General features: G+C 44.6%; 2 pseudogenes; one reads left to right on the top strand and one right to left on the bottom strand.

Moving 5' to 3' along the window:
- Positions 1–13,150: 13,150 nt before the first annotated feature.
- On the bottom strand, positions 13,151–31,294 carry LOC101413717 (Golgi-associated RAB2 interactor protein 4-like; annotated as a pseudogene).
- Positions 31,295–36,173: 4,879 nt separating this feature from the next.
- On the top strand, positions 36,174–57,102 carry LOC131280252 (small ribosomal subunit protein uS2-like; annotated as a pseudogene).
- Positions 57,103–72,089: the final 14,987 nt, after the last annotated feature.

Raw genomic sequence — 72,089 nt, forward strand, 5'->3', positions numbered from 1 at the left:
ATACTACTCAGCTTTAAGAATGAATACACTACAAACATACGTGATAACAAGGATGAATCCTGAGAACCTTATGTTGAGTGAAGCAAGCCAGGCATTGAAGGACAAATACTACATGAACTCAATGATATAAGTAAACCAAGCTGCCTCAGAGAGCTAGAGGCTGGATGATAGGCTTAAAGGAAAATGGGGGGGTAGAGGAAGGATGCAAGCTGACACCTACATGGGTGAAATCCATGATAAGCTGGAGGTAAGTATTTGTACAAGGAAGGAATAAAATGGGGGCATAGGGTTACCTTTGGGTGTGGCTTTGTGGGCTTGAGGGGGGCAAGGGATGGAAGGATGGGTAATATTGCCCAAGAAATTGGGGGGGGGGTAGGGAACATACAAACATAGGATTGTCAGGTATTTGATTGAGAGCATAATGCTGAGAAAACTTTTTCAAAAATATACTTAGGAAGGTTACTTGTGTAAGATGCTTAAAGGTGATAATCTGATGCAGGACAGTCTCCTAGGGAGTGGGTGAGTGCTTATTTTGCCAAAGTGGGTTATGTCATTGGATAGAGACCCATATAATGAGAGTGAAGGTGTACCCACATCCAGGGGAAGACTGATGCCATCAAATAGAGGGAACTGTATCTCTTAAGAGAAATGGTGGCTCCCAAAGCATTAGGGTAGTTGAGCATGTCAAGCCCTCAATACTGTTGCAAGTATCTCTGAACATGGCCCTTCAAGCAATGAAGATTGACTGTCACTGTGGGCCCTAAGGGTAGGGGGAAAGAGGTATTGAATAGATGGAATCAATGTAACTGTGTGGGCAATAGAAGTGTTCCTCAAGATTATGCAAGGATGGATAGAAGACATGTTAACTTACACCAAAAATATATAGGGGCTGATAAGCTAAAATGTAAATCATAATGTAAAACATAAGATAACTAAAAATTTAGAAAATTGTATAGTCTAAAATATAAACCACAATGTAAACACAAATGTTGCCTTGTTTGAAAGCTATTGGCTCAGTATCTGTACATCAGTTTCAGTAAATATAGTATGAATGTGTAAAAAGATTATTGCTGTGGAAGGGAAAAGGGTTTTATGTTGGATATGTGGGAGTACTGTATATTGTATATGAATTACTGTGATCTAAAACTTTTGTGAAGATAAGCTTAACAATTAGGAAAAAGAAAAAAGAAAAAGAAAGGACATAGACAATGAGGAAAAGATGGAAGAAGTTGCCTTGCCAATTTGCACACAGGGCAACACTTATTGCAGTGATGGAAGGCAAAACATCAAAAACAAAGCTTTTGCATTTTTAAATTTTTTGCTATCCCAGTTTATTTTTACCTTAATTTTTCTAAATTAATATATATTCTATATCTAACCTTTAAACTCATCACTATATTCCATTATACCATTAATGGAACCTGGCAATATATTGGGCTTCATTTTTGAAGAAGTTTTGGATCACAGAGAGGTTCAACAATGGCAGGGGAGGAATATTGGTGTGAAATATTATTGACAGGGGACACATGGTTGGCAGGGAGTTCTCCAGGGCATATATCCAGGGTACATAAAAATATTTGGATATTCTCATAGTGGTTGCAATTAAAAACAACAACTGAGGGAGTGCTGAGTTCCTAGCCAGGGGAGCTCTATCAGAGTCCCTACAGGAACAGCAACAATCCCCCAAGTACAATGGCAAAGACCAAAAAAGAAGAAAGGTCCAACAATGAGCCCTTGATACTAATGACAATGCTTGTAAGCCTGTGCACCTGTAATAAGAACAAGGCCCAGACCTGCAGGGTGCCTAAGAGTTACCTCCTGAGAGCCTCCTGTTGCTCAAATGTGGCCAATCTTGAAGCCAAACTCAGCATATAAATGTGTTGCCTTTCCCCCAGTGTGGGACATGACTCCCAGGGATGAGCCTCCCTGGTGCTGAGGGATTACTACCAAGTACCAGCTGATGATGTAACTAGAAAAAGACTTTGAATAAAAGGGTCAACTAGGACCAGCAGACTCTCTCAGTCTACATATAATACCAGGAGTTTTTGACCTGAATCAAGCGGGAAATGGAAAGGACAAATGAGTTTATATGGCTATGAGTCTCCAAAAAGAGCCAGGAGGTTATCAGAGGGGTTGTCCTTATGCACACCTCAGCAGAGTCCCAGAGACAGATAAAGGAGATACAACCCCAGGTATTGGCTCTTCTGAGGGCTACAGAGACCCACAGGTTCTATGGTCATGGCAGATGGAGTTCAGTGCCATGTCAGTTGGCCCTTCTTTTGGAGTTTGGAGTGTTTCTGTGTGATGGAGCTGGACTCAGATGTGATCTTTTTTCACAAGCCTCTCCTGTTACTTTTACCAGAACTGTAGCTGGTGTTGGGGTTTAATATATACCCAGGGGATCTGGACTGACCATATGATAGCCAGGCCCTGAGCCTCAACAGACTTCAGCTCCTGCACACTGGTTTGTTGGACTTACCCCACTCAGCTAACATGGAGGTGAAGAAGGTCAACCACCACACCAGGGAGCCAAGAGTGTCTACAACTGAAAGCAGGAGAATTGCATCCAGCATCCATGTGGAATCTAAGCCCCCTCTTGATATAGATCTGGAGTGGACACAACCATTCTAAGGTCCACAGGATGGAGGAATAGAGTATGGATTACAGTGGACTTACTGATATTCTATTCATGAACTATTGTGATTAGTAATGGAAGAAAATGTGGCATTAGTGTGGAGAAAGTGGCCATGGTGGCTGCTGGGGGTAGGAAGTGGGAGGAAGAAATGTGATGTGGGGGCATTTTCAGGGGTTGGAGTTGTCCTGGGTGGTGCTGCAGGGACAGTTACTGGACATTGTATGTCCTCCCATGGCCCACTGGGTGGACTATGGGAGAGTGTGGGCTATGGTGTGGACCACTGACCATGAGGTGCGGCGGTGCTCAGAGATGTATTCAGCAAATGCAATGAATGTCTCATGATGATGGAGGAGGTTGTTCTTATGGGGGGAGGAGTGGGATGAGGGGGATAGGGAATATATAGGGACCTCATGTTTTTTGAATGTAACATTAAAAAAATAAAGACAAAAAAAGGTATAAGAGGTTCCCATATACCCCATACAGCACCCCACCCTCTTCTCCCACATCAACAACCTCCTTCATCATTGTGGCACATTCATTGCATTTGGTGGACACATTTTGGAGCACTGCTGCACCATGCAGATTATAGTTTTCATTGTAGTTTGCACTCTCTCCCCAAGTCCAGTCAGTGGGTTATGGCAGGATATATAATGTCCAGCATCTGTCCCTGCAATATCATTTATGACAACTCCACATCCCAAAAATACCTCCACATCACATCTCTTCTTCCCTCTCCCTGCCCTCAGCAACTACCATGGCCACTTTCTCCACATCAGTGATAAAATTTCTTCCATTGCTAGTCTCAATAGTTCTATAGTAGAACACCAGTAAGTCCACTCTAATCCATATTTTAATTCACCATCCTGCTGACCTTGTGATGATGATGCCCACTACACCTCTAAATTGAGAGGGGGCTTAGATTCCACATGGCTGATGGATGCAATTCTCCTGCTTGCAGTTGCAGGCACTCTCGATTCCCTGGAGTGGTGGTTGACCATCTTCACCTCCCTGTTAACTGACCTGGGTAAGTCCAATGAACTGGAGAGTAGGAGTTGCAACTTTGCTGAGGCTCAGAGTCCAGCTGGCTCATGGCCAGTCCAGAGATTCAAGTCTCCTGAGTATATACTATCCCCAGTGACAACCAGAGGTTCAGTAAAAGTGACAGAAGAGGCATGTGTAGAAAATTCAAATCTGAATCCAACTCCAACACACTCAGGAACACAATTTCAAAGCAGGGCCCTCTGACAAGGCATTGAACTCCAGAGCCATCTGCCATAACCATAGAACCTGGGTGTCTCTGTAGTCCTCAGGAGCACGAGTACCTGGGGTTGTAGTTACTTTGGCTGTCTCTGGGATCCTGCTGAGAGTGAGTAAGAGTGACCCCTCTAATGACCTTCCAACTCTTTTTGAAGTCTCTTAGCCACATAAACTCATTTGTCTTTACATTTCCCCTTTTATTCAAGGTCTTTCTCTAGTTGCATCACCAGCTGGTGATTTGTACCTTCTGCCCAGCATGGGACATGACTCCTGGGGATGAGCCTCCCTGGTGCCAAGGGATTACTAGCAATCATATTCTTTTTGGCTATTTGTATTTCCTCTTTGCAGAAATATCTATTTAAGATTTTTGCCCATTTTTTAATTGAATTGCTCGCTCTGTTATTGTTGAGTTGTAGGATCTCTTTTATAGCATGAAATTCAAACCCTTATCAAATATGTGATTTCCAAATATTTTTTCCATTAAGTAGGCTGCTTTTTCACCTTCTTGACAAAGTACGTTGAGGCCCAAAAGTGTTTAAGTTTGAGGAAGCCCCATTTATCATTTTTCTTTCATTGCTTGTGTTTTCAGTGTAAGGTTTAAAAAACCACCACCTACCACCAGGTCTTCAAAATGCTTCCCTACATTTTCTTCTAGGAGTTTTATGGTTCTACCTTTTATATTTAGGTCTTTGAACCATTTTGAGTTCATTTTTGTATAATGTGTGGGATAGGGGTCCTCTGTCTTTAGTACATAGATATCCAGTTCACCCAGTACCATTTGTTGACTAGGCTGTTCTGCCCTAGTTGGGTAGGCTTGACAGGTTTATCAATCATCACTTGACCATAGATGTGAGGATCTGTTTATGAACCATCAGTTTGGTTCCATTGGTCTATATGCTTATCTTTATGCCAGCACCATGCTGTTTGCACCACTGTAGCTAGGTAATACAATATAAAGCCCTGAAGTGAGCATCCACCAACTTTGTTCTTTCTTTTTAAGATGTTTCTTATGGCCAATTGCTTTTTGACAAGGCTGCCAAGTCCACTCAATTGGGAAAGAATAGTCCTTTCAAAAATTGGTGTAGGGAAAACTGGATATCATATGTAAAAGAATGAAGGAGCACCCTTATTTCACCCCATATCCAAAAATTAACTCAAAATGGATCAAAGACCTAAATATAAGAACTATGACTATAAAACTGCTAGAAGGAAACCTAAAGAAGCACCTTCAGGATCTTGTATTAGGCAATGTTTTCTTAGACTTTACACCAAAACACAAGCAACAAAAGAAAAAGTAAATAAATGCAGTCTCATCATAATTAAAAACTTTTTTGCATCAAAGGATTTATCAAGAAAGTAAAAAGAGAACCTACCCAATACAAGAAAAATTTGGAAACCACATATCTGACAAGGGTTTAATAATCAGAACATATAGAGAAATCCTACAACTCAACAATGAAAAGATAAACAACCTAATAAAAAATAGGCAAAAGGCATGAATAATATTTCTCCAAAGAGGATATACAAATGGGAGGATGTGAAAAAATAGGAAGAGTCATTAATTTCTGGGGGAATATAAAATGGTGCAGGCACTGTGGAAGACAGTTTGGTGGTTTCTCAGAAAGATAAGTTTAGAATTACCATATCACCCAGCAATCCCACTATTAAGTATATGCCTAAAGAACTGTAAGCAGGGACTCAAACGGTATTTGCACTGTCATGTTCATAGTGGCATTATCTACAATCGTGAAAAGATGGAAGCAAGCCAAGTGCCCAACAAGTGAGGAATGGATAAATAAAATGTGATATATGCATACAATGAAATATTACTCAGGATTAAAAAGGAATGAAGTTATGATTTATGTGACAGTATGGTTGAAACTTGAAGAAATCATGTTGAGTGAAATAAGCCAGTCACAAAAGGACAAATATTGTATGATCTCACTGATATGAAATAATTGGAATAAGAAAACTCATAGAATCAGAATCTAGAATATATGCTAGCAGGGACTATGTTGGGGGTAGGAAATGGGGTGTTAGTGCTTAAATTGTACAGAATTTTTATTGGGGTAGATTGTAAAGTTATGGTAATGGATAGTGAAGATGACAGCACAACATTGTGAGTGTAATTAACAGCACTGAATTATATATCTGAATGTGGTTAAAAGGGGAAATTTTAGGTGGTATATATATTACTAGAATAAAAATTAAAAGAAAAACATTGGACTGTACAACACAAAGAACCGTATTATAAATGATGGACTATAGTTATAAAAAATACAATTATAAAGATGATCTTCCATGAATTATAACAAATGTACTTCTCTTATGTAAGTTATTAATAATAGGGTGGCATAGAAGAACTCTGTATTTTATATATTTTATGCAGGATATTCTGTAAACCTACAACTTCTCTAACAAAAATATTCATTAAAAAAACACAAGAGTGATTCTTACAGATAGAGAATCTTAAATTTAAGCCCCACAGTAAGTACAAAGAGAACACGAGAGAACATGCAAGCTCTTACAGATGGAATTCAGCATGCAGTGTGCAGGGGACAGGAGAACGGGGTGTTAGTGCATAATAGGTGTAGGGTTTCTGTGTGGCGGATGGGCAAGTTTTTATAATGGGAAACCACGACATTGTGAATGTGAATAATTCCATTGAATTTATGCTTGGGATGGTTGAGATGGCAAAGTTTATATTGTCAGAATGTTCCCACAATTTTAAAAACTAAAAAGAGCATTTAAAGAGTCAGTGACAATCAAATGCACTAAGTGATGCTGGACGGGGACTAATGAGGAGAAAAGGCTCCAAGAGATATTATTGGGACATATGATAAAATGGGAATATAGACTGTAAGCTTTATATAAATATTAAATTTCTTGAACTTGGTAACCATGCCTAAGGTTCTTTCTTCGGAAAGAACAAGGATATTCACTTAAACAACCTATACTCAAGGGTTCAGAACATGGACCAACAGACAGGCAGATTAATAGAAAGACAGATGAGGCGGCAGACTTGGCCCAGTGGTTAGGGCATCCGTCTACCACATGGGAGGTCTGCGGTTCAAACTCTGGGCCTCCTTGACCCCTGTGGAGCTGGCTCATGCGCAGTGCTGATGCATGCAAGGAGTGCCCTGCCACGCAGGGGTGTCCCCTATGTAGGAGTGTCTCCTGCATAGGGGAGCCCCATGCACATGGAGTGTCCCCCATAAGGAGAGCCGCCCAGTGGGAAAGAAAGTGCAGCCTGAGCAGGAATGGTGCCACACACGCAGAGAGCTGACACAGCAAGATGATGCAACAAAAAGAGACACAGATTCCCTTGCCACTGATAAGGATAGAAGTGGTCACAGAAGAACACACAGCACTGGGGAGGGGGGTGGGAGAGAAATTAAAAAAAAAACAAAAACATTTACCTTTAAAATGCCATATTATCAGTGGATGATCCAGCTGACGACACTGAAACCCACTGATCCGTTTTACACCCTACAATTGGGACCACCAGACACCACAGGCCTCTTGCGATGCACTAGGAAGTACACAGCCACCAAGGGCAGTGAACCTGAGTGCCATCAAGCCTCTAAATCTAACTACCCCTTTTCAGAGAGTTGAGGGGATAGAGAACTGGTTAAACACACTATGAGAGTAAAATACGCCAAATTCAAAATGGAAGAAATTATACAGGACAGATTACAACTATCATAGACTATAAAAGAAATGTAAACATACCAACCAAACATAACACCCTGTTTAGGTCATGATTTGATCAATTCATTGTACAATGACAGTTAAAGAGATAATTTTGGAAATAGAAACATACTGGCTAATTAGATGAGAGTAAGAAATTATTGTTAATTTTGTAAGGTATATTTTGATTATTATTTTAAAAGTACATATCTGTTAAGGACATAACCTGTAATGTGGTTAAAGTTACATGATGTCTGTGATTTAAAAATATTCCCACAGAAGAAGGTGGAAAGGGGGAGGAGAGGAAGAGGGAGGAGAAGGAAGAGAAGAAGGAGCAGGTGTTGAGAAGGATAGTTGAGAAAAGACTGGCAGATGTTGATAATTATTGAAGCTGGCTTAGGGGTGCATGAGCAGTTATTATACTATTCCCATTTACTTCACGTATGTTTGAAAATTTCCATAATAAAACTTTAGGCGTGACGACAGAATGCCGTGATATCAAAGACAAATGAAGAAACGCGAATCTGCCCACAGCCGGGAGGCTGGTGGGACCCGCGCACGCACCAGCCTCAGGGCGGGCGACGATCGCCTCCCACGCACTCCCCGTGGCTGATCCCCAGCCCCGCAGCGTCTGAGGAGTCCTTTCCCTTCCAGAGCCGCATCCTCAGGGGCAGGGTGTTCCTGACCTTGCCCATACTGGAACACCAAGTGTCCTCTTCCATCAGTTTGATAAATTTCTGGATTGTATTTTCCCCACAGGCATCAAGTTAGGTATCACTTTAGATTTTCCTTGAATAGATGCCCGGAGGCAACATCTGTCTGTAGTTAATGAACTTCTCCTGAGAGACAGGATGATGCAGGCGGCCGGGAACACACGGGCTGGGGTCCCACCTGCCCGAGGAGCCTGGGCAGGCAGGAGTGGGGGGCTTCTTTAGAGAAGACGGGTCTGAAAGAACATCCCCTTGGAAAGGTGGGAGGCTTCCGTCAGGACATGCAAGGGCCTGAGGCACGAGGGAGCCTGCCTCCCCCAGAAATGCGGAGGAGCCACATGTCCCTGGTGTAGGACGCAGAAGGGAAGATGCGGCTGGAAACGTTAGCTGGGGTCAGACTGTGGGTGGTCTTACACGTCTAGCCATACGTTTCATTCTTTCAACAAATTGAGATCCTGCTCAGGGCCCTATTCTTTGCCAAGATGGAAAATGTCCCTTCCCCCCTAAGTAAGAAGTCTGACCAGGAGTCGGGCTGAGAGAGGAAAAGCGTTCCCAGCGTCACGCCATGGAAGACCTGTCTGAGCGGCCAGTGCTACTTGTTACAGCCTGAATCCCTAGTTCTGCTCTAAGCCCAGCTTTGTAGGCATGGAAAGCACCTATATAAGAAAGAGAGATCTGCTTGGACAATAAAAAAGACTGAAAGTAGGACTTGGTACACAAAACCAGGTACATCATCAAGGAACACTTCTCACTTCTGTGCAGTGTCTCCTCTTTACTAAGTGGTTGGCACACTTACCTTGCAGCAACAGTAAGTGCAGTGAAAATACATTATCCCATTACCCGCTCCTCTTATGTTGCCCACATTCAAGGCTAACTTTGTAAGTCTTTCCACAAAAGACTCATGAAGCTTATATTACCTTTTAAAGAAGTACCTGAAAAAACGTGCAATTCTTGAAGGAATAATAACGCACATTGTTGTCGCCAAGTGAACCTTTGCAGTTATGGCTCTCCTGTTCTCATTGAATTCAACTTTTAAAAATGTGTGCTTTTCAAACACACTTCCCCTTTTACATTTTTAAAAATTTTAAATAATACATTCACAAGGTGAAAAAAACAAATAGGGAGGTGTGTGTAATGGAAACCATCAATGCTCATGCACAGTCATCTCTTTTTTCAGTGGCCACTACTTCCAACTGTCTTTTCAAAAAATTATGCAGGTAGTGCCCTTCCTAACTCTAAATCATATGCTTGTATGAGTTTTGTTTTTACTTCTTGGTCAGTGTTTTAGTTTGCCAAAAGACTGAGAATGCAAAGTACCAGAAATGGGTTGCTTTTATAAAGGGTATTTACTTGGGGCAAAAGCTCACGGTTCCAAGGCCGTGGAAAGTCCACCTCCAGGCACCATGAGAGGCGCTTTCTCACCAGAGTCAGCTACTGTCATCCTGGGGTTGCAGCCACATGGCGAAGCACAATGGCCGCCAACCCCGCGGAAGCCCCTGCCTGCTCGCAGAGTCCACCGGCTGGAGCCCAGCGTTTAAGCACCGTGCGGGCCTGTCTCTTTCTGCGCCTCCCACAGCAGCCTCACTGCTGGCTCTCTTCCCCAGCTCAGCTGTGGGCAGTCAGGCACAGAGCAGGGCTGGTCTCCTGAGCTGCTCTGGGCCCAGCCCCAGGGGAGCACCGCACTCAAGCCATCCTCTCTCTCCCACCGCGGGGTCGAACCCGCAGGCTCCCTTCTCCCTAGGACTGGCTGAGTCTCTGTGTCTGCCTTTATATCAGACCCAGCAAGAGGGCTGAGGCTCAGTGTGACTCACACCTCCTGATGTAATCCAGGCAAACAGGCCTCATGCCTACAGGATTGGATGAGGTTAAAACCTAATATTTCTTGTTTGGGGATTCGTAAAATAATTTCAAGCTGTCAGAGTCAGTTTAAGACATTCTCTATTGACTCAACTCCATAAAATTTATGGCGATTTAACTCCCTACTTTCCTCCACCCCTCCTACTCTTTGATGTATAATTTATTCTGCTGGTTGCCTCTGGACATGTCTAACATACAGCTACGCAGTACTTTTGACTCCCAATAAATTACTTGAGGATATTAGCATAGTCCACTTCCTTCCGCCTCCCTGCCGCCACTTCCCGCTATCTGTTTTTTTCCTTTTTACGAGACCAAGTCAAGAATGTTAAATCCACGTCAGCTCTGTCACCACAATCCAGGCTTCCTCGCCTTGTGGGGAGGTTGATTTGAAGAGTGGAAAACTCATAGAGTTTGCATTATTATGACTGTAAATTTGGATTCCTTAGATGCCCAGGAGTATCTGGGACCACACTTCCTTCTCTCCAGGGCCACCTCTATGCCACTGAAGGAGAACATGTCCAGCAAAATCAGCTAACGGAGTCTCTCTCTTATTACAGTGAAATACTTGAAATGATGCCACATCTTAGTGGCATTAAAAATATACATATGCCTGCATATTCACAGAAAAAAAGTCATGTATATTGGGAGGTAGTGGGGATCAAACCCAGGACCTCGTACATGGGAAGCAGGTGCTCAACCACTGAGTACATCCCTCCCCAATGAGAGTTGGTTTTTTCATTTGCTTTTAGGAGGTGCTGGGGAGCAAACCCAGGACCTCGTACACGGGAACCAGGTGCTCAGCCACGGAGCTAAATCCACCCCTCATCTATATTTTTAAAAAGAAGTTAATGCCCAAATATGAAGACAGCTAAAAATGTGGCACCATTCTGAGCCTTTGAAAGAGGGATTATGTGGAGGGTAGAAGAGACCTAATCCAAAATATCCAAAGCTAGAAGCCAATAGTCAACATCCAAAATGGAAAAAATCAGGAAAGAGCAGTATCAGCATATTCTTTATTAACATGGAGAAGGAGCAGCTGGAAGAATTGGAAGCACACGCCTCCAGGGAGTGGGATTCCCACCTGGGGTTGCGCGGGCTGGGACACGGCTGTGTTTTCATTACGAGCTTGCTATTAGTGTTGACTTTTAAAACTCTGCACACGGATCACAATGACGTAAACTAAAATGAACTTTAAGAAGAGAGTAGGCATCCCTTCTCTTCCTACCTCCTGCCCCAGGGCCAGTGCTGAGCTGTAGTTAGGAATGCTGGAGTCAGTGTCCTGGGTTCCAATTCCACTTCTGCCACTTACCAGGGGTAGAAACTCAGGCAAGTACTTAATCCCTCAGTGCCTCCGTTTCTTTGTCTGTGAAATGGGGATGATAGTAACACCTACCCACTAGGATGCTGTGAGAATTACATGAGACGATGCCTGAGAAGGGCTTAGCCCAGAGCCCAGTGGAGAGTGAGCTCTCAATACATGTCAGCCAGTAGTAATTGCGATAATGATGTCTCCACCAGGCTGACCTATAAATGCTTTCCACTCAGTATTTCCTCCCCCAAAACCAGGTCCCCAGCCTCACTTTTTAGTTCCCTTGAAAGGAGGTACCATCCTCCTACATGACTTCATTTGCAATGTTGTGCTACCATTACCACTGTCCCTTGTTCAAACTTATTCATCACCCAAAACAGAAACTCTGTGCCCATGGAGCAATGATTCCCTGTTTCCCCAGCCCCCCAGTTCCTGGTAACCTGTAATCTACTTTCCGTCTCTATGAATTTGCATATGATAGGGATGTCATAGAAGTGGTCACTGTGAGGTCGCTGCTGGCCCGTGGGCACGGGCCATCACTCACACAGCACGCGGCATGCCCTTCTGAGATTGGGTGCCTCTTTATTAAATGGCACTAAGGAAAGCTGGACAGGCTCTCGGGGCTGCTCCCCGGAACCCCAGTCTTTACAGCTTCTGGCTCCTAGTTGACGGGCTTCAAAGTCACCGACCCCACCGACGTCACGGCTCCACTAAGACGTGCTGGTCACACTCGCCGCCTCCAGGATGGCCTCCACGCTGCTCCTCTCCACCCTCTTGGGCACCAGGTCCACGTCTCTGGACAGAGCTGGGCAGCGGACGTGGTGCTAGTTGTGGCTTTGCCTCTCCTCAGGGAAGAGCTGCTCCTGCCGAGCCGCTTGCAGGTGCAGCTGGCCCTGACCCTGGACGGGCTCCTCCCTGACCTGGAGCCGTCAGGGGCCCTTGGTGACCGCGTGTGGTGACGCCCTCGTGCGCGGAGCTGCGCCTGCTGCGCCCTGGGCTCCCGCGGCCTCTTTCCTTTCGCTCCTCTCTTGGGGATCTGCGGCTGCTTAAGGAGCGGCCCGAGGACCTTCCGCGCCCTTGCGGGACCCTGACTTGCTCCGACTGTCCCCTGCGCTGTGGCGGCGCGAGCCCGTCCGGCTGGGAGCGCGGTCCTTGTCCCGCCGCTCCCGCCTCTCCCTCCTCTCCTTCCGGGCCTCCTGCTGGGTCTTGCGGTCCTCGGGCGGCCCCGCCGCCGAGTCCTGAGCGGTCCCTGCCCCAGGCTGGTGGCCGCTGCTGCGCCCGAGCGCCACGCTCAGCTGCGCTCTGGAGAGAGCGGTGGAGCCCGCGGCGCTGGCAGTGCGCTCCGGGGCCTGGCTGGCAGCGCCTGCCACAGCCACCTTGATGTTCCTCCAGGGCACGTCGGCGACACCCGCGACCGCCAGGCTGCTGTTGCTGTCCCCTGGGCCCTTGGCGGCTGCTCCCGCCACGGCCGTGCTGTGCTCGGTGTCTGCCACGCGCACGGCGCCCGCCCCGGCGCCCTTGCCGCCGCCCCCGCCACGGCCCCAGCCGCAGCCCCTGTGGCAGGACGTGTGGGTTTGGCGGTGTCGGGCTTGGTCGTGGGTTTGGGGGGGCATATTTGATCCCCTCCCCCCGGCATAAGCGGAGAGGAGGCCCCCGACACCCCGAGGCTGTGAGGAGGGTCCTGAGGCTCACCTGGTCCTGGCCCCCCTGGCCCTGCAGTGGCAGCGCTGGGCTGGCCCCGCCTCTTCCTCCAACCCGGGCGCGCGTGTCATGTCCCCAGCGGAACAGCGTGGGTGCTGCTGCGACTGTCCCCCGGCGGGCGCGGGAGATGGATGAGCTCTTCCCAGTGGGAAAGAGGTCTCCCTGGCATGGAGGGGAGGACACAGCTGCAGGAAGCAAGATCGGCCCGGGGCAAACTTCAGACGCAGCTGCTGTTTCTGCCGGTCGTGAACGGAGGTCCTTACAACGTCAAGGGCAGGAGCCTGGTGAGCTCCAGGGTCTCGGCAGCCTTGTGGCCTCTTCCCTTGGTGGCCTGGCCCCTTCCGACGTGGTCGTGGCAGCTGGTGGCCGGGCGGGCCAGCAGCATGACGTCGGGGAGCGGGAGGAGGGGCTGGTGCTGGCGATGCCCACGGTCACCATCCGTGGGTGGTTGTGCACGTCAATCACGCCCCCCCCTTTGGAGATCTGCATAAAGTCACTGTTGGAAACTAAGGCAAAGTGGTCTCGCAAGTAGAGACGTGCTGTTTCAATGACTATGCTTGCAGCCTAAGGAATGTGGCAATTAAGAGTTTCAAACAAACAGGACGAAGCTGTTACAGGCTGAAAGAAAAGATGAGCACATACACCTTGTAGTTAGAACACTTACACTTTGAACCTTGAGATACGATTTTTTGAGTTCCTTAGATCCTGAGTAATGCTAATAGTTAACCGCATGTTGCTGCTTGTTCTCCCATAGACTGGGGTGCAGAGAGGGCCGCTTGTAAACAAAGTTGTCTGAGGAGTCTCTACTTGCCCTGATCCCAGCTCTCTCTCTTTCTTTCTCATTGTTTCATTCTCTCTTTCTCTTTGTTTCATTCCTGATACCCTTTGGGCCCAGATCTCCAACATCTGGAGCCCAACGTCGGCCCAAAGAAGTGTCTTCCAAAACAGTATCAGGAACCGCGGAAAGAACTCCTGTGCGGGTCATGAGTGACGTCCAAAGAAGTTTGACTTGAATCTTTTTGGTAAATAACATTTCCGCCAATCATCAGGGTAATAGGTAATCAAACGGGATGTGTGGAAGAATATTCACAAGTGTTAAAAGCTTTGCTGAAAGCTACCGGGGTTCCTGTAAAAACCACTGATTACTAGAATTGTTTGCTTTGATACAAAAGCCTTGTTGTTGGTTTCAGCCTCAGGGGCATAATGTTTTAAATTAGAAACAGTGGAGACGTGTAATGAAAGCTTTAGGAAGAGCACATCAAAAAAGGGAATCCATTCCATTATCAGTACTGGCCTTATGCCAGCAGATAGCAGCAGCTTTAGATCCTTTACAGTCTGAAGAAGGAGAGAAAGATGAAATTACTGTATTTTCTAAACCCATAAGTAAATCTGAAATAAAAGAAAGTAAATTGGAACAAAAACAGGCGCTTGAAGTTAATGAGGAACCATCAGGTTTTTTCCCTCATCCTGATACTAACCCTTTCATCAACAAAAACTGGATGAAGTGTCCTAATGCAATATCTTCTATGTATCCAGTACAACCCTCTGCACCTGCTGAATTACCTTAGGCTGTTACTCAGCCTAAGTTAGACATGTTTTCAGATGTTGCCAGTGCTTTGCTTATGTTAATAAGATTGTTTTTCCTAGTCCAATTCCACAAACACCCTTGAGGCGATGTTTATTGCAGGGATCTAGACAGGGGGACCCCAAAGCTATGCAATACATTATCTGCTTTCCTGGTAACATCACATGGGATACCACCAGATATAAATAATCCACAAGGGGGTGTCAAGTTTCATCATGAACCAATACCTTTTAAACTATTGAAAGATTTAAAACAGGCAGAAGTGTTAAATAAGGCCCTTGTTAGTGAAATCAGGCTTGTAAGAAAACTCTGTTAAAGTGCTAACTAAGATAAGGAAATTATTTTGGCAGCAACTCTGTAAACCCCCTGCTGTCTACATAATAATGTAGCTGTGGGCTAGTGGGGGTTAATAGAATTAAACCCCTGGAAAAGGAGAAAAACATGGTAACACTGGTGTTCTGTTTTGTTTCCATGCTAATTCTGCTTGGGCCTATTTAGCGAAAATAATAAAATTAGTCCAAAATTTTTATCAAGGTGTTAAAAGGAATTTTTGGTTTTAAATCAATAGCTTACTCTTAAACTTCAAGTTTCAGTGTAGTCTTAAAGAGTAATAATCCAAAAACTGTATTAACTGACTGTATAAAACTGTTAGATAAAAGCTTAACTGCATTTCTGTGGCTCAAGTTATCTTAACTGATTGCTGATAATGAAAGTGTTATCAAGTGCAAACTTGCATGTTACAGGCAACATGATTCCAGAAGAAATCTTAAAAACAGTAAAATCTAAGATGTGAAGTAAAGGAGAACTTAAAAACAGCTATACCAAAAAAGTAAGAAAGTAAGAATTATGAGTGAATTGTAAACTGTATGTTCTATTGGTGTGTTGTAAATGTTTTGTGTTTGTCTGTTTCTTCAATGTCAGTGTATATTTTGATACCTCTGGAAGGTGATACAAATTAATAAATAAAAATTTTTTAAAAGAGCTCTATTCAAATGGCCAAAAATTAATTAAGTGTTTACATTTAATGCATAAGTTTAGATGTTAAGATTTCTACAATGATAAAAAACTGTAGGTCTTGATTAACAAAATTACTATAAGTCTTTCCATAAAAATAGTTCTTACCTAGATTGAAATAAATAGTTGATTTTTCTTCACAGGATAAAATGAAGGATGTAAAACTTAAAAGAATACTTAAAAATGTTAAAAGTTTGTGGGAATGCTGACTGAAATTTAATAAGTTTTTTCAAAAAGATGTGTTTTTTCCTAAAATAGGATGGCTAGTTTTCATAAACTCATGGAACTTAAATGCATGTGGCTAGTTGTAGAAGGTATTGTGGTAACTTTAAGTAAGGGAATGTTTTCTGTGAAGATAAAATTTGTATTAATATAATTTTAGTCTATATAGTTATAAATAATTATAAGAAGTTTAATGAAGCATCATTTAAATTAAGGTATTTAAATGACTAATTCCAAAATGTCATTATTAAACAAAACCTGAATTGATAATAATAATAATAAAAGGTAATTTTATAACAGGAAAACTTGTTGGCGGCCAGCCTCCCCTGTCAACTTGCTTCTGAAAGAATGTTTCTGGTATTGCATGCTACTAAGTATTTAAAGTGAAGAAAAGTTCATTATTTTAACAAGCTTATTTAGTATTGATGGTAATTATATGTTGTAAGAAGTTTGCCTGTTAACTTATGTATGTGGGATGTATAGAATGTGTTTTTATTATTAAGGAAACAGAAAATAATTTTATCCTAAGACAAAATGATTGATTATTAAGAAAGAGTAAAATGTGGGACAAAACCTGAATGAATACTGAAAGTGTAGAAGGTTCATGTAAAAGAAATTTTTATGGTTAAAGTTGAGTAAGATTTGATGGGTCTATTGATAAAGTTTAAAAACCTTTAGTATCAAATAGTATACTGATGCAAAGTTAAAATTTTGTTCTTTCTCAAAATCTCTCAAATCATTAGTCTATTTTAGTAAAAGTTTATGAAAAGTTTTTATCCTGAATAATCAGTATACAAAGAAAGTCTGTTTTATCAAAATAGTTTCTTGTGCTTTAACCTCATCATTTCCTTGGTGTTCCAAGAAGAAAAGGTCTTATCTCTTTTAAAGGAACATAATGTTCAAATCTGCTTTCTCAAAATCAAATCCTGAAAAGTAGCCTTTTATTTCAAACTAATTACAAGAGATTTGTTCATTTACCTTGAAAGAAAAATTAAAGTAATAGTTGAGTTCATTTAATATGTTATAGGTTGAATAGAAGGTGTTTAAAAGTGTTATAAAATTTACATGTTTTTTTTAACCCTGTTAATTAAAGTTGTATGAGTAAAAGGTTCATATGAATGCTTAGGAGTGTATAAATTTACCAATATTTCAACATGATATTAAACAAAAGTACAGTATGGTTAATTATGGTTTTAATTATTATAAAAAGGTGTGTGTCACAGAAACAACCTCTTATCATCAATTAAAGTAACAACGTTATAGTATGCAGCAGTCCCAAATATTGCTAGTTTGTTGCAAAAACTTAATATCCAACTATGTCCCTCTCACTTTGTTTTAAAACATGCTAAGAATTTCTTCAGTAATTCCTTAGGCAAGTCAAGCCAGCCTGCATTCTCCTACCTGTAGAAAAGTCAATAGACTTTTGCAGTGCTTCCCCAAGGCTGCATGCATAACCCAGCCAGGTGCCTGGCTTTGTGGCAAAGAATCTGGCTGTGTAGAAGAAATCTGTGGCTAAAACCCTACTGATGACATTACGTAAACCAGTAATCCTTTTTTCAGAATTAAAAGAAACATCAGAAAAAATAGTATTTTATCTTAAAAGCCTAAAATAGGCAAACAATTAAAACAGGTTGTAAAGATCCCTACTGCTCTATCAAATTCTTAAATGTTGTTTGGTTGGGTAAAACAAACTAGACCCTCATTATAATTAATAAAGTACAATGTTTTCTCCTGTTAATAGAGTTTATAATAATGTTAAAATACTAAAAATCTTTTATCCCTCATTTAGCTCAAATATTAAAACCATTGCATGTGTTAATTGGGAAAGGTCCTTCATGGAAGTAGGAAAACCTCCAGCAAGCTGCCTTAAATGATAATAAAAGGGAGGGAAATTGTGGACATTAACTTAGTCTGTGAATTGGATGTGGCAAGCACCAATATTGGCTTTGGGCAGAGTTTCTGGCAAAGGGAAAATTCTAAAGAAGTAGCCCTTGGGTTTTAATCACAATTCTGGAAGGATGCCAAAAGCAAAATATAAAAAAGCAATTGTGTGCAGCATGGGATGCCCTGCTAAAAGTGAAAGCTCTAACCCAATAGTGTCTGGTACTCTGAAGACTGCCATCCCTACCCAGGGGCATATTGCAAATACTAATGATGGGGGCTCTGGGTGGGAGGCTGCTGTCTCTTTGTAGATCACCTAAGCAGTCTGTGTCCTGGCTTGTGGGTGTGGGACAGTAAGAGGCTGCCATCCTGCCCTTAGTGACCATGGCAATGACTCCAGTCCTGGGAAACAGTTTATCAATGCAAACTCCATCAACTTTAAATATTCAGGGAAAATGCAAGCCAAATGCGCTAAAGCTTATCTGGAATGTATGAAGTCCATGCTAAAAGCTTACCGAGGATGTGGAAGATATATGCTAATTCAAGCCTATTGAACACTGAAACAAGAGAACGATTTGGCCCTTCCTCTCTGTGTAAAAGGAACTCAAAATTCTTGTTCGGGGCTTGGGCTTGAAACAGGAAGCTCCCAAGTCTGGCTGGCCATTGATAAATCACTTTTTCCTTCTCAGAATCATTCCTGAGTCCTCGCCTTTCTATATGCAAATAATTGAACCTCTCTCATCTTCTACAACACTAAAAGCAAGACAAATGATGGACCATTGTAAATCACCCTCAGATCTATGAAAAAGCATCTGGGATACCTGCTTAACAGGTGACTGTCATGTCCCTGCCCACCACACCAACATCCCTTTTAGGACTGTTGACACAGATACCTTTGTGAAGATCCAGGGTCCTAACACTGAACCCTGAGAAAAGGCAGAGTGGCTCCACTGGAAAGGTGAACATCGTGAGTACCAGACCTCGTGGTGTCTAGCCCAGCAGTTCCAGCTGCCTGTTACTTGTCAACAGCTCATGGATTTCACCCATGAGTGTCCATTGTTCTCACTTCAATGACTGGGACATTGGTTCCCTCCTGCTCTTGGCAGGGATGAGGTATGGTGTCACTGCTGTGGACACTGCATTGGCACTCTGATAACAAGACAGTTACTATTTTCTGACTAGAAAATGAATCCTCACAACAAAAACTAAGTTTAAATTCAACACTGGGTTGTGACCCCAGGTCCAATAAAGCTGCTAACAGCGAGACCAGTGAAGGCATTGAAATTATGAGTTAAAGTTCCACGTGCCCCACAACCCAAAATGGGAGAGTGATGCAGGCTGTGAATGGGTGGGCTGTTCATATATTCATAGATAACCTGAGTGGTATGTTTTCTGTGTGATGCATTTGGGACAGTGAGATCTGTAGCCCTGCCCTTGGTAACTATGACAACTACTCCAGTCCAAGAGAAACAATTTAGCAATGAAAACTCTATGAAAATGCAGACCAAATGTGCTAAAAGCTTATCCAGATGTATGAAGTCCATGCTAAAATCTTACCTAGGATGTGGAAGATATATGCTAATTCAAGCCTATTGAGCACTGAAACAAAAGAAACATTTGGCCCTTTCTCTCTGTATAAAAGGAACTGAAAAATCTTGTTCGGGGGTTGGTTTGAAACAGAAAGCTCCCAAGTCCAACCAGCCCTCAGTAAATCATTTTTTCCTTCTCAAAATCATTCCTGAGTCTTGTCCTTTCTATGTGCAAATAATTGAACCTCTCTCATCTTCTACAGCATGAGTAACAATAATTTGTCACTGCCTATGCCTCAAACTATACAAAATGGGGAAAACTGAGGTCATTTTTGATTGAACACTGGCCTATACAGCCTTGACTAGATGGGACGCTGTCTGGTCAGCATGAAAATTGTTTGCATGTGGAGACATTTGAACTTTGTATGGCCTGATCCCTAGCATTGCCAGTGCTACAGCTTTAATAACAAGCAGACTTGAAAATTAACATCGATAACTAGTGCTTTGTAATTTCTAATAAATACAATGGGGAGATATGGCCGAAGGTTAAAATATTTCACTGAGACCTGTGGCAATTGCTGCCCCAAATCACACCAACTTTACAAATCCTGGAACTGTGAATTGTGGCTTGTGTTTGCCTATGGACTTTGGGCCTGTGTACCCTCTCCTTATGCTACTGTGGCAGGAACTGTTAACATTACAAAGGAAAATGAATACCAGCCCCTTGGGCTAATGACACTCCTAGTCATAACCCGCAAAAGAATTTGTGGAAGCTCTTTCTTGGAATCACCTCTCCATATGAATGGCTGGGAAATAAAAATAAGACAGGACAGTGTCTGACTGTCAATCAGACGTATCTTTTTAAAGCCTGTGTTAGAGATTCATTTGTTTTCATAACTGGTAAAATAACTATTAAAAATGACTCATTGTTTTATGAAAATGGTGCCTTGTATACTTGTCTATCAGAAAGTGTGTTGCAGGATAGAGAAGCAGTAACAATGGCAAGAAGAAGAGACATTTGGATACCTGTAAGAATGACATGGATTTGGCAATCCTACCCTGAAAGCCAGTTGCTGCTTCCCTTGGCACAAGAATTTCTGAAGCAAACAAAACATTTTATTGGACTTCTTATTGTCAGCATCCTGGGACTGATGGGAATTATTACTGTAGCCGCTACTGCAGCTGTAGCCTTACATGAAATTGTGCAAACACAGCAGTAAGTACATGATTGGCATGAAAACACTAGTGATTTGTGGCATAGCCAAAAACACATTGATGAACAGTTGAATAATTGGGTTAATGATTTAGAATTGGCTCTTTTACATATTGGAGATCAATTGTATAATTTAAACTTGTTAAGAGGATTGAAATATGATTGGAATGAAAGCAACTTTTGTATTACTCTTCTTGCCTATAATTCATCAGATATAGTATGGGAAACAATTAAGAATCATTTATTAGGCCATAAAAGTAATATCTCTTGAAATAATTGAATTACAAAGAAAAATATTAGAAATGTCTCATAATCAGATTCATGTAGCCAATGATAAGGATATTTTTTCAGACATGATTTCACATATTACAAAGTTTAACCCAGTTAATTGGTGGAAATCACAGCATTTCCTGTCAGCTTTAGGAATAGGGCTAATCATATTTGTTCTGTTGCTCATGATTTGTGCCTGTGCTGGACAGTGCTTTAGAAGAAAATTGCAAAGCATAGCAGCCATGGGACAAGCTAATAATTTGGTGCTAATGAAAGCACTTCAATAACTTCCCATAGTTGAAGAACTTGGCTGGTAGTCAATGATGGGTAAGACCCTCGAGAGGAGGGCAACCTAAGACAGGCACAGTCACCTCAACTAAAACAAAAAGGGGGAAATGTTGGAAATTAAGGAACAGTGGTCTTGCAAGGAGAGACGTGCTGTTTCCATAGCTATGCTTGCAACCTAAGGAATGAGGCAATTAAGAGTTTCAAGCAAACAGGATGAAGTTGTTACAGGCTGAAAAAAAAGATGGGCACATACACTTTGTAGTTTGATAGAACACTTAGACTTTGTACCTTGATGTCAACAGTGGCTCAAGAAGAAATGAAAAAATCATGCAGACTGGGGTTCAGGGGATCAGATTAAATGCCACTGACAAGTTTATTGTACAAAGTCATAGTATTTGTACAATTCCAAACAATGCGCTCTTTAGCAAAAAGGCCCTAGTAATGCTATAATTAAAAACTTGGCAAACACTACACACATTGATCTTAACATGTACCTACACAATGTGGAACAAGAAGTCACTATCTCCTTTCACTGACTTCTTTCTGAGCCCTGTATTTCCATGCCACCTGCAAACATTTCTGATTAAAGCAGTCATGTCAAGTATCCCAGCATGCTTTATGCTGGTTAATACTCCAACATGTCCCCCTTTTATTTTATAGCAAGGTAACTGTGCCTGTCTTAGGTTGTCTTCCTCTGAAGATCTGACTCATCATTGACTACCAGTTAAGTGCCTGCTATGGGGTTTGTTTTTGTCTTAATTTGGCTTGAGATGCAGAATGTCATTCCATATGATGTTTTGCCATCAACCAAGATTTCCATACTATTAATATCACTAAGAATAGTAAACAGTACATGATAAGGTCATGAAACATAGGAATCCATTGTTTCTACCAAGAGACAGGATTTAAAGATTTTAATTCTTTAGTCATTTCATTCCACATATCTGATGTTTCTATCTCTAAATTTGATTGAGACATTAATATAACTTTCTGTTATAATGCCTGAATTTGCTGAATTATCTTAGAATGTTGATAGCCTAACAAATGTTTTCTAATACTATTCCATCCTCTGAATCATTCCACTCTAAAGGAGTAACACAAAAAGAACTTTGATTATAATCACATTTTAAAGTCAATTGCATTTGCGTATTATATACTGTATCCCCAATATGTGTTACAGCATTTTCCAGATCATTAACACAGTTGGATAATTTGCAACACTCTTTCCCTGCTGTCACTATATCAGGGGGTATCTAAATGTATGGGAAACAAAAGTGGGCTATTGAACGATTAAAAGATCATCATTCCAATTGTCCAGGCCTCTGTCACAGTTCTCCTCATCCCTTCCAAGAGCAGGAGGGGTCTGATGTCACAATCCTTGGAGTGAGCATAAAGGACACTCACGGGTGATGTTCATGAGCTGGTGGAGCTGCTCAGCTTCTTTTCAGGTCTCAATGGTATGGCTCTGGATTTTCATGAAGGCTGCCTCAACATTCCTGAAAGGGGTGTTAGAGGAGTGGGCAGGGACATAACAGATAGTTACCTGTTACTACTAACAGGTATCCTGGATGTTTTTCCATAGATCTGAGGGAGATTTACAATAGTCCATCATTTCTGTCTTGCTTTTAGTATTTGCAATCCACCCCTGGATAGGATAGGCAGTCTTCAGAGTGACCAGACACTATTGGGTTAAATCTTTCACTTTCAGCAGGGCCTCATTTGCTGCACATAATTGCTTTTTTTTTTTTAAGATTTATTTTATTTATTTATTTATTTCTGTTCCCTTCCCTCTCTCCCCCCCCCCAGTTGTCTGTTCTCTGTCTATTTGCTGTGTCTTCTTTGTCTGCTTCTGTTGTTGTCAGCGGCATGGGAATCTGTTTCTTTTTGTTCCATCATCTTCTTGTGTCAGCTCTCCATGTGTGTGGTGCCATTCCTGGGCAGGTTGCACTTTCTTTCACACTGGGTGGCTTTCCTAACAGGGCACACTCCTTGTGCATGGGGTCCCCTACACAGGGGACACCCCTGCATGGCAGGGCACTCCTTGCACACATCAGCACTGAGCGTGGGCCAGCTCCACATGGGTCAAGGAGGCCCAGGGTTTGAACCACAGACCTCCCATGTGGTAGACAGATGCTCCAACCACTGGGCCAAGTCCACCACCAATTGCTTTTTTATATTGTACTTCTAGTCTCTCTCTAGAAGAATTGTGATTAAAAACCAAGGGGTACTGGTTTAGAATTTTCCCTTTGTCACATACTCTACCCAAACCCAATATTTGTGCTTGCCACATCCAATTCACAGGCTAAGTTAATGTCCACCTTTTCCCTCCCTTTTATTATTATTTAAGGCAGCTTGATGGAGGTTTTCCTACTTTCATGAAGGACTTTTACAAGTTAGTACAAACAATGGTTTTAATATTTGAGCTAAATGAGGGATGAAAGATTGTCATTATTTTAACAAAAGGACAAATGAGTTTATATGGCTATGAGTCTCCAAAAAAGAGCTGGGAGGTTATCAGAGGGGTCACCCTTATGCACACCTCAGCAGAGTCCCAGAGACAGATAAAGTAGATTCAACCCCAGGTATTGGTTCTTCTGAGGGCTACAGAGACCCACAGGTTCTATGGTCATGGTAGATGGAGTTCAGTGCCATGTCAGTTGGCTCTTCCTTGGAGTTTGTGTTTCTGTGTGATGGAGCTGGACTCAAATGTCATCTTTTTTCACAGTCCTTTCCTGTTACTTTACCAGAATTGTAGTTGGTGCTGGGGTTTAATATATGCCCAGGGGATCTGAATCTCTGGACTGACCACATGATAGCCAGGCCCTGAGCCTCAACAGACTTCAACTCCTACACTCTGGTTTATTGGACTTACCCCACTTAACTAACATGGAGTTGAAGAAGGTCAACCACCACATCATGGAGCCAAGAGTGCCTACAACTGAAAGCGGGAGGATTGCATCCAGCATCTGTGTGGAATCTAAGCCCCCTCTAGATATAGATGTGGAGTGGACACAACCAATCCAGGGTCCACAGGATGGAGGAATAGAGTATGGATTAGAGTGGACTTACTGATATTCTGTTCATGAACTATTGTGATTAGTATTCAAAGAAAATGTGGCATTGTGTGGAGAAAGTGGCCATGGTGGCTGCTGGGTGTGGAGAATGAGAGGAAGAAATGAGATGTGGAGGCTTTTTCGGGACTTGGAGCTGTCCTGGGTGGTGCTGCAGGGGCAATTACCAGTCATTGTATGTCCTCCCATGACCCACTGGATGGAACATGGTAGAGTGTGGGCTATGATGTGGACCATTGACCATGAGGTGCAGCAGTGCTCAGAGATGTATTCACCAAATGCAATGAATGTCTCATGATGATGGAGGAGGTTGTTGTTATGGGGGGAGGAGTGGGGTGAGAGGGGTGGGGGGTATATGGGGACCTCATATTTTTTGAATGTAATATTAAAAAAATGAATAAAGACAAAAAAATTAAAAAGATTTTCAGGGTTTTAACAATATTACAAACTCTATTAACATGAGAAAATATTGTACTTTATTAATTACAACAGGGGGTGTAGTTTGTTTTACCCAACCAAACAAGATTTAAGAATTTGATAGAGCAGTAGGGACTTTGCGGCCTGTTCTAATTGTCTATTTTAGGCTTTTAAGATAGGATACTATTATTTCTGATTTTTAAAAAATTTTTGAAAAGATTACTGGTTAACATAATGTCATCAGTATGGTTTTCCACAGATAGGGAATGCAGGCTGGCTTGACTTGCCTAAGGAAATACTAAAGAAAGTCTTATGTTTTAAAACAAAATGAGAGGGACACAGTTGGATATTAATTTCTGGCAACAAACTAGCAGTATTTGGGACTGCTGCATACTATAATGCTGTTACTTTAACTGATGATAAGACATTGTTTCTGTGACACACACCTATTTATAATAATAAATTATTATTATAATTAACCACATTGTACTTTTGTTTAATATTATACTGAAATATTGGTAAATTTATACACACTTAAGTATTCATATGAACCTTTAACTCATACAACTTTAATTAACAGAGGGTTAAAAAATCCTTTTAATTTTATAACACTTTTAAACACCTTCCACTCAACTTAAATGAATTCAACTATTTTATTACTATAATATTTCTCTCAAAGTAAAAGAACAAATCTCCTGTAACCAGTTTGAAATAAAAAACTACTTTTCAGGATTTGATTTTGAGAAAGCAGGTTTGAATATTATGTTCCTTCAAAAGAGATAAGACCTTTTTCTTTTTCAAACACCTAGGAGATGATAAGGGTAAAGCACAAGAAGCTATTTTGATAAAATAGACTTTCTATGTATACTGATTGTTCAGGATAAAAACTTTTTATAAACTTTTGCTGAAATAGACTAGTGATTTGAGAGACTTTGAGAAAGTACAAAATTTTAACTTTGCATTACTTGATACTAAATCTTTTTTTTAAAAGTTTTTACCCTTCATAGATAGACTCATCAAATCTTACTTAACTTTAACAGTAAAAATTTCTTTTCCACGGACCTTTTGCACATTCTGTATTTATTCAGGTTTAGTCCCACATTTTACCTTTTGTTAATAACCAATCATTTTATTTTAAGACAAAATTATTTTGTTTTTTTAATAATAAAAATACATTCTATACATCCCAATACATAAGTTATCAGGCAAACTTTTTACAACATATAATTACCACCAACACTAAACAAGCTTGTTCAAATAATGAACTTTTCTTCAGTTTAAATACTTAGTAGCAGGCAATACAGAAACAGTCTTTTAGAAACAAGTTGACAGGGGAGGCTGGCTGCCAACAAGTTTTCCTATTATAAAATTACCTTTTATTACTATTATCAATTCAGGTTTTGTTTAATAATGACTTTTTGGAATTAGCCATTTAAATACCTTAATTTAAACAATGCTTCCTTAAGCTTCTTATAATTATTTATAACTATATAATTTTGAGATAAATTTTACATTCACAGAACACATTCCCTTACCTAAAGTTACCACAATACCTTTTATAACTTGCCACATTCATTTAAGCCCCATCTTGCATATGTTCATTTTCATTTTGAGTTTACGAAAATTAGCCATCCTATTTTAGGGCAAAAAACACCTTTTTGAACAAACTTATTAAATTTTAGTCAGCATTCTCACAAACCTTTTACCTTTTTAAATATTCATTTAAATTTTACATCCTTCATTTTATCCTGTGAAGAAAAATATTCATTTCAATTTAGGCAAGAACTATTTTTATGAGAGGACTCACAGTAATTTCATTAATCAACACTTACAATTTTTACCATCATAGATGTCTTATTAACATTTAAACTTAAATAGTAATATAAATGCTTATTTAATTTTTGGCCATATGAATAGAACTCTTTTAGAAATTTTTATTTATTGATATATATTACCATCCAGAGGTATCAAAATATACACTGACATTGAACAAGCAGACAAACACAAAACATGTACAACACGCCAACAGAAACATAAAGTTTACAATTTGACTCATAATTCTTCCTTTCTTACATTTTTGGTATAGCTGTTTTTAAGTTCTCCATGATTTCACATCTTAGATTTTACTGTTTTTAAGATTTCTTCTGGAATCCATGTTGCCTGTAACATGCAAGCTTGTGCTTGGAAACATTCTTATTAGTTATCAGCAACCAGTTAAGGTACTTGAGCAGTATAAATGTAGTTAAGCCTTTTTTTTTTTTAGCACTTTACATGGACTGTTAACACAAATTTTTTAGATTACTACTTTTTAAGACTATGCTATGACTTGAAGTTCAGGAGTAAACTATTGATTTAAAACCAAAAATTCCTTTTAACACCTGCATAAAAAATTTCATACCAATTTTATTATTTTGGTAAAATAGGCCCATTCAGAATTAGCATGGAAACAAAACAGAACACCAATGTTGCAATGTTTTGCTCCTTTTCCAGTAGCTTAATTCTATTAACCGACTAGCCCACAGCTACAGTATCATGTAGACAGCAGTGGGTTTGCAGAGTTGCTGCCAGAATAATTTCCTTATTTTAGTTAACATTTTAACAGAGAATTTTCTTACAAGCCTGATTTCACTAAGCAGAGCTTTGTTTAGCACTTTTGCTTGTGCAGGATATTGTACTTTCTTCAAAGGTTCATAGGCTCCAGTGCCCATAAGCACATCCAAGGTAATAGCGATATTGTGAGCCTGATTACATTTAGCCAGAGCACTGCATTCTTTTTTTCTTTTAATTTTTTAAAATTTATTTCTCTCCCCCCACCCCTGCCCAGTTGTCGGTTTCTGTGTCCATTCCCTGTGTGTTCTTCTGTGACAGCTTCTATCCTTATCAGCGGCACTGGGAATCCATGTTTCTTTTTGTTGGGTCATCTTGTTGTGTCAGCTCTCTGTGTGTGCGGCACCATTCTTGGGCAGGCTGCACTTTCTTTTGTGCTTGGTGACTCTCCTTATGGGGCACACTCCTTTCGCGTGGGGCTTGCCTATAGGGGACACCCCTGGATGGCATGGCACCCCTTGCATGCATCAGCACTGCACATGGGCCAGCTCCACATGGATCAAGTAGGCCCAGGGTTTGAACCGTGGACCTCCCATGTGGTAGGCGGACACTCTATCCATTGGGCCAAGTCTGCTTCCCTGCATTCTTTTAACAAATTACAATAACAAATAGTAGCCTCCCATAAAGTAAGCTTCAGCTAAGACCATCCAATCTTTGGGACAAAGAGGATTTTGATTTACCGATTCTATTAAGGAGAAAGTGAATGGGGGCAGTGGCCCCATATGTGCTACAAGCAAATTTCAATTCTTTTAACAACTTAAAAGGAATGGGTTCAAGCAGATGTACATATTGGCCAGGATTATTGGGAGGAGAGTGATCTATGATAGGAAAAAGAGTAAATTCAGAAATAGCCTCACCCTCCACCCAGGCAGACTGGAGACCAGCTTGCAAAGGAGATAGGACAGGAAGGGATACAGCTACAGGAAACACTAGGGAAGGAGAACCACCTTAAGGGAAGGCACTGTTGATCCACAGAGGTGGTTTCTGCAACACTTTTTGATCCATAAAGACAACTGTGACAGCTGCTGCTGGATAGCTATAGGGGAAGACTTGCAGTTGTCTTCCTCACCTTTCCTATCATTCTCTAGGTCTACTGGACGAAGAGAAGACTGTTGTAACAAAGTCTCCTTCCTGCCTAGCACCTTTTGCATTTTCACAATCTGGATCTAATGAATGATGAAAATCATGAGGATTATAACTTCCTGGAGGCCAAATTACAGAATAACCAGGTGGAACTGAAGTAGGAGTTTCTCTAGAATTTTTTATTTCAGGTGCTGATGCCTGCACAGGAAATGTACCATACTTATTTTTTTTGAAGGTAAAGGTGTTGACACCTGAGATTCATTAGAAGATGAGTCAGACTCAGAACTGGAGCTAGAACTAGAATCTGAACTGTCTGATGAGGAATCAGAATTATGCAATGGCTGAAGAACAATAGACAAAGTGCTAGATAATGTCCCTATCTTAATAGAAATAGGATTGATTACCTTCTCTGTAATGTAATTTTAATTTTTGTAAGACCTTCAACCATTGAGGATAACTTAATTTTTTTCTTCAGGCTGAAACCCTGAACAAACCTTTTCTACTGATATAAATAATTTCTTAAGAGTTGACTCTTTGGATATCCTGAGTCTTTCAATAAAGCCTTCAAAGTTGCTTGATATTCTTCCCATTTACTATTTACTATGTGAATTTCCCATGTAACCCTCAATGTTCCTTAAATCTCGAGAGAAGTTCGTCTTCACTCGGTAATAGACTTACCAATCTCAGTTTCTTTGAGCCCCATGTTGGGCACCACTTGTCAACAGCGGCTCAAGAAGAAAAGAAAAAATCATGCAGACTGGAGCTCAGGGGATCAGATTAAATGCCAATGACAAGTTTATTGTACAAAGTCATAGTATTTGTACAATTCCAAACAATGCTGTGTTTAGAAGAAAGGCCCAACCAACACTATAATTAAAAACTTGGGGAAGCAAATTTGGCTCAATGGACAGAGCATTCACCTACCACATGGGAAGTGCAAGGTTCAAACCCCCAGCCTCCTTGACCCATGTGGAGCTGGCCCATGTGCAGTGCTGATGCATGCAAAGAGTGCCCTGTGATACAGGGGTGTCCCCTGCATAGGGGAGCCCCACGCACAAGGAGTGCGCCATCCAGTGTGAAAAAAGTGCAGCCTGCCCAGGTCCTACTGGTGCCACATGCATGGAGAGCTGACACAGCAAGATGATGCAGCAAAAAGAGACACAGATTCCAGGTGCTGCTGACAAGAAGACAAGCAGACACAGAAGAACACACAGCGAATGGACACAGAAAGCAGACAACAAGGGGGGAAGAGAAATAAATAAAAAATTAAAAATAAATTTTTTAAAAACTTGGCAAACACTACGCACATTGATCTTAACATGTACCTATACAATGTGGAACAAGAATTCACCATCTCCTTTCAGACTTCTTTCCGAACCATATGTTTCCATGCCAACTGCAAACGTTTCTGATTAAAGCAGTCATGTCAAGTATCCCAGCATGCTTTATGCTGGCTAATACTCCAACACCTTGAGATAAGATTTTTTCAGTTCCTTCGATCCTGAGTAATGCTAATAGTTAACTGCATGTTGCTGCTTGTTCTCACGTAGACTGGGGTATAGACAGAGCCGCTTGTAAACAATAAATTTGTCTGAGGAGTCTCTACTCATAGACCCTCTGATCCCAGCTTTCTTTCTTTCTCTGTTTCATTCTTTCTTTCTCTTTGTTTCATTCCTGATACCCTTCAGGCCCAAATCTCCAACAGTCACTCTCAAAGATAGGGGCATACTTAAAGATGTCGGTCGTATTCTCCCTTGCGCAGGTGGCACTGCAGCTTCCCCGTGGTGGTGCTGAACAGGCCCATGGCACAGCCGCTCTGTGCCATGAAATACGGTAACAGGAGCCACTGCCGATGGCAGCGAGGATGGCAGGGCTGGCAAGGCAGGTCGCTGGGCCTTCCCTTGTCAGCTGGCAGGTGCGGGGGTAGCAGTGCTGGGTCACTGCGGTGGCTCCCCAGTGGGTCAGCACTGCTCACTCCACAAGCCCTGTCAGCCTCAGAGCCCCCAGAGCAGAGGGTATGGGCCAGCAGGGGGTATGCCTGGGGAGTCTGTGACCCAGACCAGACCTCTTCCAAGATGTAAAGATGATTTTACAATCACTATGTTTAATTAAGGCAAAAAATACTAATGTGCATCTGAAAGGTTAACAAAATTTGAAGTAAAGTTTTAGAAAGCATTTCAGCTGAATTTTCCCACACAGAGTTGCATGAGGGTGATGAAACACTGGGAAAGCAGCATTCATGAATATAGGAGAGATGAAAGACCATAAGAAAAGAAACAAGGGACAACAAGCTGTCAGCTAGTGTAAGCGTCGACAATTCCTACTCAGGTGGTCTCACAAATAATTGATCTCTAGGTCCTGTTTCACAGGATTTTTCTGAAAATAAGAGTAGTGATGACAACTTGCATGTATTGAGCACTATGTACCAGGCCCCATGCTCAGCATTTCATATACTTATTTCAATTAATTCCTGCTACAGTCCTAGGCAGTAAGGACCATTTTCATTTTACAGGTGCAGATTAAGTGCCTTGCTTAAGGTCACACAGTTAAGAAACAGAGACATCATCTGAGCCCAGGTCTGATTTCCAAAGCTCATGCTCTTAAAATTATGTCACAATGTCTCCCTCCCACCTTAGGAAGCACAAAGGAATTTTCATTCCCCTCATCTGAAACATCTTCTCAAAGGACACTACACACCCACCCATACTTGCAGAGCACAGCTAATTAGTGCAGCTATTGGAATGTCGGTAGCCAACTCTGGTTTCCCTTCCCCAACAGCATATACAACATAGCCATTCCCTCCCTTAGAAATGCCCCAGCTCTCTAATTAGACTCCAAGAGTTCCTATTTTCTATTTGCATATCCCCTTGAACTAATTCCCTCCACACTAGCAAGTCTCACCTGCCTCCTTGTTTGCTCCTCCTCACCAGCCTCTGAAGGACACCAAGCCCTCATGGTGTCCACTCCAGCGAGCCCTGGGAGACCCTTCTCCCACCTGCCACCTTAGGACCAACCTTTCTTAGAGCTTAACTCTTGACTCGCCCCTGCTGCCATCACTGTCACTGCCAGTTTAGAACTCGAAGCGCTCAACCCCTCCCCTCACAGAAGCAACTGTCATTGCAGGGACTTCACTAGCTTGAGTTCAGAGGTGTGAACCTACATCCCAGAGATCACTTATTCAAAATGACTTCCATGATCTCTTTACTTTTACTAAATATTATTTTTTAAATTTATTTACTAATGACCATTTTGAAGAGTAAAGCTTCTTATTGGCACTGTTCTGTTACATTCTAGGATGCCTTGCATTGATGTCTAGGACACCATAATACCACTTCAGCATTTTTTCATGTAGAGCCTCACTGCATTTGCCAGTTAATATCCAGAACATGGTCATTCCCAACAAAGCGATACTTTGAATGTTTTTTTTCCCTCCCTTTCAGATTCTTTATGTTGTTTTTCATTGCTGTATATTAAAGATAAAGACATTTGAGACTATTTGAAAATTCACATGGAAAAAAATCAGATTTTATTGATATTCAAAAGATGTGGTTGAGCCTGTCTAATATTATAAATGAAATTTTTTAGATGGATTTTGGAAGGTGGGCTTCAGTGGGGGAGGGTAATTTTTACAGATGGCTCATTTAAGGTATTTTTCATTCTTCTAAAAGTTAATTTACCAAGCACAACACTTGAAAGTATTTTTATTAAAGCCACAATAAAAATACACTTCCATATTAGAAAAAAAATCATGTCTTGATTGGCAAGAGATATCTGCCACAATCATGGCTTAAATGAAGGCTGAGAGAGTTCTTCCTGATTGTACAGTATGATTTGCTCCAGGATTTCAGGCCTTGGAATTTTCTATTACCTCTTCTAATTTAAATTGTCTTGGTTGGCTTTGATATAGCTGGTGGAACAAAAGTGGAGAGTAGTAAAGAAGGGGTGCATAAAAATCTAAGTTGAGGAGTTTCATGTATACATTTGGTACTATTTTTACAAGCCAGGTTCCCAGGCAGGCACGTGACTTTGGTCCTGTATTAATCAGCCAAAGAGGTGCTCATGCAAAGTACCAGAAATCTGTTAACTTTTATAAAGGGTTTTTTGGGGTAAAAGCTCACAGTCAAAAGCCCCTATAACATTTTCCATCTCAATAATCAAAATTAAGATCCAGCTTAAAACAAAGCCAATGTACAAGGCATGTTTTTAAATTTTTTTATTTTACTTAAACTTTTATATTCAAGGAAGTAATTGACTCCAAAGGGGTGAAAGAGAATTTTCTGGGCTGAAGGAAACATTGTTCACTCTTTCTGCTTGTTAGGTTCTCGCTGTGTCTGCTTGCTGTATCTGCTTTCTGTGTGTGCTTGTGTTCTCACTGTGTCTGCTCATTGTGTCATCTCGTCTTCTTAGGAGGCACCAGGAACTGAACCTGGGTCCTCCCATGTGCGAGGCAGGCACCAACTGCTTGAGCCACGTCTGCTCCCCTTGTACCTAAATTGAATTTTACTTTATTTTCACCTGGGTAGTTAAGAGGACAGGCTCTTATTTTAGTCAGGTTTAGGAAGTTACAATTTACATGCTGTAAAATTCATGCTTTTTAGGTGTAAATTTCTATGAATTCTGACAAACTAGTACAATCATGTAATCACCCCTAAAATAAGACATAGAATGTTTCCTTCAGCCCAGAAAAATTTTTTACCCCTTTGCAGTCACTTACTTCCTTGAATATAAAAGCTTAAGTAAAATAAAAACTTAAGCTGGATCATGACTTTGATAAGTGTGAAGGAAAATGTAATTGAGCCAAACCTAAATCTTTTGTATATATTACTTCAAAATGATTAAGCTGAAATGTTGCAAACAAAAACCTAAAGTGAAGAATTGATTTTATTGTTTTGTTTCATCTCCCCATGTTCATTTACCCTCTTAACTCTACATTCCATCTTCTCAAATATTTTGGCATGACTAAGTCATATCCGTCCTTAAGACATTTTCTCTTGCCAGCTCATATCTTAGTCTTTCCAGTGAATACTAAAAGTAGAATGTTGCTTCTGCCCTCCTAAAATAGGCAACTTAAGGGCGAGGACCATGTCACATTCATCTACTTAGAGTATCACCTTCTCTTCCATATCAAAGAAACATAAACATTTGTGAAATGATGAATTTTTGTCATAATGGTTTCAAGCTGAGCAGAGAGTACTCTGAGAATGACTTGGGTTTTCTCATGTAAACAATGACTGTTATTAAAACTAGGTCAAAAACCTAGATTTTAGGGTTGTATCTAAATTTGAAAACTGGCTTTTGTCATTTAGTAAGTTCATTTTTCTGAACATCAGTTTTCTAATCTGTAAAAACACACAAAACACTGCCTCATTAGAACTGCTCTGAGGAGGAATTTGAGTTGAAAGCATTGGCCACTGTTTCTTGCTCATAGTAAACACTCAAGAAGCAGTAGCTTCCAGTGTTAAATTATTAGAGTTTACAGAACTTTGTATCTGTCTTTAAGGACTCTGGATTTTGCTTGCAGGGAGATATAATGCCCAATTTAAAATTCTTTATAACTCAAATCTCAATCCAAGCCAAGTACATTTGCCAAAAAAACAAAAAGTTCTGTTTGCCTCATTTCCTTTACCTGAGAGATTTAGAATGCTCTAAAAGAAAGAAATGAAAACAAAATGTAACCAATAATGTAAGGACACACAACAGGACATAATCTTCCCACCAGCAAATCTAATACCCTTTCTTTATTTTCTAATAGACCTTCTGTTCTCCTTCTAAGACAATCCTTTCACTTCCTCACTGAATCTCATCCACTCTTGCTTATTCCAAGTCTTTGCTCCTGTGTTTTTCTCCTCTCCTGCTTTAGTAATTTTTTTTCTCTATCACTGCCACAGACACTCTAACATTGTGGTTTGAAGCTGTTTGTAACCCAGAAAAAACACGTTCTTAAAGTTAATTCATTCCTGGGGTGAGCATCCATGATAGGTAGGTCCTTTATGAGGCTAGTTCTGTTTAGGTTTGGCCCACCTCGTTCAGGATGGGTCTTGATCCTATTACTGGACTCCTTTATAAAGAATGAATTCAGACCTGAGAGAGAAAGCCAGGGAAGCAAGAAGCTGACATCAACAAAACCTGGAAGAGAAGGGAGAGACCAGCAGATGTTGCCATGTGCCTTGCCAAGTGCCAGAGGAGGCAATGATTGCCAGCAACCAGTCTTCTAGAAGAAAGCATTGCCTTGATGATGTCTTGATTTGGGTATTTTCCTGGCCCCAACATCATGGGTGAATAAATTCCCATTGAGTAAGCCAACTCATTTCCTGGTATTTGCTTTAAGCGGCTGTCTTAGTTTGCTACAGGGCTGCCAAAGGAAAATACCAGAAATGGATTGGTTTTTATAACAGGAAATTTATTAGGGGTAAAGGCTTTCAGTTCTGAGACTCTGAAATGTCTAAATCAAGGCTGCAGCAGGGATGTTTCCTCAACAAAGTCAGGGACTGGTTATTTGGGGTCCTGCCACACGGTGAAGATGGCCACCAAGCACTGCTAAAGTCCCTGCCTTCCCCTCCAGTATCTACCATCTCCCAGAGCTCAGCTGTGGGCAAAGCTTGAGCTGCTCCATGGGCCCAGTCTCTTGGGGGCTTTGTGCTTAAGCTTTGTCTGCTAGTAATCCTTGAGATCTCCTTGCACACTGAAGGGTCAAAAATGGCAGGGTTCCCTTTCCCTGTGTCTCTTTCTCCATTTGTATGAACTCCAGAGGAGAACAGAATCATGCCTCCCTGATGGAGTCCAATCAAAAGGGTCTGACACCTACAGGAATGGATTAGTTTAAGAACGTAATCTTTTTCTCTTGGGGATTCATAAAAGAACTTCAAACAGCCATGCTCCACCCTCTGAATCCCAAAAGGCACGTTCTTTACATGTGCAAAATGCATTCATTATATCACAATATTTCAAACACCTTAATCATTTCAGTAGCAATGCTAAGTACAAAATCTCATAAAAATCAGTTAGAGGCATACAATTTGTCTTGGGGCAAAGTTCCCCTCTGTCTGTAAACATTAGAAACTTAGAAAATGGGTTATCTGATTCTAATATACAAAAGAGGGACAGTCACAGTATAAACATTTGCATTACCATAAGGAGAAATTGGCAGGAGAACAGGCTTCATGGGTCCCAAACAGGTCTGAAAACGTGCGGGGCATACTCCCCTAGATTTCAAAGTCTGAACATCATCTCTAGACTGATGCCTTCTCATTAGGGCTTTGTGGGGGCCCACCCCTTCCAAGGACTTGCCAGCAGCAGTCCTCTCCAGTCCACCCTCATCAAGCATCTGAGTTCCTTACAATCAATTGACTGAAGAAGAGAAAACTTGGGCCCAGTTTCCAGATGGTTCTGCACAACATGCAGGTATCACCTGGAAGTGGACAACAGCAACACAGCAGCCCCTTTCTGGAACATCCTTGAAGGACAGTGGTGAGAAGAAATCCTCCCAGTGGGCAGAACTTAGGGCAGTGCACTGGGTTGTTAATTTTGCTTGGAAGGAAATGGCCTGAGGTGCATTTGTACGTGGATTCATGGGCTTTTGCCAATGGTTTGGCTGGATGGTCAGGGGCTTGGAAGGAACATGATTGGATATCAAAAATATGAAGATATGTGTCCCACGTGAATACTCATCAGAGGGTGACTTCAGCAGAGGAAGATTTTAATAATCAAGGGATAAGATGACCTGCTCTGTGGCTAGCACTCAGCCTCTTTCCCCAGCCACTCCTGTCATTGCCCAATGGGCTCATGTGCAAGGTGGCCATGGTGGTAGGAGGAGATTATGCATGGGCTCAGCAACATGGACTTACCCTCACCAAGGTCCACCTGGTTACAGCTGCTGCTGAGTGCCCAGTCAGCCAGCAGCAGAGACCCACATTCAGCCCCTGATATGGCACCATTCCTCAAGGTGATCGGCCTGCTACCAGGTGGCAGGTTGATTACATTGGACCATTTGCTTCATGGACGGGGCAGTGATTTGTTTTACTGGAATAGATTCATACTCTGGATATGGGTTTGCCTTCCCTTCATGCAATGTTTCTTCCAAAATTACCATCTGTGGACTCACCAAATGTCTTATCTACAGCCATGGCATTCCACCCAGCATTGCTTCTGAACAATGAACCCACTGCACAGCAAGGGATGTGCAGGAATGGGCACATATTCATGGAATTCACTGGTCTTACCATGTTCCCCATCATCCTGAAGCAGCTGGATTGATAGAACAGTGGAACGGCCTTTTGAAGACTCGATTACTATACCAACTGGGCTGCAGTACCTTGCAGGGCTGGGACAATGTTCTCCAGGAGGCTGTGTATGCTCTAAACCAGTGTCCATTCTATGATGCTCTTTCTTCCATAGCCAGGATTCATGGGTCCAGGAATCAAGGGGTGAATGGGTAATAGTGAATGGTAATAGGGAATGGGAGTAGTGCCATTCACTATTACCTGTAGTGATTAACTGGGGTGGCAGTTTGCCATTATTGATGAACCCCCTGAAAGAGAAGGATTATGTTTGTAAACTGGTCTGTTCCTCTGGGTGTGATACCCTTTGATTATATTAAATTCAAAGGTTTTACGTTTACTTGATTAAATCACCTTAGGGCTTTGATTCGACCACGTCAGTAAGGCATGACTCAGGTTAGTCCCTGCCCCCTTGGTGGGCTGATAGAAACAGACACTCACTCAAGAAGACACAATAGGAAGAGAGAGAGCTTCATAGATACCAGAGGAGAGAAGGCTCAAACAGCTAAAGCCTGGGGAGAGATGAGCGATTCACCTGAGAGTTTGTAGCTGAAAAGTCCAGAGCAGTGGAGCAGCTGGTAAGGCTGGGAAGGAAACTTGAGCCCTATGCTAGACTGATACAGGAAGCCCTGAGAGATGACTCCTATGCCAGCCTACAGCTTAGATTAGAAGAAGCTGGGCCCATGAATCCTTAAGAGGAAAAAGGAAGGAAAGACCAGGCAGAGATCACTCACCATCTTGCTTCAACATGTGGCAAAAGACCTTGGTGAGAAAGTAGCCTTGAGTTGGATTCTTAAGGGCCAACTCTAGGCTTTTACCCCAAATAAATATGCTTTATAAAAGCCAACAGATTTCTGGTACTTTGCATCAGCATCCCTTTGGCTGACTAATATAACTAGGAAAATTTTTGCTTCCTGTCCCTGCAAACTTCAGCTCAGCTGGTCTACAGGTCTTAGTTCCAAAAGAAGGAATGCTTCCACCAGGAAATACGATTCCATTGAAATGGAAGTTAAGACTACCACCTGGCCACTATCGGCTCCTCATGCCTCTGAACCAACAGGCAAAGAAGGGAATTACTGTACTGCCTGGGGTGATTGGTCCTATCCAGGGGAAATTAGACTGCAATGACACAATGGAGACAAAGAATTTGCCTGGAATACAGGAGACCCCCTAGGGCATCTCTTAGTACTGCCATGCCCTGTGATTAAAGTCAATGGAAAACTGCAATGACCCAATCCAGGCAGGACTGAAAAAGGCCCAGAATCTTCAGGAATGAAGGCTTAGGTCACCCCACCAGGCAAAGAACCAGGGCCAGCCAAAGCGCTTGCTGAGGGTAGAGGGAACTTGGAATGAGTAGTGGAAGAAGGTAGTGATAAATACAAACTTCAACCACATTACCAGTTACAGAATCAAGGACTGTAATGGCCATAAATATTTCACCCTTGCCTTTCTGCACTACCCAGAGAGGGGTCTATATGGCTGTTGCCCCTTTGCCTTAACTCAAAGGGAAACTTAAACAATGTCCGGATTCCTTGATGTCCTATAGATGATGAAAGAGGATGTCTGCGGTCACCCCTCGGGCTGAAGTGTGGTTTGCTGGCCTGGCAGGGGAGCGGCCGCGGTAGGCCTAATTCTGCTGCCCCCATAATAGGGTGGTTGGTCGGGCCCACCGCCACCCCTGAAGGAAGCTCGGCATGGGCGCAGAGTGCCCTCGGGTCTCCCCTTCTCGGCAGCCATGCTTCCGCGGCCACCCCTCCTCCCAGATGGCGCCACCCGATGCCTTGTGGGGCGGCACCCTTCTTCTTCCTTCTCCCTGCGCAGGCGCAGGGCAGAAAATTCCAGTCTGCCCTTTTCCCCTCCCCCGACAGCAGCAACAGCCAGGTGTGGGCGGAGAAATCCAGCCCGCCCTTTTCCCCTCCCCCGACAGCAGCAACAGCCAGGTGTGGGTGGAAAAATCCAGCCCGCCCTTTTCCCTTCCCCCGAAAGCAGCAATAGCCAGGCGTGGGCGGGAAACTCAAGTCTGCCCTCCACCCCAGCAACAGCAGCCACCAATCCCTAAACCCTGCCCCTTCCCCCAGCAACAGTGACAGCCAGTCCCTAACCACCACCCCTCCCCCATCCAGTACCGCCCACTGACCTTTCACCGGCAACCAATCAGAACAGGGCATGGCTTCGACCAATCAGCCTTCCCCAGCCCCTATAAAACTGTTGCCTCTCCCTCAGTAAAGTGGACTTGCGTGTTTACCTTGTCTCCACGGTAGTTCTTCTGCCGTGCGCCCTCCAGTTCTGAGAGCCCCCGACAAGGGCCTGGCCTCTCTTGTCCCCAGTTCGTCACCTGCTTCTCCGGGCGACCCCTTCATCGCCGGCTTCACCGGGCGACCCCTTCGTCGCCGGCTTCGCCGGGCGACCCCGTCAGCCGAACCGCGCAACCCCTTGTGAGACCGATCCCTCGTCTGCTGCCGGACCGATCCCTCGTCCCAGGTGGGACCGACCCCTCATCCCAAGCGGGACCGACCCCTCGTCCAGAGCTGGACCGACCCCTCATCCGCAGCCAGACCCCACCTCTACCGACCGAGCAAGCCGTCGCAGTTGGCGCCCAACGTGGGGCAAGGCAACCCCACCACAGCCTCACTCCATAACCTGGCGGCACCCCCCTCCTCTCTTCTCACTGTGGGACTTCTCTCATGCAACATTGCTGCTACCTGAGCCTTGGCTACCTCATACGATCCACGGCGGTCTGGGAGAATCGCTGGATGGCTTTCTCCTTCCATGTCGGGGGCTTATACTGACCCGCTATGATTAAGAGGAGCCTTGGATTTCTCGGGAGCGTGCACTTGCACGTCTGAAGTAATCCTACCACAGCCCTACCCCCTCCTCTCTTCTCACCTTGGGACTTCTCTCGTGCAACATTGCTGCTACCTGAGCCTTGGCTACCTCATATGATCCACGGCGGTCTGGGAGAATCGCTGGATGGCTTTCTCCTTCCATGTCGGGGGCTTATACCAACCCGCTATGATTAAGAGGAGCCTTGGATTTCTCGGGAGTGTGCGCTTGCACGTCTGAAGTAATCCTACCACAGCCCTACCCCCTCCTCTCTTCTCACCTTGGGACTTCTCTCGTGCAACATTGCTGCTACCTGAGCCTTGGCTACCTCATATGATCCACGGCGGTCTGGGAGAATCGCTGGATGGCTTTCTCCTTCCATGTCGGGGGCTTATACCGACCTGCTATGATTAAGAGGAGCCTTGGATTTCTCGGGAGCACGCGCTTGCACGTCTGAAGTAACCCTACCACAGCCCTACGCCCTCCTCTTTTCTCACCCCTATCTTTTCACTCTGCATTGCTGCTCCTGAACCTTGGTGACCTCATATGATCCACGGCGGTCTGGGAGAATCGCTGGATGGCTTTCTCCTTCCATGTCGGGGGCTTATACCGACCCGCTATGATTAAGAGGTGCCAATAAAACTCTCAGGAGCGCGTGCCTGAGCACCTCCACCCCTGCCTTCACCTCTGCCTCCTCCCCTCCGCACTTGCTCCCCTTTGCCTTGCTCCACTGCTCGTCGTCCCGCCCTCCCCTCGTCGGGGCCTTCTCTTGGCCCACGACCACCGTCGGAGCCCCACCGGCTCCAACCCCTCGTCTCACCGCGCACCTCGGCTCCCATCGCCACGCTCTCAAGGTAAGGGCCCCTTTTCTTATTGGCTCCAAAAGGCCATTAGCAATGGGTAACATCCTATCTGCTAAGCAAGCCCCACAATTTCGGGCTCTTGCCGGTCTCCTAGACACTCACCGGTGTAAGATCTCTTTGAAACAGCTTCAAGTGTACTGGGACCTTCTTCTCCCCTTTAATCCGTGGCTAACCACGTGTCAGCTTTGGGACCCAGACACCTATACTCGCCTTATAGATAGGGTCACTTCTGCTGTGGAGCAGGAAGGTAAAAGATTCCCTCCTGGCTTATTACCGGCGCTTTTTACCATCCGCTCCTGCCTTCAAGGCGCCCCTACCATCGACTCCCCCCTGCCGAGCCACCGCCGCTGCCGTGATTGTCAGGACGGCGACTTTAACAGGGACCCTAATTGGAATTCTGATACCGACTCCGATTCTGACTCTGAGTCGCTTGTTGAGCGCCTTAATAACGCGCTAAAAAATTGTCCCCCTAAACAATGTAATCTAGCAGTGCCGAGCGCCGGTGAAGATGGCGAACTTCTGCCTTCTTCCTCGCTCGTAAAGGGGAGGTCCCTTTGCCCCTCCCTCCCCCCGACGACTTCCTGCCTGGGTGGGCCAGAAGCTCCCTCCCCGCCATTTTGTAGCACCGCTGGGGACGGCCCGCAGACATTTTGTAACACCGCATGGGCAACGGCTCCTCTCGCGCCCTCCGCGCCAGCGGCCCCCCCGGCTCCGCCTCCCCCTGGCAGCCCCCTCCATCTGATCCGTGGCAAGCTGCCGCATGCGCGGCCCCCTCTAGCCTATTTTTGGACCCGTATTCCTCCCCCGTCGGGGCACCTCCGCCTACCTCCCTGCCGCCTCCTACCACCTGCTTTCCCCTTAACATAACTCCCACCCCTCAGCGCCCCTTTCCATGGTACCCACATGATGCGGAAAGTGTTAAACAGCTCCGCAAGGCCGTTAAGGAGGACGGGTTAGGCAGCCCTTATGCTCAGCATTTGTTAGAGGAGATGTCCACCCTTCTGTGCATCCCCCTCGATTGGCTCCAACTGGCCCGTGCCATCCTCACACCTGGCCAGTTTATAAATTGGCGTGCCCATTTTCATGCCGAGGCTGAAAAGCAGGTTGCGGCCAACGTCGCAAGGGGTGTTAATCACCCACCAGAAGCCTTCACCGGCACCAGTCAGTTTAGCCAGGCTGCGGCCTACTACCGTGCTCCGGCTGGCTTCTGGCTTCAGATTCGCGAGGTCGCCCTACGGGCCTTTCGCGCCTGCACTGCCAGTAGTGCTGACAAGTTCACTAAGCTCACACAGACCAAGGATGAGGACTTTTCTACCTATGTTTCCAGAGTCCTCCGGGCATGTGAGCGCAGGGTCCACGATGAACAGGCTCAGTGCGCCCTCGCCCGTGAAATTATCCTTGAAGGGGCCAGCCCCATTTGTCGACAGGCGATCGCTCCCGTGAGAGAAAAGTCGATAGACGATTGGGTAATTGCCTGTAACGGCCTTGACCAACAGGCTGCTTCTTTCGCCAAGGCTGTCACGACAGCCATGGCACTTAACTCCTCTTGTTTTAGATGTGGCGAGCCAGGACATTTCGCCTGTGAATGCCCGGCAGTCTCTGCACCGCTGGGCCCTCCTGTTCCTCCCCCCACCGCCCCGATGGGGCCCTTCTACCCCCTGCCCCCGCTGCGGCCGGGGGTACCATTGGGCTCGCGACTGCCGTATGCAGCCTTCCCTGCAGCGGCAACAGCCATCTTTAAACTCCAGGAGGGGCAGGCCTCAGCCCCACCCCAAAGAGGCTCCCCGTCCCAACCTTCCAAAGCCCTGATGTGGACAGTCCCCATCATGTCCACCAGGCCTACCATGAGGTTTAAGATTCACCACCGCTGGTATTCTGGGACCCTCGACTCGGGTGCAGAGGTCTCTTGTTTCCCTGCTCATTTCACTGCCCAGTGGTCTGTTCAAGAAGGCCCTTCCATCCAAGGGGCCACTGGCTCCTCTACCTCCCTTCGCGCCAGTCACCCTATTGCCTGGGAGGACGGTGAGGGACGTGTGGGCACATTCCAGCCCCTCTTCCTTAGCACCCTTGATACTATACTTTGGGGGCGAGATGTCCTGGAGGAGTGTGGTGTTCAGTTAACCACTCAGCCCCCCCAATAGTTTGCGCCACTGCTCAATTAACACCTCCCACACCCACTTCTCTGCGGTGGGGTACAGAGGAGCCTATTTGGGTGGAGCAGTGGCCCTTGCCATCCCACAAACTCCAAGCTCTTCGTGAGTTGGTTCGAGAGCAGCTTGAAGCTGGACATATAGAACCGTCCACAAGTCCCTACAATTCGCCCGTTTTTATTATTAAAAAGAAGGCCACTGGCAAATACCGCCTCCTACATGATTTGAGGGAGATTAATAAGCATATCCTCCCCATGGGAACTCCCCAACCGGGACTCCCTCACCCAGTGGCCATTCCTAAACACTTTTTTGTGGCTACTCTAGATATTAAGGACTGCTTTTTTTCCATTCCGCTTCACCAAAAGGACCGCCCGCGCTTTGCCTTTACTGTTCCTGTCCCCAACCACCGAGGGGCAGCCGATAGGTATCAGTGGAAAGTCCTTCCACAAGGCATGCGCAATAGCCCGGCCATCTGCCAGCTGTATGTGAACGCGGCAGTCACCCCCTTGCGAGATCTGGGCTACCTCATTCACTATATGGATGATGTCCTGGTCGCATGTGAGACCCATGAGAAGCTGCAGTATGTCCTCTCTCAACTTCGGCATAATCTGTCCGCCATTGGCTTAACAATCCAGAATGACAAGGTCAAATTTGAACCCCCCTTAACCTTCCTGGGGTTCCATATCTCCCAGCGTGTAACCCCAATGGCTGTGCGACTAAATGTGCCAGACCGAGTCACCCTCACAGAGCTCCAGCAGCTCTGTGGGAATATCAATTGGGTCCGTCCGGCTCTGTCTGTTACCATGGCACAGCTCCAGCCATTATTTGCTCTCTTACAAACCAGTCATAAACCCCCCTCTGCCGTGTCCGCAAAGATAGCCATCACACCCGAAGCTCGAGCCGCCATTGCCGCTGTAGATAAGGCCCTTAATAACTGCTGCCTCCAGCGGTTCGATCCCCAGCGGCCTCTCCAGGCGTTGGTCCTCCCCACCAAGGGAACACCCACTGGAGTTCTTTGGCAGGACGGGCCCCTCCTCTGGCTCCATCCTTCTTTTTTTTTTTTTTTTTTTTTATTAATTTTTTTATTTTTTATTGACTTTGTAATAATATTACATTAAAAATATATATGTGAGGTCCCATTCAACCCCACCCCCCCACCCCCCCTCTCCGCCCCCCCAACAACACTCGTTCCCATCATCATGACACATCCATTGGATTTGGTAAGTACATCTTTGGGCACCTCTGCACCTCATATACATTGGTTCACATCATGGCCCATACTCTCCTCTATTCCATCATGTAGGCCCTGTGAGGATTTACAATGTCCGGTGATTACCTCTGAAGCACCATCCAGGGCAGCTCCATGTCCCGAAGACGCCTCCACCTCTCACCTCTTCCTGCCTTTCCCCATACCCTTTGTCCATTATGTCCACTTTTCCCAATCCAATGCCACCTCTTCTATGTGGACACTGGATTGGTTGTGTCCATTGCACCTTTATGTCAAGAGGAGGCTCAGATTCCACCTGGATGCTGGATGCAATCCTCCCATTTTCAGTTGTAATCACTCTAGGCTCCATGGTGTGGTGGTTGTCCTTCTTCACCTCCATCTTAGCTGAGTGTGGTAAGTCCAATAAATCAGATTGTAGGTGCTGGAGTCTGTTGAGGCTCAGGATCTGGCTATCACATTGTCAGTCCAGAGATTCAAATCCCCTAAATATATCTTAAACCCCAACATTAACTGCACCTCCAGCACATTAGCATGAAAGTCTTATGAAGGGAGATCCCATCTGAGTCCAGATTCATCACACATAAACACCATTTCCAAAGAGGGGCCATCTGCCCTGGTAGTTAACCCCATCGGCCATGACCATAACTCCCATGGGTCTCTTTAGCCCTCAAAGGAACCAATATCTGGGGGTTGTATCTGCTTTATCTGTCTCTCTGACTCTGCTCAGTTGTGCATGAGGGCAAACCTTCTGCCAGCCTCCAGACTCTTTTTTAGAAACTCGTAGCCATATAAACTCATTTCTCCTTTCCATTTCCCCCTTACTTTAGGTCAAACAGCATTTTAAAGTCATGGTATTTTATGTAGACATGGATATTCTGCTGATCCGCATTGAACCTTCCGTATAAGGTCATTTTCCAGTTGCATCATCAGTTGGTAGTTGATAGTGGTCCCTCGTTGCCAGGGAGGCTCATCGCCGGGTGTCATGTCCCACGCTGGGGGGAAGGCATTGCATTTACATGCTGAGTTTGGCTTCGAGACTGGCCACATTTGAGTAACATGAAGGCTGACAGAAGGAAATTCCCAGGCACAAAGTTGCTCTAGGCCTTGTTATTATTTTGGGTTTATCAGCTCACAAGCATAGTCATTAGTATCAGGGGCTCACTGTTGAACCCTCACTCCCTCCCGGTCCCCACCACTGTACCTGGGAGACTGTCGCTGCTCCCCTAGGGACCACGACAGAGCACCACTGGCCAGGAACCCAGTACCCCACCTACTGTGGTTTTTAATTGTTGCCACTATGAGTATATCCAAACATTACCATGCACCCTGGACATATGTTCTGTACAGCTCCCTGTCAGTCATATATCACCTGTCATTGGTATCCCATACCAGTATCCCTCCATTGCCATTGTTGAAACACTCTGTGATCCAGAACTCCCCGAAATTTGAAGCCCAATATAATGTCATGGTCCCTTACTAGGGAATGGCATATAGCGATGAGTTTAAAGGATAGATAAAGAACTTGGATAAAGTTAGATAAAGAACTTAGATAAAGAATGTTGACTTGAAAAAATTCCACATCCTATTTTTTCTTTTTTTTTTTTTTTTTCCCCCCCCCCCTAATTATTCAGCTTTTCTTCACAGGAGTCCTAGACCACAGCAATGTATATATATAATATACAGCACTCCCACACATCCACCAGAAAACCTTTTCCCTTCCACAGTGATACTCTTACGCCCTATTCATATCATATTTGCTTAAAGTGATGTACAGAGTCTGAGACATTAGCTTTCTAACAAGGTGACATCTGTGTTTACATTATGGTGCATACTTTAGGATACACATTTCTTTACATTTTTAGTTATCCTATGTTTTACATTATGGTTTACATTATCAGTCTGTCATCTCCTATATGTTATGGTGTAATATTACATGTTTTATATCCATCCTTGTGTACTCTCAAGAAACTCCTCTCTTACCCCCCATTTACTTTGGTTCCACACCTTTAACGTCCATTGTCCCTTCCACCTTGGTGCCCTCAGTGATAGCCAACCTCCGTTTCCTGAGGAGCCACTTCCAGAGATAGATGGAATAGTGTTCAGGGCCTAACTTGCTCAACTGCCCCAATGCCCTGGGAGCCACCCTTTCTCTCGAGGGATACAGTTCCCTCTATTGGATGGCATTAGTCCTCCCCAGGATGTGGGTCCACCCCCACTCTCACTACTTGGGTTTCTACCCCATGGTGTCACCCACTCTGGCAGAATGAGCATTTAGACATTCCCCAGGAGCCCGTCCTGCATCAGACCCTCCCCTCCGAGCATTCTAAACAGGTAACCCTCTTTATTATATTTTGATATGATTTTCTCGGCATTTTACTCTCCACCAACACCTGACCCTCTCCTGGTTCATATGCTACCCCTTCCTCCCCCCACTTTTGGGCAACGTTACCCACCCGTCCCTCCCCAGCCACCCTCAAACCCGCAAAGCCCCAAACAAAGGCAACCCCTTGCCCCCCTTTTATCTCTTCTTTGTGTTCATACTTACCACCATCTCGTCTTAAATTCCACCCCTGCAGACATCGGCTCATATCCTTCCTCCACCCTCCGATTTCCTGCAAGCCTATCGTTCAGTCTCTTGCTATCTAGGGCAGCTTGTTTATTTCATATCATTGGGGTCATGTAGTATTTGTCCTTCAATGTCTGGGTTGCTTCACTCAACATAAGGTTCTCAAGATTCATCCATGTTATCACATGTGTTTGTAGTGTGTTTGTTCTTACAGCCGAGTAGTATTCCATTGTGTGTATATACCACATTTTATTGATCCACTCGTCTGTTGATGGGCATTTGGGTTGATTCCAACTTTTGGCAATAGTGAACAATGCTGCTATGAACATTGGTGTACATATATTGGTTTGTGTTTTTGTTTTCAGTTCTGCTGGGTATATTCCCAGCAGTGGTATTGCTGGGTCATATGGCAAATCTATGGCTAGTTTTTTGAGAAACCGCCATACTGTTCTCCAGAATGGTTGGATCCTTCTGCATTCCCACCAGCAGTGGATGAGTGTTCCCCTTCCTTCACATCCTCTCCAGCACTTGTATTCTTCTGTTTTTTTCATAGCTGCCAATCTTATGGGTGTAAGATGGTATCTCATTGTGGTTTTGATTTGCATTTCCCTGATAGCTAGAGATTTGGAACATTTTTTCATGTGCTTTCTTGCCATTTGTATTTCTTCTTCAGAGAAGTGTCTGTTTAAGTCTTTTTCCCATTTTTTAAATGGATTGTTTATCTTTTTATTTTCAAGATGTAGGAGTTCTTTATATATGCAAGTTATAAGTTTCTTATCAGATATATGATTGCCAAATATTTTCTCCCACTGTGTGGGCTCCCTTTTTACTTTCTTGACAAACTCCTTTGAGGTGCAGAAGGCTTTAATTTTGAGGAAGTCCCATTTATCTATTAGTTCTTTTGCTGCTCGTGCTTTTGGTGAGATATTCATAAATCCATTACCTATTACAAGGTCCTGTAGATGTTTCCCTACACTGCTTTCTAAGGTTTTTATGGTCTTGGCTCTTATATTTAGGTCTTTGATCCATCTTGAGTTGATCTTTGTATAAGGTGTGAGATGGTAATCCTCTTTCATTCTTCTACATATGGCTATCCAGTTCTCCAGACACCATTTGTTGAATAGGCCACTCTCTCCCAGTTGAGAGGGTTTGGTGGCTTTATCAAATATTATGTGGTTGTATATGTGAGGTTCTATATCAGAGCTTTCAATTCGATTCCATTGGTCTATATGTCTCTCCTTATGCCAATACCATGCTGTTTTCACCACCGTAGCTTTATAGTATGTTTTGAAGTCAGGTAGTGTGATTCCTCCAATTTCGTTTTTCTTTTTCAGTATGTCTTTGGCTATTCGGGGTCTCTTTCCTTTCCAAATAAATTTCATAGTTAGTTTTTCTAGTTCCTTAAAGAAGGCTGCATTGATTTTTATTGGGATTGCATTGAATGTGTAGATCAATTTTGGTAGGATAGACATCTTAATAATGTTCAGTCTTCCTATCCATGAACAAGGAATAGTCTTCCATTTATTTAGGTCTTCTTTGATTTCCTTGAACAATCTTGTATAGTTCTCAGTGTATAAGTTCTTTACCTCTTTAGTTAAATTTATTCCTAAGTATTTGATTTTTTTATTTACTATTGTGAATGGTATTTGTTTCTTGATTTCCTCCTGATCTTGCTCATTATTGGTGTACAGAAATGCTACTGATTTTTGCGCATTGATCTTATAACCTGCGACTTTACTAAACTCATTTATGAGTTCTAGAATCTTCGTTGTAGATCTCTCAGGGTTTTCTATGTATAGGATCATGTCATCTGCAAATAATGAAATTTTGACTTCTTCCTTTCCAATTTGAATGCCTTTTATTTCTGGTTCTTGCCTCAGTGCTCGAGCAAGTACTTCTAAGACAATGTTAAATAGGAGCGGCGACAGTGGGCATCCTTGTCTTGTTCCTGAGTTTAGAGGGAAGGAGTCTAGGATTTCTCCATTGTAAACAATATTGGCTTTAGGTTTTTCATATATACTCTTTATCATGTTCAGAAAATTTCCTTGTATTCCAATCATTTGGAGTGTTTTTATCAAGAAAGGGTGCTGTATTTTGTCAAATGCTTTTTCTGCATCAATAGATATAATCATGTGATTTTTTTCCTTCAATCTGTTTATATGGTGTATTACGTTGATTGATTTTCTTATGTTGAACCATCCTTGCATACCTGGGATGAATCCCACTTGGTCGTGGTGTATAATTCGTTTAATGTGTTGTTGAATACGATTAGCAAGTATTTTGTTAAGTATTTTTGCGTCTAGGTTCATTAGAGAAATTGGTCTGTAATTTTCCTTTCTTGTGATGTCTTTGTTTGGCTTTGGTACTAGGGTAATGTTGGCATCATAGAAGGAGTTGGGTAATGTTCTTTCTGTTTCGATGGTTTGGAATAGTTTCAGCAGGATTGGTGTCAGTTCTTTCCGGAATGTTTTATAGAATTCACCTGTGAAGCCATCTGGCCCTGGGCTCTTCTTAGTTGGGAGATTTTTAATAACTGATTCTATCTCTCTGCTTGTGATTGGTTTGTTAAGATCATCAATTTCTTCTTTTGTCAATATGGGCTGTTTATGTGTTTCTAGGAATTTGTCCATTTCCTCTAGATTGTCATTTTTGTTGGAATATAGTTTTTCAAAATATCCTCTTATGATAGTCTTTATTTCTGTGGGGTCAGTGGTGATATCGCCTTTCTCATTTCTTATTTTGTGTATTTGCATCTTCTCTCTTTTTTTCTTTGTTAGTGTTGCTAAAGGTTTGTCAATTTTGTTAATCTTCTCAAAAAACCAGCTCTTGGTCTTGTTTATCTGTTCAAGTGCTTTCTTATTTTCTATTTCATTTAGTTCTGCTCTTATCTTTGTTATTTCCTTCCTTCTTCTTCCTGTTGGGTTACTTTGTTGTTGTTTTTCTAATTCCTTCAAATGTGCAGTTAGTTCTTCAATTTTTGCTCTTTCTTCTTTTTTGATATATGAATTTATGGCTATAAACTTCCCTCTCAGTACTGCTTTTGCTGCATCCCATAAATTTTGGTATGTTGTGTTATCATTATCATTTGTTTCAAGGTAGTCATTGATTTCTTTTGAGATTTCCTCTTTGACCCACTGTTTTTCTAAGAGTGTGTTGTTTAATTTCCAAATCGTGGTGTGAAATCTGGGCTTCTTTCCCTTGCAAATCTCCAGCTTGACTCCACTGTGGTCAGAGATAATGTTTTGTATGATTTCAATCTTTCTGAATTCGTTCAGCCTTTCTTTGTGGCCTAGCATATGATCTATCTTGGAGAATGATCCATGTGCGCTTGAGAAAAATGTATATCCTGCTGTGTTTGGGTGTAGCGATCTATATATGTCTATTAGATCGAGCTCCTCTAATATACTATTCAGATGTTTTGTTTCTTTGGTGATTCTCTTTTGAGATGTTCTGTCCAGAGTTGATAGTGGTGTATTAAAATCCCCCACTATAATTGTAGATGTATCTATTCTTTCACTTAGTTTTTCCAGCGTTTGCCTGACGTATTTAGAGGCACCCTTGTTAGGGGCATAGATATTTATGATTGTTCGATCTTCTTGACAGATTTTCCCTTTGACTAAAATGTAGTATCCTTCTTTGTCTCTCACAATTGTTTCACATTTAAAGTCTATTTTGTCTGATATTAATATAGCTACTCCTGCCTTTTTTTGGTTATTGTTAGCTTGTATGATTGTTTTCCAGCCTTTCACTTTCAATCTCCATGCGTCTCTGGGTCTAAGATGTGTCTCTTGTAGACAGCATATGGATGGGTCATATTTCCTTATCCAGTGTCCCAGTCTGAATCTTTTGATAGGTGAGTTTAATCCATTGACATTCAGTGTTATTACTATCAAGGAATTATTTGTGTTAGCCATATTTTGATTGGATTTGTGTTTGTCATATTTTGTTTGTATATATTTTTTTTTGTCTTTTTTGTTGTTGTTGTTGGTCTTATACTCTCCTCCAACTTTGCCTTTCCTGTTTTTTCCTTTCTTCCTGCAGAACTCCCTTTAGAATTTCTTGAAGGGGAGGTTTCTTGTTGGTATACTCTTTCAGTTTCTGTTTGTCTGCGAATATTTTGAACTCTCCATCATGTTTGAATGCTAGTTTAGCTGGATAGAGTATTCTTGGTTGGAAATTTTTTTCCTTTAGTACCTTGACTATATCATACCACTGTCTTCTTGCCTCCATGGTTTCAGAAGAGAAATCAGCACTTAATCTAATTGAGCTTCCCTTGTATGTGATGGTTTTCTTTTCTCTTGCTGCTTTTAGGATTTTCTCTTTGTCTTGAGCATTGGATAATTTGACAAGTATATGTCTTGGGGTGGGCCTGTTGGGGTTTATGACTTGTGGAGTGCGCTGTGCTTCTTGGATATGTACATCTGTCTCTTTCAGTAGATTTGGGAAGTTTTCAGCCATTATTTCCTGCAACACTCTTTCTGACCCCTTTCCCTTCTCTTCACCTTCTGGAATGCCTATAATACATATGTTTGAGCGTTTTGCATTGTCATTCAGGTCCCTAAATCCTAATTGGATTTTTTCTATCTTCTTATTGACCCCTTCTACTATCTGTTTGATTTCTGATGTACTGTCTTCCACATCACTAATTCTCTGCTCTGTCTCTTCTAGTCTGCTGATATTTGCTGCAAGTGTATTTTTGATTTCTTGAACTGTGGTGTTCATTCCCATCATATCTGTTATGTTTTTGCGTATGTCTGCAATTTCCCCTCCAAGTGATGTCTTCATGTCGTTAACCTCTTTCATTACTGCATCAAATTTGTCGGTGATAAATGTTCTGAGATCTTTCATTGCTTGTGCCAAGTTTTGCTCCCCTTCGTGATTATTGGTTTGTTGATTGGATTCAGCCATGTTTTCCTGATTATTGGTTTGGCTCGTAGATTTTTGTTGCTTTCTGGTCATCTCTTTATTTTGACGAATTTAATCAGTTCCTTAGCTTCTTTGTCTGCTCTTGGAGGTTAATTAGTTGTTATTTTTGCACAGGTGTTATATCTTCTCTTTGTCACTTTTTTCTTCTTATTCTAGTTACTTGTTGTTGGTTAAGTTCACTTTAGAGGAAAGTATTAGTGTTGGGGAAAGGCAATTGTGTAAGCAAGGGAAAAGTGTAAAGTTGTATTGGTGATGTATGTTAATAAAGCAGGAATATGAGATCTGGAAGGATGGAGGTTAGATTCATGTAGATTGTATAGAGTTATAGCTGTAGGTAGAGTACCTTTTATGAAGTTGATGACTGAATTTGGGAGGAATATGGTATGAACTACACAGCTATTGTTTTCATGAGAGAGGGAAAAAGAAAAGAAAGGTAATAGTTTCAAGAGTGGATAATAGACAGAAAACAGAACAAAGGTATTAGAAATTAAGAGTTAGACACTTTGTGGATCAAAGAACGGGAGGTGGGGGGTGGAATATAGGAGAGACAGTAGATGATAGTGGATATCAAGATGCAGGGGAAGGGGGATAGTGTAGGTAGCCTAAATCAGTTCACACAGAAATGAGGCAGTGGAGGATGGGAAAACCCAGCAAATGTGAGGTGTTCCCTGTAGCACCTATTGTATACTTGAATTAAAGTAAAAATAAGTGGAAGATGAGGGACAAGAGGGAAAGAGAAAACCGAAAAAAGAAAAAAAAAAAACAAACTAATTATAATAAAGAAAAAAGAAAGGCAAGAAGAAAGGAAGAAAGAAAAAGAGGATGGGCAAACGGTGGGGAACGGATAGGGGGAAGAGAGATACAGGTATACACGTGTCACAATTGCAACACTATCTAAAACAACAACTTCCCCCCGCTTTGCCCTAAAACCCCCCGTCTGTCTGCCCAAATGGGTCTGCAAGCACCTCCCTTCCCACAAACCCCCAATAGGCCGCCCAGGGCCCACGAACTCCCCAGTACTGCAGATGCTCAAAAAAAAAAAAAAAAAATTAAGTAAAATTAAAAAAAAACAAAAAAACAAAAAACAAACAAACAAACAAACAAACAAAAAACAGAAACCCCTCCGCAGGCCCGGCTCCGCCCGCCGCGGAGGCTTGGACCGGCTCTGCCCGGCTCCTCACGCCGCCTTGGCCTGGCCTGGCTCCGCCCAGCTCCACTCGCTACAGCGGCCCAGCCGGCTCCGGCGTCCACCTCCCGCCACCGCGGCCTGGACCGGCCCTACCCGGCTCCGTATCCGCCGCGGCCTGACCCGGGCCCGCCCGGCTCCAAACGCTACCGCGGCCCGCAGCCGGGGCCTGCACCGGCCCCGCCCGGCTCCAAGCGCTACCTCGGCCCGCAGCCGGGGCCTGCACCGGCCCCGCCCGGCTCCAAGCGCTACCGCGGCCCGCAGCCGGGGCCTGCACCGGCCCCGCCCGGCTCCAAGCGCTACCGCGGCCCGCAGCCGGGGCCTGCACCGGCCCCGCCCGGCTCCAAACGCTACCGCGGCCCGGCTCGGCCTGGCTCGGCCCCGCCCGGCCCCGCTCACCGCCGGCGCAGCGCGGCCCGGCCTGGCCCAGCCCCACCGAGCGGGGCTAGATGCCTCGTCTCCGCCTACCCAAGAAGGGAATCCTCTACAGGTAGCTGGGATCTCCGTGTATATTTCACAGACGAATCCTCTCTGTTACCTTCCCTCCAAATCGATGTCCAGACACCTCCGGACCAGCAAAAATCCCGAAACAATCCGGTCCCAAAGAGTCTCCAACGCCGCCCAGCCGATTCCCTGCAGAAGACTCTAACAGGGATGTTCACTCAGCCGCCATCTTGCCCCCTCTCTCCATCCTTCTAAAAGCAAGATGCAAAAGATCTGCCCCGCAGTAAGACTATGGATCGCTCTCGCAGCCGATTTAGAGCAGCTGTCCGTCCATACGTTTGAAACTCAGCCTGCCGTAATTGTTTGGCTGCTTAATGCGAAAGAAACCACCTCCCTCATTAGGGATAATGAGCAAATGCAGGTGCTGTGTGAGGGATTTGCAGGCGATTTCAATTGCCATTTCCCTAGTCACCGCCTACTCCAAGGCATGTCCAAATTTCCCTTCCGAAGTCCTTTTTTCCCCTTCCCGTCTTCCTCCCCCTTTCCGAGGTCCGTCACTATTTTCACGGATGCGTCTAGAACTAAGTACTCCATGGTTGTGTACCTGGATGGAGTCGCAGAGCCGAAAGTCTTTACACATCTTAACCTACACTCCGTCCAGACGGGAGAGCTTTTGGCTATTGTAGAAGCACTTCGCGCCTTCCCCTGTGAACCTGTTAACATCTTTACAGATAGCCTCTATTCTCTGCAAGTCTGCAGGGTCTTGGCATTAGCTACATTCTTCCCGACCTCCTCTCCTATTGATGAGGCACTGGATGCCCTTAAGACCCTTCTTGAAAAACGCATGGCACCCTGGTATATTGCTCATATCCGGAGCCACTCCGGGTTGCCTGGCCCCCTAGCGGCAGGCAACGACACCGCGGATCAGACGGTCTCTGCCCTTGCCCTTGATTCGGTTGGAGATGCTATCAATCAGGCTAAGTCCTTACATTCGAGGTTTCACTTTTCTGCCGCCTCACTCCACCACCTTTTGCCTGAGTTGCCAATTGAGACTTGTAAGCACCTAGTGCGGACATGCAAAACCTGTGCCCCCTTCCTGCCTCTGGGGCCTCTGCAACCGCAGGGGGTGAATCCCCGCAGCCTTAGGCCTAATTCCAGGTGGCAGATGGATGTCACGCATGTCCCGTCCTTTGGACGCCTTAAGTTCTTGCACGTTATAATTGACACCTTCTCCCACATGTGCTATGAAGTCCCCTTGCCTGGGGAGACTGCTAAGCACTGCATTAAGGCCCTTCGGCAAGGGATTCTCTTCATGGGGGTCCCCTGGGACCTAAAGACGGATAACGGCCCTGCTTATCACAGTGAATCCTTTGCGAGGTTCCTTCAGCTCTACCAAATCGCCCACCATTTTGGTATCCCATATAACCCACAAGGACAGGCCATTGTGGAGAGCTCCCATCGCCATCTGAAACAAGAAATTGAAAAACAGAGGGAAATCCTCCCTCACGCTCCTCCCGGAGACATCATCACCGCTGTCCTAATCCATCTAAATCTCTTGACCTTTGATAAGGATGGTCTCTCGGCAGTCCATAGGCATTGGGGCCCCTCGTATCGCCCCACACAGGCCCCCCTGGTCCTTTGGAAGGACCCTCAAACAGGTCAGTGGCGTGGCCCGTGCCCCCTTCTTACCCAGGGCCGAGGTTTCGCTTTTGTCTTCCCGCAGGATGCCGCTCAGCCAATCTGGGTCCCCGGGAGATACGTCAAACCCGCCACCTCAGCAGCGGATGTCCCGCAGGGCACAGCGCCAGATGCGAGTGATCCAGCACCAACTGAGCCAGCTCACCCTCCACCCCGAGAGGCAACCATCCAACCCTGAAGTCCGTTCACTGCTCGCACTCTACCGTCAGTGCAGATGCTGCAACCCTCGCCATGCTGCCGAGCCAATTAACATAGTCTCTCTCCTTCTCCTTATGCTCTCCCTCGCCACCTCTGGCCAAGCTAACCCCTCTCACCAGCCCCGCTAAATGGCCCGCAACCCGCTTTCCCCGGCCCGCAGCTTGCGGAGCTTCCTCCTGTCTCGACCTCACTCCTCTTCTCAGCCATCCAAAGCGTCCTTTCTCGTCCCCCGCCCCCCTCCTTTTTTCGCTTGAACCCCTACTGCGTTGCAGATTGGGCCGCCCCATGTCGGCCCGCCCCATTAACATCGGCCTCTCTCGCGCCCGTGAAGACTTTGGCCTTCTTATTGTCCTCGCCTACGTCTCCACCACTCCCGACGCTGCCGCCACCACCGTCGCTGGTGCCCTGACGCGACTTGTCCTCACCGCTGCGATCCTCCAGACCATCACACAGTCTGCCTCTACCGCTCTTTGCCGCCAAGAAGAGATCAACTACCTGTAACGCGCTGTCATCCTGGACTTTTAACAACAGATGGATCTTATAGCCGCCGAGATCAACAAGAATTGGACATTGGCCACCCTTGCTTGCAGCAGCAAGATACTGCCCCCCAAATTGTACATTTGTATCCCCGTCATACTCACCTCCCTCTTCAGCCCCGCTTCCCTCATTGCTTACTGCCTCTTGGGCCTCGGCTACTTGTTGCTGCTGCCATCCTGGCCCTTATTTGAAAAGAAGGGGGAAATGCGGTCACCCCTCGGGCTGAAGTGTGGTTTGCTGGCCTGGCAGGGGAGCGGCCGCGGTAGGCCTAATTCCGCTGCCCCATAATAGGGTGGTTGGTCAGGCCCACCGCCACCCCTGAAGGAAGCTCGGCATGGGCGCAGAGTGCCCTCGGGTCTCCCCTTCTCGGCAGCCATGCTTCCGCGGCCACCCCTCCTCCCAGATGGCGCCACCCGATGCCTTGTGGGGCGGCACCCACAGCAGCAACAGCCAGGTGTGGGCGGAAAAATCCAGCCCGCCCTTTTCCCTTCCCCGGACAGCAGCAATAGCCAGGCGTGGGCGGGAAACTCAAGTCTGCCCTCCACCCCAGCAACAGCAGCCACCAATCCCTAAACCCTGCCCCTTCCCCCAGCAACAGCGACAGCCAATCCCTAACCACCACCCCTCCCCCATCCAGTACCGCCCACTGACCTTTCGCCAGCAACCAATCAGAACAGGGCGTGGCTTCAACCAAACAGCCTTCCCCAGCCCCTATAAAACTGTTGCCTCTCCCTCAGTAAAGTGGACTTGCGTGTTTACCTTGTCTCCACGGTAGTTCTTCTGCCGTGCGCCCTCCAGTCCTGAGAGCCCCCGACAAGGGCCTGGCCTCCCTTGTCCCCAGTTCATCGCCTGCTTCTCCGGGCAACCCCTTCGTCACCAGCTTCACCGGGCGACCCCTTCGTCGCCAGCTTCGCCGGGCGACCCCGTCAGCCGAACCGTGCAACCCCTTGTGAGACCGATCCCTCGTCTGCTGCCGGACCGATCCCTCGTCCCAGGTGGGACCGACCCCTCGTCCCAAGCGGGACCGACCCCTCGTCCAGAGCTGGACTGACCCCTCGTCCGCAGCCAGACCCCACCTCTACCGACCGAGCAAGCCGTCACAGATGTCCTCAAATTCCTTGGGGCAGAACCCACTTAGGGGGCACCAACTCTGACTTCCAAGTGGAACAGCATATCTCAAAGGGAAAAGTGATGGCACCTGCATCCTAAATCTGAAGACGGCCTGGGAGAAGCTTCAGCTGGTGGTTCATGTCATTGCTGCCATTGAAAACCCTGCTGGTGTCAGTGTCATATCTTCCAGGAATACTGTCCAGCGGGCCGTGCTGAAGGTTGCTGCCACCACTGGAGCTACCCCTATTGCTGGGCGCTTCACTCCTGGAACCTTCACCAGCCAGATTCAGGCAGCCTTCCAGGAGCCACGTCTTCTGGTGGTGACCAATGCCAGGCTGACCACCAGCCTCTCGCGGAGGTGTCCTACACTCACCTGCCCACCGTTGCTTTGTGTGACGTAGATTCTCCTCTGCCCTAGGTGGAAGCCATCACCACACGCAACAGCAAAGGTGCTTACCCAGGAGTGTGAGGTGGTGGATGCTGCCCTGGCAAGTTCTGCACATGCATGGCCCCATCTCCCATGAGCACCCATGGTTGATCATGTCTGATCTCTTCTTCAACAGAGATCCTGAAGAGATTGAAAAGAAAGAGCAGGCCGTGCTGAAAAGGCTGAGGAGCTTCTGGGTGAATGGGCCACTCCTGCTCCTGAAGTCACTGCCCCTCAGCCCAAGGCCGCAGACTGGTCTGAAGGCGAGCAGGTGCCCTCCGTGCCTGCTCCCCATTCCCCGCTGCAGCCTGGGTGCTTCCCCTGCGCCTGAAGCCTGAACTGCAGCCCCCGCTGCTCAGGCCCCCAGTGGGCAGGAACAGCCCGAGGGGGCAGAAGCTGATCTTCACAGCCTCCAACAGGAAGTGGAAATAAGGTTCCAGGAAATGAATCAGTTTCTACTTTTAAAAAAAAGTCGTCCTTACCTTGTTATGAATGTTTTTACATATACATAAAATGAATATATTTGTTTTATTCCCTATCTTTCCCCCTTATCATATGACATAAGTTGTATTAGTTTCACATCTTAGTATTAGAGGATATCAAGTTTAAGAGTGAATATTACCCAAGGATTGTACCCTATTCTACAGGGATTTATTTATTTATTTATTTATTATTTTTTTTTTAAAGATTTATTTTTATTTATTTAATTCCCCTCCCCTCCCCCGGTTGTCTGTTTTCTGTGTCTTTTTGCTGCGTCTTGTTTCTTTGTCCGCTTCTGTTGTCGTCAGCGGCACAGGAAGTGTGGGCGGCGCCATTCCTCGGCAGGCTGCTCCCTCATTCACGCTGGGCGGCTCTCCATATGGGTGCACTCCTTGTGCGTGGGGCTTCCCTACGCGGGGGACACCCCTGTGTGGCACGGCACTCCTTGCGCGCATCAGCACTGCGCATGGGCCAGCTCCACACGGGTCAAGGAGGCTGGGGCTTGAACCGTGGGCCTCCCATGTGGTAGACGGACGCCCTAACCACTGGGCCAAAGTCCGTTTCCCTATTCTACAGGGATTTAGTGCACTTACAATTGTATGCAGGACGGTTGAGTAACATTAGGCAGAAATATTAATGTATATGTGTGTGTGTGTAAGTATCTGTTATTGTTTTTATTATAAATTAAGTATCTCTAAGTATGGTTTAAGACGATGTGTATGGCTGCCAAGTTGACAAGGGGTGGACTATGATGATCAGGGTAATATGTCAACTTGACCAGGTCATGGTGCCCAGTTGTCTGGTCAAGCAAGCCCTGGGCTAATTGTAATACAAGGGCATATCATAGACTTTACTCATCAGTGAGTTGATGGCATCTATGGCTGATTACATCTACAATCAGCTGAGGAGATTGCCTTCCACAACGAATGCTGTCTCATCCAATCAGTTTGAGCCTTAAAAGGAGAAATGATTTCGGCATTCAGGGAGAGAATTCCCATCACGACTTGAGACAGCCAGCATCTCCTGGGGAACTCATCAAGGACCTTAGCAGAGTCCCTGGCTTGCAGCCTGCCCTACAGAATTTGGACTTGCGCATCCTCATGGTCTCATGAGACAATTTTATAAAATCTCAAACTATTTACAGGTATCTCCTGTCAATTCTGTTTCCTTAGAGAATCCTGACTAAGACAGCAGCCTAGGAAACAAAAACAATTATCAACCACCTTAGTTAAAGCAAAACTCTCCCTAGATTTCAGGTCCTCCCCAGCTACCCTCCCTTTCTCAGCATCCCTTTATAGGAACAATTCTCAGGAGGAGTGTCGAAGGATTCTCCTTGTCTTCTCATCCTTGCCTCCTTTACTCCTCAAACCTCTCCAATTGGGCTTCTGTCCCCATCTCTCCACTGAAATTGCACTTGATAAGGTCACTAATAACTTCCGCATTGCCAAATTGAGAAAACTATTCTTAGTCTTCATCATTTTGGATGTCTCAACAGCATTTGACACTTTTGATTACTCCCTCCTTCTTGAGACACTTTCTTCACCAGGCATCCTGCACACCATACTGTCTTGGTTTTCCCCTTACCACGTTATGCTCCTTAGTCATTCTCTTTGCTAATACTCTACTGGTCTCTAAATGTTGAAGTGCCCAAGACTGATTCTTCTGACCTCTCCTCTGTCTTTGTTTCTTAGGTTATTTATTCTACTCACATGATTCACATTGACAATTCCGAAGTTCATGTCGCTGGTCTTTTTTTCTGTGAATCCAGACTCTGCCAACTTGGCATTCCCACTTAGATAGCTAACAAGCATCTCACAGTTAACACGGCTGTCTTAGTTTTCCAGGACTGGTCTGACAAATACCCCACATTAATTGGATTAAGCAACAGGAATTGACTGACTCATGGCTTTGGAGGCTAGAAGTCCAAAATCAAGGTGTTGGCAAGGCCATGTTTTCTCCAAAGACTTTCACATTCTTGGGATAGCTTCCTGGTAACCATCTGTCCCTTGGTGATTTCTATGTGGCTTCTCTGTGTCCAAGTTTCCTCTGCCTTATAAGGATGCCAGTCATATGGATTAAGGCCAACCTGATTCAATTTGGCTTCCTCTAAATAGGATCTTTGAAGATCCTATGCACAAATAAGACACACCTTAACTAATAACAGTATCTTAAAGGGTCCTATTTACAAATGGGCTCAGACCCAAAGGAACATGGATTAAGACTTGAACATGTCATTTGTGAGGCATATAATTCCATCCCCAACCCCTACTCCTTGCCTCACTTTTCCCAACTAAAATAAGGATGATAATAGTACCTACCTAATAGAATTGTTGTATGAAATGTGATAAGGTATGTGAGGACAGAGTGCCTTACCTGAGGAAATCTGTTCTGCCTGGACCTGTCTCCACAATTCTGCCCTTGAAGTCATTCTTCTTTCAATTCATCCCATCTCTGTCCCTTTCAGCAGCATGTCTGCTCATACAAAATTCTCAAAAACTCTCAGTTTCCTGTGCAGTTTAAGTGGGTCCAAGCCATCAGACAAAAGGATCTTCCACATACCCTTCCTGGAAAACTGCATTTCCAACTCTCCTTCCTCTGAGATGGGTGATGGGGCCATGAGTCATCCACCTGATCTCCTTAGGAAAGGCCTGTTCCACCACACCCTTACACGAGCCCTGTTCTCTGGGGACACACCTGCCAGAAACTCTGGGGGAAACCTATTAGAACTGCTTCTGGTCCTCGTCTCAGGGCGCACTATCCGGATAGGCTAGAATTTCCCAAATCATCACTTGCTGAGTTCCTTGTGCTTAACAGTTCAATCTTCAGTTTATCCCTTTCCTCTCATTCTGCCTCCTACACTTTACTTGGAAATCTCCTCAGCTAAATATGCAAATTCATTGCTTACAAGTTCCATTTTCAGTCCAACACTAGGACATAACTCATCCAAGTTCTCTGCTGCTTTATAACAAGGATTGCCTTTCCTCCAGTTTCCAATAACACATTGACCGCCTCCTAAGGCCCCACCAGAAGCACTGCTGACATCCGTATTTCTACCAAGGTTCTATCCATGATAATATATCTGCATGCTCTAAAATGATTTTTTAAAACTTCCTCTACAGCTCTATTCAGAGCAACTTTTTTTCTATCAGGTGCCTCAAAATTCCTCCAGGCTCTGCCATTCCCCAGTTCCAAAACCACTTCCACATTTTCATGTATTTGTAATAGCTGCACCCTACTTCTCAGTACCAAATACTGTCTTAGTTTTCCAGGGCTGCTGTGACAAATTCCAAACACTGATTGGCTTAGACAGCAAGAAGTTATTGGCTCACGAATTTGGATGCTAGAAGTCCAAAATCAAAATGTGGTTATCACCATACTTTCTCTGAAGTCTGCTGTAGCCTGGTGGGAGCTTTCTGGCCACCCTCTGTACATGGCGATCTCTCTCTGGCTTCTCCTACTTCTGGCTTCTCTGACTGTTCGGGTATCCTCTGCCTTGTAAGGACTCGAGTCATAGGGATTCATTCAATTTGGCCTCATCACTGCAGGTCCTACTCACAAAGAAGTCCACACCCTAACTAATAAGATCTTCAAAGGGCCTATTTTTAAATGGTCATAGCCACAGAAATGTGAAGACTTAAATAAGTCTTTTGTTGGATACATGATTCAATCCCCTACAATGTCCAAAAAAAACCTCTTGGCCCTTTTCCCCAAACCTGCCATCCCCCAGTCTACTCAACCTTAGTAACTGATACCAACAGTCACTAGCTGCTCAGACTAAAACTCCAGGAGTCAGTCATCCTCAGCTCCTCTGCCTCACACTCCACAGAGCATCCAGCCAGCCTTCTTTACTCTCCCTGCAAGATATACCCAGAATCCTGCCTTTTCTCTCCATCTCCACTGCTTCCATCCTAGCCACAAAGACACCATCCTCTCAGGTCTAGATTTCTGCATAACCTTCTTCCAGGCTTGCCTTGCTGCTGTTAGTTCTTCATGCAGCATCTAGAGAGATTTTTAAAAGTACATAAATCATGTCACTTCTTGTTCAAAACTCTCTGGTGGTTTCCCATCATGTTCAAGATAAAACCCAAAGTCCTTACCCTGCTCCACAAATTCCTGTATGTTCCAGCCTCTTCCTCTGCCTTAATCCCTTATGACTTTCCTCTTCAGTTACTGTGTTCTAACTAAACTATCCTCATTGCTCCTAGAACACATAAGTCTTCTTTGCATCTCAGGGACTTTGTCCTGCATTTCTTCTGCCTAGAATGATCTTCCCACAGAAATGGTATGGTTGGCACTCGCATATTATTCAAGACAGCTTAAATATATTCTCAGAGAAGCCTGCCCTGTCTACATTAAACAGCACTTCCCATCATCCTCATGCCTTTACCTGCTTTCTTTTCCTCCATACATGTGTTACTACCTAACATTACATATTTTGTGTTTTTTTTTGTATTCTTCCACTAGTATAAAAGCACCATGAGGGCACAGTCTTTGTGTCATACACTGCCATATCTCCGGTGCATAGAACAATGCCATAGTTCATAAACATTTTTTTGTTGTTGTTGTTTTTGTCTTTTTGAGGTACTGGGGTGGGGGATTGAATCCCCTACCTCATATGTGGGAAGCTGGTACTCAACTACGAGCCACATAGGCTCCCCTGAGTTGGTTTTTTAGTTTGCTTGCTTGTTGTTTGTTTTTGTTTTGTTTTTTGTTCCCACCCCAACCCCAGATGGCTCCCTTGTCTGTTTGCTCATAGCTTGTTGTCTGCTTGTTGTTTTTGCTCGTTGTCTGTTTCTTCTTTAGAAGGCACCAAGAACCGAACCCAGGACCTCCCATGTGGGAGGGGGCACCCAACTACTTGAGCCACATCTGTTCCCTGCTTGTTCAGTTGTTTTTCGCTCACTGTCTGCTCATTGTTTGCTTATTGTCTTGCTCATTGTCTGCTTGTTGTTTTTTCTCATTGTCTGCTCATTGTTTTTGCTCAATGCTTGCTCATAGTTTGTCTTCTTAGGAGGCACCAGATGCCGAAACCCAGGACCTCCCATGTGGAAGGCAGGTGCCCAACTGCCTGAGCCACATCCATTCCGGTTTAGTTTTGTTTTTTTTTTAGGCGGCACCAGGGACCTGTCCTGAGACCACCTGTGTGGGAACGAGGAGCTCAACCCTTGAGTCACATCCGCTCCCCGTAAATGTAATTTTAATTAAGTAAGCAATGTTTGGGAGAGACTTGGGATCAGATTCTAAAAGACCTTTAATATCCCACTAGGCTGAATTTTAGGTATGGGAAGTCACAGGAATGTTTTTGTGATTGAAGAGGAATACTGAAAGCCATGTTTCAGACAATGAATTTGGAAGTAATAGGCTAGATTGGATATGGGAGACCCCGAAGACGGACGATGAGGGTCGGTCCACCCTCCCACGCTGGCTGCCCCTTCTCAGCGCGCAGACAAGCCCGTCTGGAAGCTGGCGGCGCTGGCCCTGCAGGTGGCACAGCCGCTCCCTGACTCCAGGGCTTTTCCCTAGCGCCCCCTGCTGGCTGCTCTGGGAACCTCCTCCCCTCTCGTCCCGGCTGGGCCCGGGAGGCTGAGCTCTGAGGACGCAGCCCCGGGCTCACTTCCCCCCGGTTTCTGGTTGAGCTCGCCCACCGGAGGCACTAGCAGGAGAGCAGAGGATGGGGCGAGGGGAGCGCGGCGTGCATCGCGCAGCTCCCCTGCTGGGCCGCGGCGGGCAGCGCCCAGGCCCCCCACCTCGGCTCCTCCACGCGGCGCCCCCTCGGGCTCGCACAAGAGCTCCTCCAGGCTGGGGAGCGCAGCCCTCCCGCCCCAGCCGCCCCGGCGCTTCTCCCTCGCTGCCGCGGGGCTCAGCTCCTCCCACACGAGCCAGACTAAGTGACACGCGAGGAGCTGCATGAGGAGCTGGGCCGCGGGAACTTTCCATCCGCGTCTGCTGTTCCTCCACGCCTGCTGTTCCACGGGAAAACTTAAAGTGAGGACCACGTGGCAGTAAATAGCCCTTTAAAAAAGAGAGACTGATAAATGGTTCCATACACCCATATTAGAAAGCTAAAAGTAAAGGCTAAAGAAAATGTTGCAAATACGAAAATACAGAATATTTCAAGTCTGTGTTGTGACCATATAAGTGAGGAAGAGAGAAAGGAGACAAAGTAGAAAGAGAAAGAAGTAGAGAAAGTGGCATTTACATGAGGTAAAGGGAGAGGAAAAGGGAGGGGGAAACCCTAATGACAGGGAGGTACTCTAGGTTTTGAGAGGATAATTAAATGTCTCTTACTACACCCTGTTCTCACCACCCTTTGAAATGCTGTTCAAAACTCTTCATAGTTTTCCCTACTTTTTACCCTTAAAATTGTCAGAATTTACTTTTTTAAATTTTATTTTTAAGATTTGTTTATTTATTTATTTCTCTCCCCTTCCTGCCCCCCACCCCGATTGTCTGTTCTCTGTGTCTATTTGCTGCATCTGTGTTTCATTTTGTTGCATCATCTTGCTGTGTCTGTTCTCTGTCTATTTGCTGCGTCTGTGTTTCATTTTGTTGCATCATCTTGCTGTGTCAGCTCTCCGTGTGTGCAGGGCCATTCCTGGGCAGGCTGCACTTTCTTTTGCGCTGGGCAGCTCTCCTTCCGGGGCGCACTCCTTGCGCTTGGGGCTCCCCTATGTGGGGGACACCCCTGCATGGCAGGGAACTCCTTGCACTTATCAGCACTGGGCATGGGCCAGCTCCACACGGGTCAAGGAGGCCCAGGGTTTGAACCCTGGACCTCCCATGTGGTAGGCGGATGCCCTAACCACTGGGCCAAGTCTGCCGTGGGAAGTTATTTTTAAATAGGATACCACAGCTGTCCACAGTAGAGGAGGGACTAGTCTTTTGGCATGTAGGCTCAAAGGCAATAATTATGCTCCTGATTTGTCTTTTGGGTAAGTACAGATTTTCATACTGGATTTTCCCAGAGGGAGGAAAGAAGGAAGAAACAGTGGCAACAGGAAGAAACAGGATGGGAAAATTGAGAAAGGGAGAGAGGTTTATTGAATGAATGAATAAACTGAAGGGGGAAGCATCATAAAAAGTTAGCAATATTGTCCTACAAACTAGAGTATAAGCCACTTCATCATATGCTAACTACACTATAAAAGGGAAAAGAGTGAGGAAGTTATGCAAACAGCATAAAAGAAAATTGGGGTCTGAATGTTTTAGAAAAATAAATAATGCAAAAGCTTATTTTCATAGTGTTAATTTGTATGTATTATATAGTAATAAGGTTCAGAAAACTGTGATTCAAATTTGCCTGCTCTGATTTTCTAAAATTGTTAAGTAATTGGACCAGCACCATGGTATTAGAGCAGCTGAACTATGAACATAAATAATGAAACAAAAGTTGACAATTTCTTGCCTAATGAATATAGAAAAGGACTTCTATGCCCAACCAAACTATCAAGCATGAGGCTAGAATAAAGACGATTTCAAACAAGCAAGATTTCAGAAAAATTACTTCTCATTTGCTCTTTCCCAGGAAGCTATGGAAGGGGGGGGGGAGGGGGAGTGCTCTACAAATCAAGGGAATAAATTAAAAAAGAGGAAGGCATGCATTGCCAAAAATGGGAGCTTCAACTTGTGCTACAAAGAAATCATGCTAACTTTCAAAAATATAATATAGAAGATTGAAGTAAAAAGTTGAAGTAGTACAGTAAAAGAGAAAAACTGAGTAAGAAAATAAAAATTAGAGGTAAGAGGAGAAGAATGCATACTCTCTGCCCATATAGTTTCAAGAACTGGATTGTGAGTCTGGCTCTTAAGCTTCCTAGCATCCAAAGCAAAGAGGAAAATAAGCTCAGTTGCAAGTTGTGTAATGTCCTTAAGATAGAAATGAAGCCATTTTTTTTTTTGCAAAAGACCTGTGGACCTTATGAAAAGGATCCTTTGCTCTTCACTTCATCCTTACAGTAGAATATTGTGCTTCATGCAACTGTTTCTTGTAGTGTGACTTATGACACTAAAACATTTTTAAGAAAAGGCAATTCTGCAAGGACTAGTTATCTATCACTCCAAGAGGTGGCCCAAGGGCATGTGAATGGCTGGGTGGGTTATTAATTCTTTGCTCCCTTTTGGACTGCACAGGAAGTGAGAAGGAGAAAGGCTCTTGCACCCACACTTGCTCCCTTGAGCAGAATAAAATTGCCCTAACTGGGCTTGCCTCCTTAGGAGACCATTTAGCAACTGTTGTCACTGGAGTGTGCCCATTTGGGGTCTCATGCCTCATCCCATTCTTAAGAAGAATATCAGTAAATGCATATTTTTCTCTAATGCGTTACATTTCCATTAATGTTTTAGCGCCTATATATTGGATCTTCTGGCCCACCCATTAATCTTGCTCTGAATATAATCTAGAGAGAAAACTTTCTGATGGCCCTGTATTCTACAGGTAAAATTCAGCATATCTCATCCTTCAGGCAATCTTCCATAAGCATTTATTTCCTACAACAAGACTTACAGTAATAACTGAGATTGCATACAATTAACAACTAATAAGATTGGACAACTACCAGGATTTTAGTTATATATCCCATATCACCCTCAGCCATGGTTAAGAATTTATCATATCACCTGCATAGTTCTCAATTTTGACAAAGTCACCCCCTCTCCTTTTATTTGCTATACTTTCCATTGATGATAGTTCTTCATGGAAAATAAAGTATAATTTTTCTAACCCTTTCAGTATTTGCATTGTTCAACCTAATGCTCACTCACTGAATAAGCATTGGAAAGAGATACATTTTTAAACAGCTTTTGAACTAACCTTTAGGAAGATAAATTTTTGTGTGATTCTTTTGTACCTACTAGGATATGTTTATTCACATGAATATAGCTAAGTCCCTCTGGCACCCTCAAATTTAAAACTTTAAAAGTAGACTTCTGTTTATACAGTATTAACTGCTCTTTTCCAGAAAACTTATTGACTAATTTTTCTAAGTAATAAACTGCCTGTCTGCCTCTTATAGGCTAGTTATTACTATATTAGGATTTCCACTATCTTCAATAAAGTCTAGAAATTCTTGGAATCAAAGTCTAGAACATGCCATGGTAGCTTAATAGCATCCATGCTAACATTTTTATTCCAGTCCAAAATAGATTACTGTATATGAAATGAAGATTCAGTGAAAAAATACGACTTCACAAGTAAATCTACAGTTAGCACTGCTATAAAAAGATATCTAACAAGCTCTTTATTTTTCATGACTAATGCTAATTGTTAACTCTTTTTAAAAAGGGAAAATGTTTTCCTCAAACTTGATATGATGTATAAACAATGATATCTTGTCCCCGTCTCCTTCCCACCCAGTATTGGCAGCCGGCGCTGCCCCTCCTTCTCCCCTTCTCCGTCTTCCGCCTAGCCATTATCTAGACAGCCCACACTTTCCCCTTCCCCTCCCTTGCTCCTAACCTCTTAGCCAGCTTACTGTCCAGTAACCGCCTACTGTCCAGTAACCACCTACTGTCCGGTAACCGCCTACGCAAGCGACAGCACCCGCCGACACCAATCAAGTCCCTTTATGTATCCCTAGACCCTATAAAACCATGTCCCCTTCAACAATAAAGTAGACTTGTGCCTAGACCTTGTCTCTGTGGTGTTCTTGCTTGCACCGCGCGTCCCCCGTGCCTGAGCAGAGAGAGCGAGGGCCCAACGGCTTCGTGCCGAACCCCCTCCTCTCCTTCGACCGCGAGGCAGCCCCCGTCCGGAGAGCCCGCCCGGCCAACCGCCGACCCTCCCAGAGGCCCGCCGCTGCCCGCAATATCTGAAGTAATGAATGATGAATTCCTGTAAATAGAGCTGTCACACATTTAGAAATAATTTTTGTGAGACTACATCATAGATGTTTGGGTTTTTCTTTTTTAAAGTTTTTTCAAATTTAGCAAACTTAGAAAAATCTGTACATTAGGAATGGAATTGTCAGTTGTTTGAAGCTTGTATTTTCTGCATGAGAAGTTCTTAGTTTCTGGGCCATATTTTAAAAATCACATAAAACAATAAAGATAGTTCACTTGTCAACTTGTATCTAAGAGTAAATTGATAGCCACTTGATCTTAATAGCTAACAACTGTGACTCATTCCTTTCCGTAGCCCCATCAGTATTCAGAAGCATAAGCTAACACTTCAGCTGACCTAGTGAAAAGCTCTCTCATACATATTTATGTTATCTAATTATGCAGAGAACTAATTATATTCCTTGTTCAACTGACTTGAGTTTCTTAATGTTAGATTCATTGGGAGATGGCACAGAAATATAATATTCATAAGTGTTTTATAAACTGGAAAATTGAAGATCCTGTTCAGTACAATGATTTTTAAATCTTTGCTTTCTAAACATCAACTATCCAATTAACTGTAATATTGGCATGTGACACCAAACCTGCTCGCCCTCTACCTACTCCTCTCCTCCCTTCTCTGTGTGCTCAAGTGAGGGATTGTCCTTCCGTATTTGAATCCTTAGTCCTTAGGAAACACGGAAAGCACCCAGGACATTTCTGTTGAGTGAATTTGAATGACTAGCGAAGAGCTACAAAGCTATTATCTCCAAAATTTTGAACTGCACCAGATAAGGCTCTCGGCTCTTACTTTCTCTTCCCACTTCCTGTCCTTCTTTTGAATAGGCGTGAGCTGATGTCTGTAGGCTCGGGGTGTGTGTGTGAGTGTGCACAGGTGTGATGTGTTTCAGTGTGCTGCTGCCTTTCCACACCACCTGCTCCCCACCCAGAGCCTTGGGTCAGGAGAACTTGGGGGACAGCGGCCGCTCCCCCACACAGCTGGGGAGAGATGGGTCCTCATACTGGTCTCCTCTGCAAGCCCTGGGCTAAGTCTCCTGCCTCCCTTGGGCCCTGCTCCTCCTCGGTAAAAGGCGGGGCTCGCTGGCCTTTGCAACTCCTCCCAGCCCTGTGGGTCTATGCTTGGAATGACTTGAGTAACAATATTGAATTTCCTACATTTCAGCATTGAGCCACTTTTTTTTCCCCACTCTATCTTGACTTTATGAGATAATTTATGGGCAAATTCCTTTATGAGATAAATGACAGTTTTTCAGGATTTCCATTTCTCCCATGGGAGCCAGAGCCCCGTGCTTCCCTGGCCCTGTGATGGATGCCTGACCTCCTGCTCAGCTGCTCCCTTAGATGGTCATTTGTGTAGGAGGAGCACGAGCTTGTCTCTTTGGGGCAAAAGAGCTTATTCTTCAGCGCTATAGTGTTGGCCCAATCAACCATTCCCAGCTTTTCTAACCAAATAGAGTCGAGCCATTTCACTTCTCAAATCCCCCCTCCCTGCCTCTCTATCTTAAACACAAGCAAATCAGTATTGGTATCACAGTCTAGTTTATGTTTTGTTCATTTGTGAAGATGATATCAAAGTATAAGGAAAAGTGGTTGCCTAAGTATAAAGAAACAAGAGTTTCCCTTACAGGGGTGTGAGAGGGTTCTTAGCTGTCTTTGCTCTGCCTTTGGAGTCTAACTTCCAAGTTTTTGGTAGATGTAGGTCACAGATAAATGGAGGTGGAGTGAAACAAAGAATCAAATGTGCAATATGATAAAATTACAGGGATTCGGTTCTTGTTGCACAATTTAAGATCCATTCATTTCTTGGCAGAGCCACTGTGGGGGACTGGTTGGCAGTTCCTAAAGGAGTTGAGTAGAGACTTGCACGTGACCCTGCAGTACCACTACTGGGTATATACCCAGAAGAACCGAGAGCGTGACACGAACAGACATCTGGTCACCAGTGTTCACAGCGGCGTTATTCACCAGGGGCAAAAGATGGAAACAACCCAGGTGTCCATCAATAGATGAATGGATAAACAAACTGTGGTGTGTTCACACGATGAAATATTATGCAGTGGAAAGAAGAAATGAAGTCGTGAAGTATATGACAACAGGGATGAACCTGGAGGACATGAAGTTAAGTGAAGCAAGCCAGACGCAAAAGGACAAATACTGAATGGTTGCGCTACTATGAACTTAATACATTTTGTAAACTCATAAAGGTAATAACTAGAATATGGGTAACCAGAAAATAGAAGGAGTTTAGGTATGGAAAGCTGAGGGTCAATCTGTGAAGCATTAGGAAAAAGGCTGTTAATCTTTGGAAATGAGTAGAAAAGGTGAAAGCACATCATAGCTTTTGTAATGAGCAGTACTACTGTATGGGTATTACAGTGGTTGAAAGGGAAAGTCTAAAGTTATGTATATTACTAGGAGGAAAGCTAGAAAATTTAACGTGGGACCGTATAGCATATTGAAGCCTCATGTGAAATATGAATATGGGTGATTTGCATATATAAGGCATTTTCTTTGAAACAACAAATGTATGTTAATGTTACAAGATGTTACCAACAGGCAGAAGAAAAAAAATAACTGCTAAGTGAAAGAAACCAGACAGAAAGTACTACATATTGTATGACTCCACTTATATAAAATGTAAATATAAATCAATTTTCAAAGATGGAATTAGATTAGTGGTTATGTAGGGCTGGAAATGTAGAGGTATTGAGAGGTGACTGTTAGTGGGGTATGGAGTTTTCTTTTTGGAGTAATGAAATTGTTCTAAAATTTTTTGTGATGAATGCACAACACTTATTATATAAAGGCCATTGGCTGGGAAGCAGACATGGCTCAGCTGATAGAGCATCCGTCTACCACATGGAAGGTCGGGGGTTCGACCCCCAGGGCCTCCTGACCTGTGTGGTGAGCTGGCTCCTGTGCAGTGACTGTCCCCTGGTGGGCCCAGGAGATGGATGAGCTCTTCCCAGTGGGAAAAGAGGTCTCCCTGGCATGGAAGGGAGGACACAGCTGCAGTAAGCAAGATCGGCCGGGGGCAAACTTCAGGTGCAGCTGCTGTTTCTGCCAGTCGTGAACGGAGATCCTTACAAACGCCAAGGGCAGGAGCCTGGTAAGCTCCAAGTTCTCAGCAGCCTTGCGGCCTCTTCCCTGGGTGGCCTGGCCCTGTCCGACGTGGTCCTGGCAGCTGGTGGCCGGGCGGGACAGCAGCATGAGTCAGGGAGCGGGAGGAGGGGCTGGTGCGGCGATGCCCACGGTCGCCATCTGCACGTGGTTGTGCATGTCAATCACCCCCCCCCCTTTTGGAGATCTGGATAAAGCCGCTCTCAGATGGGCGTGTCCTTGAAGATGCCGTATTCTCCCTTGCGCAGGTGGCACTGAGCTTCCCTGTGTTGAACATGCCCATGGCGGAGCCGCTCTGCGCCGTGATATACGGTAACAGGAGCCGCTGCCAGGGCGAGCTGGGGTTGTGCAGGCAGCGCTGGCCAGGCGGGTCGCTGGAGCTGCCCTGGTCAGCTGGCACGTGCGGGGGCAGCAGCGCTGGGTCACCGTGGTGGCTCCCCAGCCGGTCAGCACTGCTCACTCCAGAAGCCCCGTCTGCCTCAGAGCCCCCAGAGAGGAGGGTCTGGGCCAGCGGGGGGTACGCCTGGGGAGTCTGCACCCCAGACCAGACCTCTTCCAAGTTGTAGGTTGAGCTCCTGACAGGCTCTCAGCAGTCCTGGCGGGAGCAGTAAGCGCTCTCAGCCCACACCCCCTGCGCAACGTATTTATCCTCTGCAGCCCTTTGTGAGCTGTCAGAGTCACAAACCCCTTTGTTGTCCTCCCCAGCTGCCCCCTCAGGGCAGGGCCACCATCCTCCCTGCCCCCCTCCAGGCACCCCATTGTCTCCACAGGGGGCAGGCCCACCCTGCGGGGATATGTGCAGGTTGGTGCCAAAATAAAATGGGAAAATTTTGTGCGGTGCTTTCTTTCTCCCTCCCAAATTCAAAAGATTCAGCAACTAAACAAGGCTGTAGGAATGCAAGGTGAGGGGACACATTTGAACCAGTTGAGCTCAAGATTTAATTTTCTTCACTATGTGTCCAAGCACCCAGGATCCTGCCCTTCACTGGCTTCTCTTTTTCCTCTGCTAACGAGGGCTAACAGCAGCCATCCGATTTTCCCAGAGAGGTGGGGAGGAGCTGAACTAGCACGTGAGTGTGCTCTGGAAAGCCTCTGCCAACAGGAGGAGTGTTGTCACTGGCGCTCCCAGGGATCTCTCCAGGTAGCGCCGCCTCCCTGACACAGGCTGGTGGCTCCGGGCGGGAGGGTGGCCGGTCACCCTCTTTGATCTCCACAGCTTCCAAAGAGAATGTCTGACCTCGAACTCCCCTTAAGATCTGAGATACACTGAGGGAGGCAAGAATCCCAGGCCAGTGAATGCCAGTGACCATTCAGGTAACCCAGAAAATACCTGCAGTTCTCTCCCCAAGCCTCTTGTTGAGTCAGTTGAAGTTCTTCTACCAGTTTAATCCTATAATCTTAGGATGCTGGGGGATACCCCTCCCTGCTAGGTGGTAAATTCCTCCGAGAAACTAGCCTTCTAAAGCCAGGGTCTTATGACTCTTCTCTGCTTTCATGTGTTCCTTCCCATCCCCACTTTATGAAAAACCAAAGAGTGCAGAGATGGAATTCAAGCTACCACGGGGCTGGCCTGTGCTTGGAGGCCTGGCTGGCTGCCTTCCACATGCGTAGCTCCCCTGCAGTCGAGTACAGTTCCATTTCTCCCAGCTAAGAGTACTGAAACACTATCTGGGCTTGGGGTTTACTATTTAGGATAGTTTCCCCCCTTCTCAGTGTAGTCTGTAGTCCTGATGAAAGAAACTGAAGAATATCCACATATGCAATGTTTTTGTGAGAAGCATCGGGTATGATTGCTTAGAGACAGAAATGGATTGTAAAACTGTTAAAAAGCCCGTCAGAAAATAAAGCACTTTTATCTAAGATTTGGGCTTTCTCTGCACT

Source organism: Dasypus novemcinctus, chromosome 10, assembly GCF_030445035.2.
Source record: "Dasypus novemcinctus isolate mDasNov1 chromosome 10, mDasNov1.1.hap2, whole genome shotgun sequence".
In the NCBI taxonomy this organism is placed as follows: Eukaryota; Metazoa; Chordata; class Mammalia; order Cingulata; family Dasypodidae; genus Dasypus; species Dasypus novemcinctus.